The sequence below is a fragment of the Simochromis diagramma genome, unplaced genomic scaffold (genome assembly GCF_900408965.1).
Source record: "Simochromis diagramma unplaced genomic scaffold, fSimDia1.1 OVJJ01000344.1, whole genome shotgun sequence".
NCBI classification, from domain to species: domain Eukaryota; kingdom Metazoa; phylum Chordata; class Actinopteri; order Cichliformes; family Cichlidae; genus Simochromis; species Simochromis diagramma.
Window position 1 is genome coordinate 9,383,869 of NW_024387375.1, and position 60,948 is coordinate 9,444,816.

A 60,948-nucleotide genomic window follows, 5' to 3' on the forward strand; every position below is an offset into this window, starting at 1 on the left:
CACTGTCAACCTCAAAGAGGAAGCATAACACTTGGTTATGCTGTTTACCACCACCTGGCATGTGATCACGCCATTTTTTGTGACACCCAGGCCTCTCTATACAATGGTCCACCCAAGGCCTTCTCACAGACTGCCCCACCCAGGGATTCCCCAGAGATTGCCCCACCCAGGGATTCCCGGTAAGCTGACCTGGTGCTGACTATAGCTCAGCGACCAAAGTGGGCAAGTCCTGCACAGTCCCGGCTGCCTGACCCTGTTAACTTTAAGTATCCTGAGTATCCCTAGTCAGAGTTGGTGTTGCCCAAGCAAATTTTGTGACAGGTGACCTTTGTGCGCCACTACTCAAGGAGCCACTGAAAATAATCAGAATCAATCAATAATAAACAACTAAAACCTGCTTGTTGATAGGACTGATTTTACATCTATAGTTAGCCCCATAAGCTTTGGGACAACTAAATATTTATTTGCAGTTTTACTTCTTCACTCAACAACAACATCATTTTAAATCAACAAAAAACAATCAAGATGTAAAGTCCAGACTTTTAGCTTTAATTCAATGGCTTTAACATAAGCCTATTATTTAATGAGCAATTAAGTAGATAAAAAAGCTGGGAAGTTTTGAACTTGTTGTCAGAATAATTTTTGCAAGAATTATCAGTATTAGGTACAAAGAGAAGGAGGCCATCATTAGGATGAAAAACCAAAACCTAATGTTATGGACCTAATGCTACAATGATGGTGGTTTGATCTGATTTAGTTTGGTTTATGTTTTATTACTTATTTTTTTATTTTTTTTTGTCAGGTGTAGAGATATTACTGTATAGGCCTGTCTTATTCCTGAACAATGTTGTAGTTCACAACACAGTTTTCACTTTTTTATGTTAACACAAAAAATAGACGCCTTTAAAGGAACCTTTTAGTACAGTCGGACTTGTTGCATGTTATGTTGTTTATCTGCATTACACCTTAACCTACCATTGAAAAACAATCTGCAGAAGCAGGTTCGACCAGTCCAGCCTCATGCTGATCTGTGTCACATGATAAACCTTTACCTTGTTTACATCTTGTGTCCCTTTTGTCTATTTTTCCATCTAACTAAAGTCTAAGTATAAAACTTTGTTTTGTCTTGAAAGATATAATTTCATAGCTCTGTATTTGTTCACCTGTGCAGTTTTAATAATGGGATTTAATAATGTGAAACTGGGATTTGTATTATTATAGGTTATTTGTATAGAACATAACAAATTTAGTAGACGAATTGTCATAAAAACAAGATAACACACAAACAATTATATTGCCATTAATTAATAAAATAACAAACAGAATTCATATTTTTATATCCAAATTGAACAGGCACACTGTAATTTCAGAAATCAGTAATTAATTAAGCATAACATGCAACCACTAAAACAATTTTTTCTGTTCAGGATTGCAAGTGAATAACTGTAACTTGGCATCTTAATCAAAAAATAATGTGGTCTACTAGTTTTCTGCTTTTTTGTAAAAAACTAAATTTGAAAACTAATGGATAAAAATTATAATTATCTTTTAGCAAAAACATTTGATTAAAGATGTTGGACATAGTGGTGGATTAGCCATTACAGAAACATGAAAAAAAAGATTTTGATAATTATCAGTACTGTTAATTTAGGGGAAAGGTACCATAAACGTTACATTTGTTATGCACTATAGCTGTTCATTTTCTGTATGATAAATCTTCATATAGCTGCATAAATTGATTTAGTGTAAATTAGTTTTGACACCGACTTTTGAAATCTCCTGTAGAAAAAGATTATTCACACCAGTCTCCAGCTCAGACGTAGTAAAAAAGAAACTGAAGCTAAAAGCACTGGAACATGATTGAAAATGGTTTCAATAATTGAGAAAGAAAAACACGGCAGAAAGACAAATGACAGTCTGTTTGTTGTCTCACACGGATGACACATACGCAAATCATTGTGATGAGTCATCATCTATTTTGACCCCCAGATTACTGGTAATTACTTGTAGCATACGGCAGCATATGAACCGAGCAGACACATACGCCTGCAATTGTTACAAAATGTGGGGATTTTGAACAGATGGCTTTAGTCATCCTCAGAGTAGTACCTAACTTACCTAAATTTAATGTACTGTGTTTGTTTAATGTGAAGTATGGTTCCTAAATTTACAAGTGTTTCATATTAGATTCACAAGTTTCTGAGACCCTTACATAATCAGTAAGACTTTATTTTTCTCTCAAAAAAACCTAATAAAATAACACAATAGATTTTTTTTTAATGAATTGCAAAACTCAAACTAAATACATTAAATTAAAAGTCATACATGCTTTTTTTTTTTTTTTTTTAACAAACAATTGAGTTTCAAAAGATTTCATGGTTTAGGCTTTACTTGTTACTTGCTTTGTTATATTCACAGTTTAAGTCATACACTGGTACAGTACAACATCACTGTGGAATTTGACTCTTTGTTGTTTGTAGAAATGTATTATTAACAGTCACCTGTGAAGCATAATGAATAAATAAATAAATAAGACCAAAAAAGAAAAACACTAACAAAGGGACCCTATAGAATTATCTGGCAAAACCAATTATGTTTGGCACATCAGTCAATTCAGATCATGATTCTGATTGCTAAAGCTGCCAGACAAGACTGTCTTTAAAAAAAAAATACAAACAAACAAGAAAAAAAAAAAAACAAAATCACACACAAAGAAACCTCGCCTCACTAAAGGTACAAGAACCGTAAAGCAGCACCAAAACAAGCACAAACACCACAGTTGTTTGAATCCATAAATCTCAAACTCTAACAAAAAGTAGCACTTACATTTTGAAAGATGTAAAACATATTGGCAGATGACTCTTGACTGATGACGTCACACGCTACAGTCAACATTTACTACATTACTGGTCTGCCGTGTCAAACTGCATGCCTTCACACATAATTCCAGGTAACGACCTCACACTTTTGCTTCATGCGAACATTTCTACATGTGGCCTTCAGCTATATTCTCATTCACTGAGACTCCCTAAACTGAAAATTTTGTATCCATTACACGTTGTCTCTGTGGCACTGCTAAGTGACACTAAGCCCAAACCCAGAGTAAAGATTATGAGGGAATCTCTGGAAAATTTTGCCATCCATAAGGGCTCCATAGAATTGCCTGGGTTTTTTACCCATTTAATATTTATTGTTCTTAATTTTTTTTTTTGCAATCTCTCTTGATATAGGGTATCACTTTGGTAAAAATATGGTTCTTTAGTGCATTTAGCACTTGTTTTTTTCTGACCTTTGGTAAATAAATAATTATAAATGGTTAATTAAGTAAATATGCAGATAATCCCATGAAAAACATGAACAGTTTCATTAAATTTGAGAGAGAGAGAGATGTATATATACTTTTTTAATGTAGCATATTTAGCATATTGAAAACAACCTCAGTACAAGCTATGCAAAATACAAAATACACATTATACATAAAAGTCAACAATAAATATACACTAAAGTACACAATTAAGTTATTAAATGAATGTCAATTAAAAAAACAATAATAGAAGTCAATACACCTGCGTTTGCACAATGAAAGCAAAAAATAAAACCTGCTAGGACTAGAATCGAAAGCAGGCGAGACTAAACAGGTTTTGTCAGTGTGACTAAGTGATTGGGCAACTCTTATGTTAAAAGTTGTTGTTCATTGTTTACAGTGTTCTGGAGATTTTAAATGATTTTCATGCACCACGCTGTTTACCTCCTCTGCTCTAAATCAGCATCTATAGTCTGACATTAGTCAGGACATTTTGTTCTTTCAGTTCTTATAAAGACCACTTTTGTTAAGTCAAATGATCCTCATTTTAACACACGTCTTTGCATATTCTCAGTACACTGTGGTACTGTGTGGTCAGTGCACTTCCGGTGCACCCCACACAGAAGAATCCATAATTGTTACATAGATAAAGATGGAAAAACAGTGCGTCTGGGATTCATTTGGGGAGACAGGTACTTTCCCTCATCATAATGTCAGCAGCTAAAATCCCTTCCTCCCTCCCTTCTAATGCTCCTATTTCTCCTCTTCATTCGCAATTCCCTCCGTGGCCTTTCACCGTGATGAATCAACTATTAAATTTAGAATCAGGACCAGCTTGGCTTCATCATATTTCTGTGTCAGCCATATTAGCTTTGCAAACCTGCTCCACAGCTGTCGCTAAGTAACTGCTGAACCTGTGCCCATTTAGGCGTGCAATGTTTGGCATGTCACCATAGCAATGTTATGGAGGGCATGATTAAATATTTGCAAAGTATCTCTTATTAGAGAGACAAGCTGGCCAGAGCGTATTTATCAGGGGCTTTACTTACAACTTGACCTAAGACAGAGGGACAGAGGAAATGAAAGGCTAAAGAGATAAAGCTGGAGAAGCTTCTATGCAAATAAGTACACAGAGGCAGTATGGAAACCATAGCAGGTTGGGTGTTCCCATATATGTTGACCTCACCTGCCAGTCATCTTGAACCACATGATGATGACTTGGCAGTTCACAGCCATCCGTGGTGAGTCAAACACCTAAAAAGTTCCCTCCAGTTTCCCTCCTCTATGTTGTTTCTTGAATAATGAACCTTGAGGAATAAAATACAGCATGTTTGGGTGTATTTACTATTCTTTTTTTTTCTTTTTTCTTTTTTTTGTGTATTTACTATTCTAGTATATTTTTGCCAGCTAGAGATATTTTCAAGATTGAAAATTTTCTCACCAGCTCTGTAATTAGGCTATAAATTATCACCCACTAAGCTGCAGGGATAACATTATCTTAAATTCCCCCAGGAGACTTTCTATATATCTTTAAAGAGTGATCTATTTTGCAAAGGCGGGTTAATGTAAAAGCCGATCGTATAGGGGATGGTTAAAAGGGTAAACACAGGCCTGTTTTAGTTAATGACCCATCTGTACATCTAAGTGACCGGCAAAGCTAAAGAATTAAGAGCTAATGTGTGGGTACAGAACTGCATAAAATTCATACTGCAGCACATTCCTTTCATAAGGCAACAAATAAGAAGATAAAAATCGTATTGTAAAGATTTTCCATTTCATAATAAATTTATATTAGGGGATACGGGAATAATACAAATATGCATATTTGCATTGCATGGTGGATTTTCTCCCCACACATATTGAATGTTTGCTTTCAAGTCTGGGCTTTTTACCTGTGGAAAATGACCTACTGGCATTACTCGATGTTTAAATAAACCTCATGAGCACTCAAAATCTCATTGGTACTTAACTTATTTTTCTGTGGATTAGTCCCAGTCTTACAAAGTATTGTTTTCATTTCTCATATTACAATTTTCCCACAGTTTCCTCCCTCATAGGGACAATTTCCTTTGAATTAAATGTGCGATCATGTTCTAACATGTTACAAGACCTCAAGTCTGCTGGTGTGTCACTAAAATCATCCTAGTGGAAAACTTGGCATTGGGCACAGACTCTCTTAGTCACCAAGGAAAGAAAAAACACAACAAGAACCTGGAAAGCACCATCAGCATTTTTTCTGAATATAACTCTACGTGACACTCCCTGTTAAAGAGAAAATCTATGCAACCGGGAAGACTTTCATTAGAAACCAGTAGAGTAAGGTAACCCACACTTAGGCATACAAACAAAGGAAAGATATACATATACAAGATGTCAGTGCTGGTATTTTGCATCCCTCACCTCTGTGCCCGCTTACTTGCCTGCTGACGAACTAAATTTTTCAGCAAAGATGGGAACAATTGTTGCATGCCCTCTTGACAGACTTTTTTGTATCAAATGCAGCGGGGTTATTTATATGGAGCTGCAGTTATTAATAGCTGAACATGAGAGGCTCGTTTGGCTTGAGTTGCACTGTTAGTGTCGGCGTGCATGTGAGGCCTGTGCGTTGTGTACATGATATAGATTGCGATTCTCACCAAACCCTCTTGCACATTTATACAACATGGTACCCAAGAATGATTTAAAACCAAAATAAAAGCAACTCATCGCAGTAACTTAAAAAACTCAAATATTATGCATTTAACAGTGAGAAAACTTAGGCTCAAAAACACATACAGAGAGCTGTTGTGAGGGAGTACGCTTAAGAAAGTACAGTGAGAGCAAGAAGAGCATCCAAGTGTTCTGGCGGTAACTTGTAACGAAACTCTATGGTTGGCTATGGCTCAGTGTTTCTTGAAACAGAAGTGGGAACTTTAATCACGCTCTTAATTTACTAGCAATGTACTTCTGTATTTTCATTTTCTGCTTTGGTTTAATTTACTAGACTTATGTTGTATGTGAAGATATCTTTTGCAAGGTTAATCCAGTCTTACCCCTTATGCATTAATAATTCCCCTGTTTAAGCAAAACTCTTTAATTTCAGTTGGGAGCTACGTTTGATTTGGAGTGAAGGATTTGCTTAGTCTGTTAATTTTACCAAAGTGTTTGAATACTTTTGATTTACAATGCAAAGTTGTTGGGTTTTTTTTTTAAAAATCCTTGTGGCTCTTCTCACGGCACCCACCTTCTGTTTACTGTGACTTTTCTACTGTTTCACAACTGTGATTAGAATATATTTGCCATCATTTACTAGACTAAATATGACTCATGTAACTTGATGACGCAGCAGTAGCGACAAAAAAAATCTGGTGTTTCATTTGGCTGATAACAGCGTAGCAGTTTCGCAGAAAAATAAGAAGCTATTAGATTTACTGACATGTGTGAAATGATGTACTAGTGCGTCTAAAAAAAAACCAAAAACGAGCATTAGAGATGCGAGTGATAGTGTGTTCACTTATGCACTCAGTGCTTAACTGGGGCGCCTTTATTAAAAATTACCAATGTGTTGAAGCTTGTAGCAGTGCTGAGCTGTAACTAAAGCCCAGGTTGCTTTGACAGTGGCCTCCAGCTCTTGTTAATTTTTTTTTATTTTGAGGTGGATTTGGAGGGTGAGGGTGTCTCATCTTCTGCCTTATGATAGCCCACTATGGGGGATTTCTAAGATATCAGGAACGTGACAGCTCTTGTGTTGGCTCCACTTCCTGTGAAGCTCTCCAAAGTTCTTGAGTTGACTTTTCTTGATAATCTTCTGTATGCAGTCATCCCTGTTGCTTGTGCACCTTTTCCTATCATACTCTTCCCTTCAAGTCAAATTTCCATCAATAGCTTTTGATACTACGCTCCGTGAACAGGCAGCCATTTCACCAATAACCCTCTGTAGATTACTCTCCTTGTAGACAGTGTTAGTGGTCATCGTCTGTTAACGGTCTTCACCATGGCTGTGGTTGAATTGACTCAACTAGACCAAGAGACATGTGATATTTATATTTTATCACAGTCTTAATCAGCAAAATGCAAATGAAAAAGGGCTTGAAATCTTCTGCTTCATGTGTCAGGGTACAGACTATATGAACATTTATTGTTCACACTTGACACTGTGTGAAACCGATCCATGCAATGTGTGAATCACAGAGTGTTTCTACAGTCGTACTATACAAAAAAAAAAATCACCCCAGAATATTATAAACAAGTTAAGTGTTAATGTAACATGTTTTTAATGCCTGTGAGAAAGACAGAAAAACATAGCTAACGCAATGCTCACTGTGGAAAGAAAAAAAGGTTAAACACTAATAACAATATGCTTCTGGTAATTACTTTTGTTTTGTTTGTGAAGTTTATGTGTCAGCTTCATTTCCACTGTGGGCCATCCAAAGTGGGGCATGTGTGCAAACCTTGCATTAAAACAGCTTTAAAAACGTGTGGCTACACATGACGTGAAGGAGTTATTCACCACACTCTACTGCCAATAAGAGACCACTATTGGTTTCTTTCATCTGTAATCAATGCTTCTATTGTCTGTGTTCTGGTAATGGTTAGACTCTGCTGGAGCTCTGGTGCACAGCAGAAACCAGACCACAGATGGGGAAATGTCTGCATGTATTCTGGTAAACAAGAAAGCACAGTAATGTATATGTAACGTAACGTATTGTGTAGAGGCGACACGGGATTTGATCAGAGATGATTGATGGCACTTCCAGAAAGCTGGGCATTAGTCATATATGAGTATATGGCTGCATATGCTTATTACTATCTATTAACTACTACAGACTATAGAACAGATGTGCCTGTACTTTGAGATGAAAGGAGTCAGTGTATTCATCTTAAATAAACAGCCTTCCTTGCCACTTTACATTCGAGCGCTTTGGGTTTTAAAAAGTATCACAGAGTTTGTGCGGTTAAAAATCATTCACACTAATTGGTACAGAATAAGAGCAAAAATAGCAAAACAAGTGTTTGGAGTGGGTATGAGAGCTATGTAAATAGGCCCCCTTGCCTACGAAACTGACACATTTCACACAACTAGTTAAAAATACACTGTTTTCTTTCTTCTCTTCCTCTCTCTCTCTTCTACCGTTTAAGTCCCGCCCATCTCTTAGCTCATATGAAACTTGAGGCAGAAGCAGCGTCATCCCGGAAGGGGGAATGGAAACTCCTCCCAGTATAGGAGGGGCTTTTAAATAGACTTAAAAGGAGGCTCGACCATTAACTTTTAAGACTGGAGATATATCCAACAGTCAACTGGAGTTCAGACCCGAGTCCTTACCTTGTTGCCAAAAGGATGTCCGAAATGCTCGACGATATCTTAACAAAGGTGAGTCAAACTACTTCAGTGTTTTGTTTTTGTTTTGAAAAACCCTTTTTCTAGTTGGTGGGTGGTGTGGCTTAGGCGCTCTGACTGCTTATACAAAGTAACACTTTGAAAAGGTGTTTTGAAGCGAACACCTTTTGAAATGACAGAGGGCCTCCTCACTTTGTGATTTAAGACATAATGAGGTGACTAAGACGGTCAGCTGCTCAGTTGTTTGTGTGCCCTAGTTTCATCTTCTTGTATCAGTAAACTAATGGAAAATCACAAACTATGATTTTATTCATTTATATTATTTCAGTTAATCTCAATTTAATTTGGCTACATTATTGTTATTGTTGTTGTTATTATTTGTTTGCCATTTTTGTAACCCAATATCCTAAATAAAGCTTTATAGAAAGACTTTGAAAATGTTCAGCATTTCATTAATATTAGACATATATTGTTTTGGATTCTAACAGTCTCCTCTGTCTGTTACAGAACTTGATCAACCTGGCCTTGAACGAAGTCTCAGGGCAGAGCCATCGGTCTGCCCCCTTTTTCACCCCTTCCCCTCCTGGCTCTCTGAGCCTCAACATGAGCACTGAGCATGTTAATAATGACGACACTGGCAGCTCTCTCTGGCCAACCATCTGGGGCCCGGCCCCTGTCTCCACAAAGAAACAGCTACCTTTCCGTCCCGATCGCTCCATGAGTCTAACTGAATCCAGCAGCAGCCTTCTCTCTTCGTTTGGACAGCTGAAGAACTCGGAGCTGTTTCCCTCAGGCCCTACTGCTACTACTGTGCCTCCCCCACCAGGCTTCCCTCCCTCATCTACTGTTTCTGCCCAGACCCCACCAATGGTGTCCTCTAACCGTTACAAAACTGAGCTGTGCCGTGGCTTCCAGGAGACTGGCAGCTGCAAGTATGGCAGCAAATGCCAGTTTGCCCATGGTGAGGCAGAACTAAGAGGACTGTACCGCCACCCCAAATACAAGACAGAGCCCTGCAGAACCTTCTATAACTTTGGCTACTGCCCCTACGGTTCACGCTGCCACTTCATCCATGAGGAGAAAATCAGCGATGGTCCGTTACTGTCTGCCAAATTCCAGCGGCAGCAAACTACCACAACACCCAGTGTTCACAATCCACGGCACCAGCTCCGTCAGAGTGTCAGCTTCGCTGGGTTTCTGGGCTCTTCTCGCAGCTCCTCCCCTCCATCATTCGCCTCGGTCTTCAGTGATCCTAACCAGGGTTTCAGCCGTGCTCCCTCTGTTTCTCCACCTCCTGCTGACCTTCTCTCCCCAGTGTTTGACTCTGTGCAGCGTGAGGCAGCAGCATTCCCGTTTGGCAGCCAGCAAACCCGTATGAGCGCTGGAGACATCCATAACATTCCTCTCATCTTGGAGCCACAGGTCTCACGTTGCGTGTGTGGTCATGGAAATAATTTCAGTAGCAACAACAGCAGTGTCTTCACCAACGTGAAGGACGGGCAGCACCAGGACAGCAGTATGCTGTTTCCAGCTGCTGGAACATTCGTAAAGCCTTCACTGCAGCGTTTCTCCTCTGAGGACTCCCTGGAGGAGTCCTACAGCAGCAGCAGTTCCAGTGGAACCGAGTCTCCGACCTTTGATGGCTCAGCCACCAAGAGGCTCACTGTGTTTGAACGCCTATCCCTGTCTGACTAAATGGATCCAAAGGGAAATAAGAAAAGATAAATGACTTTCTTTTTAACTTTTCTGTCTATCTGGACTTTCATCAGCACCAGAACTGTTCAGAACAAGTCGACAATAACACTTAAAGTTCTTAATTTATGTGTGTAAAGTTGAGCTCATCTTAGACTAACTACACATACTGAGATGATTTAAGTACCCAAATGTTATCAATCTATTTTTATACATAACATGTAGCTTATAAGACCTATATATGCGGTCTTCCGTCAAAATTAACTCATCTGCAGGTCTTGACATTACCGGTGAATGTTGGTAGTGATCAAAATAGCTTTGGTGATAATCAGTGATTCCTGTGCCTTGAATATTTTCCCTACCTAATAGGCTATTTATGCTCTGTGCCACAAACAGTATGTTTGATTCAGTAGCCTTTACCAGTGAGACCTGACATGTGTCTGTGATATGCACTTTACAGCTAATTCTAAAGGGAGAACCTGTCAAATCTCTCAGTAGCATTCAACCAAAGCTTCGTTCTTCACTCTGTCTGTGTGTGGACGTGTGTGCGCGTGTGGGCCTTGTACAGAATATGCATGTGAGAGTGTATGTGTGTGTCTGTCGTTTTGTAGACGTGGAAGCAAATACAACTTGCAGAATGCACAAAGATCAAAGTGCTCTAATACAAATAAGGTATGTCAGTGAATTCAAATCTGAATATATGTATCCCGACACACTTAATAACATTTGATTCTGTAAAACATTCTGTAATATTTGCTACTTTGTAAATTGCACACTATCTTTTATTTCCCCCCTCGTGTTTGACAGCCTGGTTCAGGGAACACCGCAGTATTCCTTTTGGGTATTGGTTACCTTGTGTTGTTTAACTTAAACTGATATATTTATTATGATATTTATTTGCATTTAGAGAAAATTGTATTTTGTACTTTATTTATGGAAAAAAAACTTCACTGTTTGTGAAATGCAAATGTGAGAAAAAGCAAAGTAGAAAAGATAATCTTATATTTTTGATTGCCTGAAAATAAGAAAAATACATTTAAAAAAAAATTCTCAATAAAGAAATGATTGTACGCTGATGTTTTGGACTCGTGTTATTTACAGCTTATGCATTCACATGCGGAGTTCAGGAACTTCCTGTAGTTACAGCAAGGAAAGAAGATGTGTACCGATGAAGGCCCAGTTCTGTTAAGTGTTTCAGTAAGACACATTGGAGCTGGGCTTCCCCTTAAATAGAAGCAACCATTATTAAAACACCACTACTTTGACTTCTACGTGTGTTGGTAGGAAATCCTGTGTTTTCAGTAGCACCAGATTTTAAGAAATGGAGGGAAATTCACCTTTCCAGTAATCTGCTGAACCTCTGAGCCAGAATCACAAATACTTTTTGAGGATTTTTTTCTACATTATTTGAAATGAGATCGAGATTTTGAATGCGTTAAAGCCTATACATGTTATACTTAAATATAGATTCTGCTGCATTACAGCTAAATAATAACTAGTCTCCTGAATATGGAACCTTGACCTTTTGTCCTCCACTTTTTCTCTCCCGATTCTGTTTTGTGCCATACATCTTTGTTGTGTATACAGTCAGGTATTTAGATTACCGTGTTTATACACACTATCACACAGCTTTTTATTTCCAGGTAAAACCTGCAATGTTTTGGCAGCTCTTTGCAGCAGTGCATTAAATTGAATTTTGGATATTAGGGTATTGCTTTTAGTGTAACTGTTCAAAGCAAATGGAGAATTGCTTTTTACATATCAAAAAAGCATTTATAGAAAACTGAGCAGTGGGAAATCTCATGGAAGAAAAAAAATGATCTTTTTTCTGTCGTCACTTTCTGTAAGGCGCATTTACGAGTTAAGGAGGCGTTTGTTAAAACACTCTGTTGCAATTTCCATGTTACATTCCCCTTGAGACTGTTGCGCAAACTGCCCCCGCCCTCATACTGTCAAAGAAGTGTACACTGTCTAGCAAGATTGGGATCTGGAATAATAAAAGTCCTCCTTACAGTAACACCCAGAATATCTGAGAACACACACAGAAGAAGCACTTCTGACGATGTGGGAGATAAGTGTTAAATTGTCTGACACATTAACGAGATTAGGACAATAAAAACAACAAATCATTGATGTATCTGATTACAGTTTTGCAGCTTGTTGAGATAAATACGATGTGGGAATTTTTCCCATTTGATTTGAGATCTTTTGAATCAGGATTTCCAAGAAATGTGGGACAGTTCAATTCCCCCTCCAAGTTAAGAGCCTTAGAAATCAGTTTTGGAGACACTTCTTCCTACTAACTCGTATTACTGGTAACACTGTCATTGCTCTCCATCTGCTTCCACAAAAATTCTGGTGAGGTTTGTTTGTGGTGACCATACATGTTTATCCCAGCCACAGGATTATATGATAGTGACACTCGAATGACTTGAAAAGCTATAATAAAAAGAGTTTAGGCAACTTGTTTGCTGTCCGTCTCCTACATACTACAAATAACCAAGATCATTTAGTAACCAGAGTTACATGTAACCACATCACGGTATCATGTGGTTATATAGTGTCGATACACATGATACTCCCAATATTAACAGAGTGACAGATGCGTTGCTTGTGTTGACATTTCCTGAACAAAAGTGAGTAAACTTCATCCACATTTGCAAACTTCACTAATCTGAACAAAACACCGCAACCTTAGGAAATCATGAGTGAAAAACGTATGGCACACCTATCCCTAAGATAGCTCTGCTATGATCCTAACCCACACCCTTTATGTTCAAACAATAAAATCTAATTTATGACTGAAGCTCCATTTTTTTGTCAATTCTTTAGATTCTTTAAGGGCTGGATTTCAGACTCCGAGTGAACCTCATAGCCTTGTGCCTTCCAACTTTGTTCCCCTTTTGATCAATAGCAGGATGTGTTGCTATGGTGATGGACAATGACCACAAAGTGTAAACAGTAAGCCAAAAAAGCAGGAATGAGTGGGTGTTTGTGTGCTCACAATTTCACAGCCTGTTCTATAAGGCCAGACTGGTTAAAGTCCATTAACGTGTTCTTATGAGACCAAATAATGAAGACGAAAAAACTGTTTAATTTATTATTAACATAATTTTCTGTGAAAATATATGAAAATACAGAGAAGTTGGCCATTGTGGTTAAGTAATTTCTAATAGCTCACATGTGCAGCGAAGTGTACTTTTCCTGGAAGCATTTTAAGTCATAGTAATTAATCCGTTCAATTATTTCTTCTGTGTTTTTTTGACTCTTCGTTTCACGATGTCTTTAAGCCTGTTACAGTCATTTGAACTGCAACACACACACATGGCTAACATCACCACTGCTTTCTGTGAAATAGTTATTGATCAACCATGGCTGTTACTGTCAAAACTGACCTTACCCAAGTCACCTGATTCTGAGCACTATACACGTAAGGCACGTACGCATGCATAGAGGAACACACAGACACACACACACATACACACTGAAGCGAGGTCGATCAAAGCAATTGTATGCAATACAGTCTAAAGGTAAAACCATAACTGAGATAATCGTATCCCAAGACACTTGAGCAATAGTTTCAAAAGGTCAAAACAGCCTTTCATTCTCATCATAAACACAAGCAGACTGATAGTAAAGTCAATGATACAAAAACTTGGTTCCAAAGGTATCACTCAGTATGAGCTTTATAAATCATTTTAATAGTTAACTTCAGTTCAAGGTGAAACTTCAGGGACTAAAGTTGTAAAACTAAAAGAACTTGAATTTGCTTTTATTACATGTATTAAAGAGGCTCTTTCAGCAGCCTGTTTTCAACTTGAGCCAGTTTGGTAGGAACTTTGCAACCTTTGGCAATCAAATCCTTTTTGACCAAACTGTCTGGAAATAACATGAAGTAAAATTTCTACCATCAAAATGTGCTAGTATGAGTCTCTGCATGTTTCAGTAAGTAAACTCAAGCAGAGTATGATTGTAATTTACTAATAGCTTTGAAAAAACAGCCTCTTCCCTCCCTATCTGTCTGTCACAACATGCAGATTAAGCATTGTAGTTGAGTAATATTTCAACCTCAAGCCTTCGTCAACCATTCATAGCGTGACGGAGTACGTTATGTAACTTCTACTTTACCAACGAGGTCACTAAACACTGCCTTGTTTTTTCCTTCTTGGAAAAGATAAAGCCCGAAGGGGTTAACGTGCATTAAAACACTTTAAAAACACTTATTTGATGTTTTTAAAGGCACTCCCCCTTATAGTTTCCAGCATTTAATCGTTGAAGCAATAATATTGAAGCAACTGCAGTTCACCAGAAACATACAGTAAAATAGCTGGTCTAACAAAATCTATATAGACAAGGTCACACATTTTGTTATCCTACTTGTATTGTTGAACAATATTTCAGTCCACTTTAATGCTATATTGCTGCCCTCTACTGTTAAACATCCTGTGCTCACAGTGGTGCTGATCCTTGCACAGAAGCGTGAGGAGTCAACCTTTGTTGAATCATCGCTATGATTCACTTTCACGTGCAATTTCAAGGGGGAGACCTGAAAAGATTAAATAGATTAAAATAGTGCAATACTAGGCAGAAGTCATCTGGAACACCAAAGACTTGAAAAAGCACTGAAAAAAGCATCTAGTAAATTTAAATGTAGTTAGTCGTATTCAGGAAGGTACATGAGCTGCTATGTCGATGATGTGCTTTTTAAAAATCACAGCCTGACTCTTTACATAGATGAATGCTGAGCACAACTAGCTTCACATATTATTAAAAACTCATTATAATCTAAAGTTCAATACGCTGCCAATTTAAATAGCACACAATGATTACAAGACTTTATTTACAAAGACCTAATTACACTTTTATTTCCCTCAATCATCACTGTCACTTTTCTGAAATACTAATGAGCTTTAATATGTTTTATCCAGCTCACCAAATCCATAACAAAGAAAATAATGAAGCTCTTATGTACTTAAAGAGCACAACCAATTACTTGGTAAATTAATGTTTAAATGACAGATCCAGATGTGTGTGCCAAGAAAACAAAATATAGTATAGTTTATGAACCATGGATGTGAAATTGTAGACTAAATGTACATTCCCGGGCCTCGTGCATAGGAATTAATTTGCTCACATTGCATGTAAAATAAACATTCCTGCTTATGTTAGTTTTGGTAAATAATTCTAACAAATCCAAACTCCATAGTTTGGAATTTAGCAGGAAGGAGAACTGGAGAAATTCAGAGAAATTAAGGTGAAATAGCAGAATCCGTATGTCAGATTTGGAGGCAAAGGAAGGAGGAAATATCTTAGTAGTGACATCACAGCAGTGCAGGAAGTGTTGTCCTTTTATAGCCATCTTCTCTCTCACTGCTACATTCCTCTGCTAAAGACCTCAATCCACCCCTCCTCCTGCTCTCTACTCTTCTGTCTTCAATCCTTTGACGCAGACAGAGGGAACAGGGGGTGGAGACTGTAAGGGAAGAAGGGGGAGAGGAGTTGGTAAGGCAGAAAAATTCCCTGAACTCTCCCTTCACAGCCCTCACAGCCACTTCTCTTTTCTTTTCACTCCCCTCTTCCTCTCTCAAGTTTTACTTTCACCAGCCGGTTTGATTTAGCCCTAAAGGCATCCAACATATTCAATTTACAATTTACAGGAAGAGCATTTATTTATTCATTCTTGAATGTGTCTTGAAAATCTCACTCAACAAGGTCTCAAAGGAAAATTGACTGAATAGTGAAGTGTTATTCGAAATTTAATGCAGAAATATCTATGGATCCCTATCCTTTTTTTTCTAGTTTAGTTTTGTTCTTCATACAGAAAATGTGAAAAACTTTAAATGTGGGAAAAAAAGGCATTGCAACTGTAATGAGCCAGGAGTGGTAAAAGAAATGGTTTTTTATCCAGCAAAAATACTTGTTGTGATCCTAACCTATGAAACTTTTCTATTTCATAGAACAAGAAGTGAATCTAGATGAGTTTGTACAAAATGATCTGAAAAGCAGAAATGGCTACTTTGGGTTGTGTCACAAGAATGAAAACCCAGAATAACAACCTGGAAGGTGGCCATCTCCATGGATATGATTTATACAGAAGTTAAATAGAACTGGTCCATCAAGTCATGAACAGTGCACAAATAAACCTTGCTTACACAAATCATTTCAGCTGACTTTGACACAAGCGCGCCTTTAGATGCAGGTATATTCACATTACTGATGTATCGGAAGTACATGGACTCTAGAAAGAGGTAATTTTGGCCTATTACTAGGTGGTTTCCAAGTAATGTGACATCATCATAGTGTGTCATATATAACTCAACTTTTGTGGCTATAAATTATATGACGTTTTTATAAGGTGTTATAGGTGCATAAATCCTAAAAACAGGTAATTGTAGTCTGTTGCTAGGAGGTTGTTAGGCGGTCGCTAGGCAACATGATAACGTCAAATTATCTGATGTAGATAAGAACCTTCAGGGACCTAAGATTTACTCATATGCCAAGTTTGGTTGGCATATGATGGTCTAGGAGGAGTTTGCAGACAAGGAAACAAACAACCACACTGAGACGGATATCTTTGAATATACATATATGTGTGTGTGTGTGTGTGTGTGTGTGTGTGTGTGTGTGTGTGTGTGTGTACATGTACGTCTTTGTGAGGACAGAAAATTGGCATGCCACTATACCTGTGGGGACCAACAGTCTGTTATGGGGATGAAATGCCTGTTCCCATGAGTTTGAAGGCATTTTTGAGGATTGTCAAGGTTACAATAAGGTTATGGTTAGGTATAGGCCAAGGGTTAGGGTTATGCATTCATTTCTGATTGTCAGGGTTAGGGTAAGTGGCTAGGAAAAGCATTATGTCAATTAGATGTCTTCACTAAGATATGAAAACGAGTGTGAGTGTGTGTGTCTGTGTATCCTATCAGACAAAATCTTTGTCTCAATGAGCTTGTTTGTTGTTCTTTATTTATGTATACATATACAGAGTTTTCACTTCCCATTTTTCCACATTTCCTCGTCAGTCATGTGTGCTGCTCCTGGAATGCCTTCCCCCCTAACCCAGAGGACCAGCTGTCAGTTTGAGCATGATTTCAGGGCCCAGAATATGACGCACATGTGAGTAAGTGTAATAAATCTATTTTAGTTAGTTAGGTTTATATTCTTGTGTGAGAACGGTCAGCCCTTGTATAGACTCTGTAGCCTGGTCTGATCTGTTGCATCGGGGTGTTGGGCATAAGAAGAAAGTCCCTTCAGACAGTTTCACATCTGTTTGTGTTATTAAAGCAGATCTTTCACAACAGGCCAGCCCATACATATTCTCTGCACACTTCCTGTTCATGATCACACTCAGTATGTGCTTCTCCTTTTAGACTTCACACTTCCTGTTTTTATGTTCTTTCTTATTATGGTATGAAAAGAAATTATCACTGAGTCGGTGAGTTTATTAAGGACAGATGTGTGACCTGCACATGAGGATAAAAACAGCTTTCTATGTGAAAGGCCAAATGGCTTAACACTTTAAACACTGGCTGAAAAGAGGTTTACTTTGCTTTTAGACTAGTTTATGTCACATGTGAGTGATTTGTATTTGAATTAGTATGATAATTATACATTATAGGCTAAATCAGTGTACAAAACACATTTGCTAAGTCTAGTAAGGCTAATAGTGACTTAAAAATGTCATGTATCAACCCAAACAGAGCAAAAGATGCACTTTTATCTCTAACCCAACAACAGTTCACAATAGATTCCAGTCTTTAAAGCTGGTGCCCCAAATAGCAATCATCTGGAATTAAACCACAATTTTCTGACAGTCAAAAGAATAGATATAGTTTCATTTTTATTTTTGTGGGTTTTCAACTAGTAAATATAATATAGAAGTATTTCAGCTTGTGATTTTAGGTATCGTCTTTCAAATAAAGAGGAGCAGAGACACAATCAGCTCAAATATCATAAATCTAAGTTTTTTTTTATTTAATTATACCCCCAACAACTTTTGTAGCTAAAGTTTGAAAATGGGTCCCATCAAGGATATCATGTTACAGTCAGTTATAAATCCTATTAGCATATATTGACATTATAAATGTTACGATGATCCTATTGTTTTACAGCTTTATAAGATGAGATCTCCTTTATTAATTCCAAAATATGGGAAATTATTTGTTACAACAAGGCTAAACACAGCAAACATGTACAGTAACACAGCTGTAGAATTTCTTTTGTCTGATCACATCTAAATAACATTTCATTTTAAATTAATGAGCTGCATGGGAATGAGGAATACATTTCAATACAGTAGATGTCTTTCTAAAAGTGCTGTAAGTTCAAAGATGTAATTCCTCCACTGTTACCTTCAGGGCCATGTGCCACCACATTGCAAAGCATTGGTAGCTGGTCTCCACCACAGTGTAGAGATGCTACCTAAACTCTACTCCCAGACAGGCTTACATCCTCACTGTGTACAAGCCTGGTTGCTGTGTCTTCTCTGAAAAAGAAAACCTCAAGTCAAATGTGTTTGACTCCCTGGTATAACTCACAAATGTGTACCTTGAAGCAGATAACTCATAGGATGAGTTATGGTGTCAGTAATTTAGAAAACCTTCATTTAGCCTGGAAAAATACTTTTTTGTGGTATATTTACCCTCCTTAAAGCTAGGACTTCTTACTATTTGTTTATTTTCAGCTCTGTAGCCAGGTTGAGAAAGAATCAGGGCTTTATTGAACCCAGCCACAAATAAAAATTTCACCATTAGAGAGAAAATCATTCAAAATCATCCCATTAGCATGCCATTATGTGCAGCAACTATAAATATTATTATTACTGTATAGACCAATGTTCAACCTTTCTTTTATCTCAAAATTTCTTAAAAGGGTAGCTGTAAAATAGCTAATTAATTATCTGCAGAGGAATGGTTTATTTGAAGCATTTCAGTCAGAATTCATCACCGTAAAGAAAGTGCACAAGTGAAGGTTAAAAAAAGATCTTTTTATGGCCTCGGACAGTAGTCTCATCTCTATGTATTTACTGTTAAACTTCACATGATATTTTAGTACAGAAATTAGAACAAGCCACTTTATTGTTTCCCAAGGGGGCAATTAAAAAGAAACATTGAGCATCACATGAGACACAGAATAACAAACAAACAGCACTGTGGTGCAGTGGTTTGATTCATACCTATTTAACAGAGTCCAATTTGTTCATGTAGAAGGGGAGTCTTCTTCACACACTAACATTAATCATAAAGTTTCACAAGGCTCTCTGGTGGGACCAATTCTATTTACATTATCCATACTTTCTTTAATCAGAATCAGAATACTTTATTAATCCCGAAGGAAATTAGGGCTACAGCAGGCAGCACGCTAATGGCGCATGCGCACTTACAAGGTCTGGGATACATTTTCATTGCTATGCAGATGATGCCCAGCTTTATTTATCCATGAAGCTAGATGACATACAGCAACTAATTACCAATTATGAAAAGACATAAAGACATGGAAGACTACTAAATTTCTATTTCTATATTCAGATAAAACTGAGGTGACTGGCCCAAAAAATCTTAGAAACGTGGTGTCTAACAAGATACTTACTCAGGGTAGCATTATCTTGGCAACCAGTAACACTGTGAGTCCTTTTTGACCACGATATCTCACTCAGTGTGCATATTACACAAATATGTAGAACTGCTTTTTTGAATATCTCTAAAATTAGAAACATCCCGTTTCAAAGTAATGTTTGTGATCTCAAACTAGTTCGTGTTTTTATTACTTGTAGGTTGACTATTGTAATTAATTATCAGGTTGTTCTAAAAACTCCCTGAAATCCCTTCAGTTGATTCAGAATGCTACAGCAAGAATACTGACAGGGACCAGAGAGAGAGACCATATTTCTATCATATTAACGTCTCTTTAAGACAGAAACCCTCTACTTGCAATCCTACTTTGAACCCTCCCTTTGTTACACTGCAATAGGCCTAGCTGGGGTTTCCCGTGGTGCACTGAGCATTTCTTCCTCATTCACCTCTTTTCACACTTTCTGTGTATTCATACCTCACTTTTTTTAGTCATTAGCTCTTGTTACACTCTGGCTCTCTTACACAGTCTGTCTTTTTTTTTACTGTCTCCCCCCTCTAACTCCCAACCAGTCATGTAAGATGGCTGCTTCTGTCTGCAGTTTCTTCCTCTTAAGGGTTTGTGCTTCCAAGAATCACCAAGTGTTTGCTAACGGGGGTCATTTGATTGTAGGAGTCTTTTCTCTACTGTAGGGCCTTTATTTGTAAGACCCTTGAGGCAACTCTTGTAATGATTTGACAATATATAAATACAACTGAACTGAAATGAATTGTGTATTGTAATTCATTATTATCAGGATGTTAAAAAAAAACCTCTCTGAAAAGCCTTCAGTTCATTGAGAATGATACAGCAACTATACTGATGGGGACTAGAAAGAGGTTCCTTTTTAAGAACACAGTTATGTGTCATTTTTAAGAGGTTTCTTCCTCCTAAAAAGGACAAAAGACATATCCAAAGAAACAGATTCGCAAATTCAATTGTCCAGCCAGTTTTCTTTAGTGCTGCTGTAGCATGAGTTGTGCAGAGGGTGGTATTCATGTGGCTTTATGTACAATAAATAAAAGGTTGCTCAATGACATTTTTTCCACCACAGCTTCAGATGCCCTTCTTCACATGCCCCACCCCCCACCCCCTCAACTCACCACAGCCAAGTACACTGCACTTACTACAACATTTTGACATTTAGTCAATACCATACTTCAAAAATCTTTTTTGTAAATAACTATTTTTAGTTCCATTTATAAATAGTCAAAGATTTAGCACCACCCTCTGTGGTGAGGGGTGAGGGAAGACTTTTGCTCCATCACACATAGTTAGAAAATAAATGTTTAAAATTAAATTCAGTTTGTCAGGTGGTGTTAGGTGTTTCCAAGTGTCTGCCAGATGGCCAAACAAAATACCTTTTGCTAACATGTTCACCATACTAACTGCACAGAATCATGATGACATGGTGATGATTTTGTACAGTCATAATGACTTATTGTGGCTGTTCATTTTTTAGTCTGTTTTCTCAGAATGCTGTCTTCAGCAGGCTGAAGAATTTTCATTCATTAGTGCTGAAGCAAAGGATCCAAATAAAGTATTGTTCATATCACAATTCTACCACTTTGTAACAACAAACAGCGATAAAAGAGGGGTCTGTGAGTTTGACTCGGTGGGGTTAGAAAAATAAAACTATAAAAAGAAGATAATGAATGAATGCATGAATCAAATAATGTGACTTTTTAAAGGATTTATTTAAAATTAAAACGCAGGTCTCATTTATACCAGCCTTACAGAAATATATAAAATATTCTCGTTTAAAATAATAATAATAGTAGTAATAACAACCTCAAAATGTAAACTCATTTCTAAGTAGTATTCTCATTTTTCACTTACAAAACATTGTGATTTACATCCTGACCCTTAAAGCCACGATGCTGAGGTAGTAGCATTAAAGGTCAGCTGCTTCTTGTGAGTGGCCGTGTTATTTTAGGTCGTATGTTTTAGTTTTAAGCTAAAATCAGCAGTGGTCTTTGTGGGTGCAGAGCCAATTCATGACACAGCGCACACATTACAGCCAGGAGGACAATAGGCCTCTTTATGAGGAAGCACTTGCACACGTACGCACATATACATATACACACTGCTATGTTTAAACAGGTGGGCAGAAAATTGAGTGGTTAGCTAGGTGGGTGTGTGTGTGTATGTGCGTGAACGTGTGTGTGTTTCCCTGGGTGTTAGCTGTGTGTGAGGAGTTTGGTTATTAAAAGGAAAGGAATGGATATTGCATATGTGTGTTTAGGCTTGGCTGGCCTCCTAGGAATACATACCATGGTGACACTAGCAGTGCCGAGACCAGCAGAATTCCTTCTTATAAAAATAAGCATCATGGAAAAAGAGAAGAGAGAAAAGGAGGAAGAAAAAAGACAGGAAAGAAACAAAAGAAATGAATAGTGTGCATAATGGACATCTATGCAAGAAAACCACAAAAGGATGAGTGTCTGACCCAAGTGTTCTCATTTTGACCTAAGCTTGGACTGTCAGTCATAAGATTGCCACAATTTGATTCATATATAGCTAAAGGGGATTTATTATGCTTTTCCTGATTTTCTGTTATGTACACGTTGCTGCAGCGGTCAATGTTTATATTAAACATAGCAAAGGAGTCATATTCTTATAACCCAAAAGCACAGGCTTCAGACTGCTTTAAACACTCTTATCCCAAAAGTGTTTTCTCATTTTGGCTCTGTATGATGTCACTGAGAGTTGATACCCTTCATATGGTCATCTCAGACACAACAGCACCACCCAGATGTTGCATAAACCTTGTGTTAATAAGAGGCAGTTAACAAGAAAATTATCAGGTAAAAGTGCACCAAGACCCGGCATAAAATAAAAGGAGGATTAGTTTGAACTGTGACTTATGCAAAGTAAAGTCCAATAATAAAAATTATACACAACTGTGTTCTTCTTCATTACAGTTCATCAGCCCAATAATAATTATGTCTTGTGTTGAAAAACAAAAATTAGCACCTCTTTGTCTCACAATTACTGCTTTCAGGTGTACAGATTAGAGTCCTCCTCACAGCCTCCTCCCATCCTACTGTTAAAAAAATTACAGACTTGATGCAGCAAAAAAATGCCGGTACGGGAGTGCACCAAGTCTTGTTTTTAACTGCTACTGTTCAAATTGGGAAGTAGGCACAAGTTACATGCAGACATACAGATGGAGTTAAACTTTAGGGAAGTGACTAATTTCATGAGGTATGTTTAATTTGGTGATGGCTGTCAAAAAGAGGAAGAAGGAGACTTGATGACGCTTTGCGTCAAGTGCTTAGCTAGCAGTGCAAATACATGCTAACTGGCTCTGGTCAGTAACAGAAAACAATGGTCTTTCTCAATAGTTCTTCCAGAAGATGCAGTGACATCCTAATGTCTCTACCACAGCACACCCAGCACACACATATACTAGTCACCTTGAGCTGATGTATCCATGATTACTATTTTTATGTAATGCTGAGATGCAACTTTTAGGTGCAAATAGAAAAGAAACAGCAGCCTTTTGAAAAGGCTTCCATTGTGTTTCAGTGTTTTAGTGACCCATTCATAGACTGTGAATAAAAGCTGGTTAACATACCTAATATGATATAACTCATTTGTTTGTGGAGTCTAATTTTTAAGCTTCAGGCTTTATGTGGTTGTGATGAGAAACCAAGAGCACTGCGTACTCATATGGTGGGGACCTGTCAATCACAAGTTAGCCACACTCACACTGTGTCTTAATTATCTATTTTACTGTTAATGGGACCATAGTTTATAAAGTGAATATCGTGCAGAATTCAATATCACGTAACACTAACAACTGAGATCACAAACAGGATAATGTTTACCAAAGCTGAGTCCACACAGGAAGTCATTTCCCATCGCTCATCACTTTGAAGTTGACTTTTGGTCTCTTGTGGACATTCCAGGCTTCAGTTGCCTAGGTAACCCTGTAATGTATTTACCGCTAGCTCATATGTCAGTCAGTATTCTGCGCTGCTCACTGGCAGTCACTTCAGTGACTTCATATTGGGTCCTGTCTGCAGTTATTTCAACTGTATTTATTTGAACTTGCATGTGATTCTCTTGTTTTGGTCACCACATTGCTGCAAAATGCTTCCTGTGTGGACACGGCTTTGAAGACAGAAAGTAAGTGAGAAGCAGGGTCATTTTCTCATAGGCTTTGTGGCCCCTTGTTGGCCATTAGAGAAAATGCAGGTCTATGGCACTGTACTTAACTTTTAAGACTGAGAATCTGTGCCCATCTTTCATGTAAAGTCTGAGGGTTCTACCAAAGACCTTTGACCTCACCTTGTATTGCAGGTGGGGTCAGGTTTTGTTGGTTCCAAAACTTAAATGCAAAGAGGAGACAAAACCAATGCTAATTGCAAGTGTGAATAGTGAATGAATAGTGGCATTGTAAAGCGCTTTGGGTGCCTTGAAAAGCGCTATATAAATCCAATCCATTATTATTATTATTATTATTATTACCGGTATATAAAAATTCTCGATCAGAAACAGATATATAATCTCTAATCTCTAGTGCCTTGATTATACTCTGTTGCAGACACAAATACAGATAGCTGAAGACCCAACCAACGAGTGCTTGTACCTGTTATACATTTCTGAAGTCTGCTTGAAGTTCACCACCTGGGACACGCGTGGTTGGTGGACTGCAATGTAAATTCTCCACAAATGGTCTAGACCTTCTCTCACAGTAACTGATGATGAAATTTATCTCAATCAAATCCTAGCAGACCCGAGCAAACTCATAGATGTGGAAAATACAAACAAGGCTTAAGATGAGACCATTACAATTATCTCTGAACTAATAAAGATTAATAATTTGTTGAATAACGAATATGAAAATGTGTGATCAGTGAATCATAATACAAGTATTTGCTTTATTAATCCAGGTAAGACTATGAAAACATTTTATTCTGTACAGCAACTACATGTGAATACATATAAGATGCTAAAAATGCTTTCAGAAAGACACTGAAACATCCTGAAACAACAAGTGACATCATCTGTATGATTCAAAGACATATTAAAAGACTTGCTGTCTGGTACAAAACATGGAAACTACAGGGGGAAGTTATGACAGGAAACAGTGTGGTAGACACTCTTCTCATCACGAAAAAACACATACAAGGATTATACATGCAGACATGCAGTTACAGCTCAACTCTTATAGCAATAAGAAGTAGATGGACAGGACAAGGAAGTGGAAGTAAAAGAAAATAACACCTGAATGCATGCAGGTGCATTCAGAAAGGACTGTATTTCTACCAAATTTACGGTATACCAACCTATAAATAAATGTTAAAAAACAAAAACAGGTGAACGACATCATCTGGTATGTGGCTTGAGATCCATCAATATGCCTCTGATCAAATACGCTCATCAATATTATGAGCCGTTGCCTGGATACAGTTGGACGGGAACACGTGTGAGAATATACAGACGAGTATTCATCATCTTTTGGCACACTTTTAGGTGCACAGAAGAAGAAGGAGAAGGCTTACAATATATTCACATCAACCTCCCACAGCTGACGTGAATAAGAGACTGGAATGCAACGGGAGTAAAAAACACTGCTGAATTGCTCTGAGGGAGTAATAAATACACATTCTAACAGAAGACCTGCTGCCCCACTTCTGTCTACATTGGGTCAAACACTGGAAAGCACACACAACTATGTGTAAACACACAAAGTTAGCCTTATGACGATAATGCTATTTAGATGTAACATAAAGTTTTGAATTGTATAGTGCAGTGGCCCATTACTCTATTTCCATTAGTCAGTTCTGTTCAACTCTGATTAGCAAAAATTTGCACACCACACATACCAATCTTTTTACTTACCCTAAAAGGGCATTCTTGGTGCCTGTATCAGGCCGTGTCTGAAACTGAAACAAATAGCAAGTAAAACCAAAAGAAAGCCACTGTTGTATGGTTTTAATGAAAGTTTATGCTGAATGGAGGGGGCATTTTAACCTGGAAAAAACTCCTGCCATGACCTCTGCTAAGCCGATGTAACAGTAATGAGCACTGTTTCCCCACAGCACGTCAAACCCTGAACATTCCCGTTGTCTTCTGGTGGCCACAAGAACTCCAGTATTGATGACATGGGTTTATTTTTCACCCGTCTTTACCAGTCCTGACACAAAACCAGTAAACCAAAGGGCAAGGGAATTTTGCAAACAAGAACGCCTCACATTGCAGGCTAGCAACAGAGTGGTGTTTTTATCTGTCCTCCTCTTTAAACAGCTTCAATAAATAAAAACTTCTCACCACTTATGACGCTCGTTCTAGGCTTGGCTGTGCTTCATTGCCCAAACACCTGACATCAATCTGTACTTGTTTTACGTTAGTGGTCTTCTTCCTGTCTGGCAGCTGCGTGGTGTTTTGCATACAATAAAATCCCTTTCTAAGGTTTTAGCTAAAGTACATTGTTCAGAAAAGGCTACTTTACACAAGTATTTTTCCACTAAGGCCTACATTAGGATTTGAGCAGCAAACTTTTCAAGTTACATTTGTTAGTCTTTTATCATTAATGTTAAGGTACTATATTTTTTTTTATGCAGGTGAATTTTAAAAATAGACAAAAATCTGTGAAATTACCTATGGTAAAACTTTCATGAGAAGATCTCTCTTTGCTGCCTTCTATTTATGTTTTTCTCACCTTTGTCTGTCCTTTCCGCCTCCCACGCCTTCCTCTCTGTGTGTCGAGCACACAATGTTCATGTTAGTTTGACTTTTTTTTGTCTCATCAAAATGACTTTCTTACACTAAGATCTGATGAAAGTCAGTAGATTTGGAGCTTTAGATGCTGTGCTCAGGGGGCTCAGGACGCATCTTTGATGACATTGCTTGTACAGTACTGTGCAAAAGTCTTCAGCCACCCTTAATTTATTCTTATCTTTGGCATGGGTGCATGGATTTATTGAAACACATTCAAACATAAAGGGTGGGCCATTTATATGGATACACCATATTAAAATGGGAATGGTTGGTGATATTAAAGTCCTGTTTGGGGCACATTAGTATATGTGAGGGGGCAAACTCCTCAAGATGGGTGGTGACCATGGTGGCCATTTAGAAATCGGCCATCTTGGATAGAACTTTTGTTTTTTCAATAGGAAGAGGGCCATGTGACACATCAAACTTATTGCTAATGTCACAAGAAAAACAATGGTGTGCTTGGTTTCAACGTAACTTTATTCTTTCAGGAGTTATTTACAAGTTTCTCTTTGTTCACAGCCATTGACATGTTGAAGAGGTTAACACGTGAGGAGCAGATCGAAATCATGTTGATATCTGGTAAATGCAGCAACTGGGTCATTGCAGCAGATTTCAATGCAAGACACCCTACAAGACCACCCATCTCCCATGCTACAGTTAGCAAACTGCTTGCTAAGTTTCGTGAAACTGGTTCAGTGTTGGATTTGCCTAAATGTGGACGCAAGAAAACTGTCACTGATTAAGAAACATCAGTGGCTGTCCTAGCTTCATTCAGCAAGAGCCCACAGCGTAGAACTCGCTGCATGTCACTGGAGAGTGGCATTAGTCGAACATCCCTTCGGCGGATATTAGCTACTCACAAATGGCACCCTTACAAACTCCAGCTACTGCAGCATCTCAACGAGGATGACCCAGATCGGCGCACAGAATTTGCAGAATGGGCAAAACAAAAATTGGAACAGGACCCTCAGTTCACGCAGAAGATTTTGTTCAGTGATGAGGCAAACCTTTATGTGAACGGTGAAGTTAACAAACAAAACCACCGCTATTGGTCTGACACTAACCCACATTGGATGGATCCCTCCAAGACTGTTGGAACAACAAAAGTGATGGTTTGGTGTGGTATATGGGGTACAACGATAGTGGGTCCATTCTTCATCAATGGAAACCTCAAGGCCACTGGATATTTGAAATTGCTACATGATGATGTGTTTCCCTCTTAATGCACTGAAGCTGGCACATTCCCTGAGTTTTTCCAGCAAGATGGTGCACCACCACATTATGGGTGCCAGGTCCGAGCATTCCTAGATGAACAGTTTCCTGGAAAGTGGATTGGTCGTCGTGGGCCAGTTGAATGGCCCCCAAGCACTCCCGATCTGACCCCCTTAGACTTTTATCTTTGGGGTCATCTGAAGGCAATTGTCTATGGTGTGAAGATACGAGATGTGCAGCACCTGAAACTACGGATACTGGATGCCTGTGCTGGCATTTCTCCTGCGGTGTTGTTATCAGTGTGTGAAGAGTGTTGCATTGACAATCCAACACAATGGGCAGCACATTGAACACATTTTATAAGTGGTCAGAAACTTGTAAATAACTCATGAAAGAATAAAGTTACGTTGAAACCAAGCACACCATTGTTTTTCTTGTGACATTAGCAATAAGTTTGATGTGTCACATGGCCCTCTTCCTATTGAAAAAACAAAAGTTGATGGCCGATTTCTAAATGGCCACCATGGTCACCACCCATCTTGAGGAGTTTGCCCCCTCACATATACGAATGTGGCACAAACAGGACTTTAATATCCCCAACCATTCCCATGTTATTACGGTGTATCCATATAAATGGCCCACCCTGTAGATAGAGATACGGCAGGAATACAGTTTGTACAAATTCAATATTTTCACTATCTTTTTTCTTCAACACAGCCTGAACTCTCTTAGGCAGCTTTCTTGTAATTTCTTTAAGTCTTCAGGAATAGTTCTCCACGCTTCTTGAAGGACACTTAAAGCTCGTCTTTGGATGTTGAGGGCCTTATCTTCTGTTCTCTGTCACACACTGCTTCAATTATGTTGAGGTCCAGACTCTAGGGAGGCCAATCGATGACCAATGCTGTTCAATACTGTGTGTTTTTCTATCCAGGTATGCTTTTCCTGCATTGGCAGTGTGCTTGGGATCTTTGTCAAGCTGAAAAATTAAGCTGTTGCCATTCAGACTCTTTGACTCAGTACTGCATTCTGAATCAAACTCTGACAGTACGTTTCTGCATTTATAATTCCATCAATTTTGATCGTCAACACCAGTCGCTGCAATGCAGTCCCAAACAATGACAAAGCCTTGACTGTTTTTTAGAGATGACTGTAGACACTTCCCAATGTACCCTTTTCTAAATTACTCTGTGCGTATTAACAACAATTTGAACCAAAGATTTCTGATTCCGAATCATTAATCTGTAAGACCTGTTGCCAAAGACTTTCAATCCAGTTCTTGTGTAATTTAACATACCCCAGCAATAGCCAATCTTCATGCTTGGCTATTGCTCAAGACCATTGTGGGGGGAAAAAAAACTAAACAAGAAACCCTAGCTCCTTGGAGGCAAAATATTATAAGAAATGAGAAGCTGCTCAAAACTGCTTCCTGAATGGACCATATTTTAACTCACTGCTGTTCCTTCTGGTTACACATTAGACCGACAAATACACAGAGTGATAAACCACCCCTCTGTTATCGAAACAAAGATTTAGCTGTTTGTTTTGCTTTGGGTTCATAGGGGCTGTGTAACATGCACACACACATGCACACACACACATACACATATTGATGTCTGGAGGGTTTCCAGGTACAAGTTCCCCTTTCTGTCAGTCTCTGTGTGAACTCAGCAGCCTTAGTTTCCTGCTATGGCCTTTTCATTGTGTTTATCAGAAAACTGCGTGTTTGAGTCATTGAAATAGTATATGCAGACTTTTAAACAAGTATTATATAAGGAATAACATCTGCCAGCTTATGGATTGTACATGAGTCATGTTCTATACTCTATATCAAAACTGATTTAGCCAAAGTAATCTAATGCACTCGGTTTTGCGGTCCACCAACACCAACTTGGAAATAGTGCAACATCTCCCCCTTCTGGTGAAATAGCAGAAGAAGCTGCATAAACAAATTCTAACCCTGTTGCGAAATATAAGATTCCACAACTTTTTCATTCATGTTACTGGAACAATCTGTTACAAGGGCATAGCTTAACCTATGAACTTTCATCATTTATTTCTTTTCTGGCAAATAAATCATATAAAACAAAGCTACACTATTGTATGGAGTCTTTACGGATCACATTAGAGTACAGGTGTAATCTTGAGATTATAATAATTAAAAAGATTTTTTGAGACCTTTTGGAGTATCATCCCATATAATCAGTCTGATTTAATGTGCGAGTATTGAGGGTAATATCAGTTATCAGTCTGGTATAACTGGTATGCAGTTATTCTTTACTTCTGCAGCCGTCAGCAAACACCAGCAAGCTTATGGTAGGTAAATATCAAATTGCCCTCCTGTCTCTGCAACTTTCCAAACAATGGGATCATCACACAAGTTTACAGATTCTACATGTAACAAGGCGCACAGCTAATGCTACTGAGGTGATAGTAAAATCAATTCATGTTAAGTTACTTTGGAATGAGTGAGACTAAGTGTGCAACAGATCACCACAGATACCTCTGTCTTGCTATTTCATACAACTTGAATATTATTAATTAACACAGCATTTTAGATCTCATTCTAAAGACAACCAACACAGATCAAAAGGCAAAAACAGGAATAATAATAAATAACAATAAAACTGTAAGAACAAATGAAAACTATAATGAGACAGGAGGTACTGTATAGTGCAGCTACAGTACTGCGGTTAAAAACATTAACATGAGTCAGATCTGACATGTAATATTGTATTGTGGTAATAAAAGTTTCTTTGCCTGGAACTAGTAAATCCCAGTGCACTGAAAAGTGCACCAGTTAAAGGGCAAAGATTGTGACATCACTGTTTGCAGACCTCTGTCACATGCTATGCCTCAGTTTGTATGCTAGTGGTACTGCTTGTGTACATACCAATACAAACACAGCTGACTAATTTTCCTTCCTACTTTCCCTGAAAACAAAGAAGTTCAAAGAACTTGCATCTGAACTCTCCACCCTCACTCATTGTTTGTGCAGACATGTGTGCTGTTATCTTGTTACTAAACTTTCTCCATCCTTCTTCTCTTGCTTCCTAACTCTTGCTTCCTAATTGTATGCACATGAGTGAATTCCAGCGGATGGGAGAGGTAGAGAGGGAGGGTGTGATGTCAGAGGTCAAAGTTTAGATTCTGACCTTTGACCTCTTAGTAGAACCCAACTGTGTGGTAATTCTGTGTGTGTGTGTGTGTGTGTGTGTGTGTGTGTGTGTGTGTGTGTGTGTGTGTGTGTGTGTGTGTGTGTGTGTTTGGTTGAGAGTGGGGTCATATCGAATACAAACCATGAGACTTATAGGTTGCAAAACAATTACACAATTGTCACAGAAGAAATACACAAAGTTTGAATGAAACAGCGACTGCATACCAGTCGCAATGAGGGTAACAACTGCAGAAGAACGTGCTGTGCACGCGTGAACCGTACACTCACCATTCACAAGGGTACACTCACCCTCTGTGGAACGCAAACCAAAAGGCTCTCTGTAATCACAATCACAAATGCACACACACAAACACGCGCACACAAGCAAGTGACGCAGGGGGGTACATTGTGAAAATGGGAGGGTGGCAAGGTGGGGTGGGGGTGAAAAAGGGGGAGAAAAATGGGAGCAGATGTTCATCAGGTCTACAAACCCCTCCTCCCTTCCCTTTATTTTTTTCCACTAGTAGTTGTAGCCTCTTATCTGAAGGAGGCTGTGTGGGGCTGTGGAGGAATGACTTCACTTAATCATGAGTTTTTCAATAGGCTGAGTGTGCGAGTGTGTAGAGGTTGTAGGAGCACACACAAGCACACATGTACACGTCAGTGCAATGCAGTTGTTTTAATCAGCAAATCCACTCACATCCAATGGTGATGTTGTAATTATGGATTAGTCAGCTCTACTAGCTACCTCCTACTCAACCTTCCATTCAGTTCTTATAACCCGCAGACAGCTCTTAGACGTCCTTCCTACTCACTGAAAACCAATATTGTTTGATCATCAAGGGGTTTGTTAAATATATCAGAAAACATGAATTGTTTTTACATCATTTCCCTGGAAACATCTTATTAGACTTGGCGTGCAGTGGTAGCCTAAAGTCAAATATCTCAGGCAATACAACCTCTGGAAACCTCTTCTAATATCTAGTAGATGTTGAATAATCACAAGCTTTCATGATGACTAATTACTCCAGTGCTGAAAGATTACGTGACCAAGCAACAGAATGCATCCTGTGGCACATTTTTATGCACCTGGTGGAATAATCCCAAATCTCTGGATGAACCTCGCTGCAGATCCAGCCTCGACAAAACAATCTCCACTTTCCATCCTTTATTGCCTTCTCTCTCTCTCATTTCCCCTGTTTCTTCTAAATAACCCCAATCCTGCCCCTTCATCGTCTCCTCTCCCCCCTCCTGCATCCATCTCTTTCCCCCTACCCAGCCCTTCTATCCCACACATTCACCTTGCTCTGTTATTTCCACACGGTGTGTGTGTGTGTGTGTGTGTGTGTGCATGGCTGTAGTCACAGAGGGCGGGCCATTAGTTTGTTAGTTGGTTCTGCAGCTCATTGAGCTCATTGTGCTCCAAAGGCCCTCCAGCCCAGCTGGACTCAACAAGAAGCAAGAACTCCCTTTCAAATCTCTCACCTCCTTTCTCCTCCCCTCCCCCTCTCCTTTAACCCCCACTGCCAGTAATCCCCAACTCAGCCCAAAGATTTAGTTTCTTCACAGAAGTAAACTGAACTTGCTAACCAAATAGCCAGCTTATAGCATTTGTTTGCCAAATTAACAAATTACCTCAAGGAACTTGTGTTGCTGACATCTTGCTAATGGTTTGTTGTTTACAGTGTCGGAGGAGGTAAAAACACACACACACAGTGCCCACCTCTTAAGATGTAGAACTAATTAGAGCAACTTCTAATGTCACTTTCTGTTGAAGACACACAGCTGCATTAGCACTGGTTTTGTTTTATCCCGGGACAATACACATTATAATCATTGTGCATCTAAAAGTTCATTTTCATGCCCTTACTGTGCATCTTATACATTTAAAGCATCACAGCAAGTTGCGGTAAATTTATAGTGTAGCAGTTTGCACATTCGCCTAGGAAGCAAAAGATCCCTGGACAAGGCACAGATCGCTTGGAGGTTGAATCAGCAAGGCCATCCAGTGTAAACAATTGCCAAATCAAATGTGTGAGTGGTGCTTCCTTAAGAAGGAGTCACCACTCATATATTTGATTTGGCAAATTTAGTAGCCCAAATTCAAAATATTGTTAATGTCTTAAAGGATTTTAGTTCATGCGATCACAAAGTGCACCGAGACAATAGCAGCAGGAGACAATATTTGGCAATGGTAGCAGTCTGGTGGTTATGACAGTGTTACCAAATCGACCTATAGGATCTGCTCGGCCATGAACGCCCATGGCATGAAGTTCCCCGGCTCGGTTTTTATGCTGATGTTAATTCCAGAGGAAGTTTGGCACTCTGTAGTTACTGAATAAGCAAATCATTGGTGGCTTTTACACCCTGTTCTGTAACTTTACATGGTCTGCACTCTGCTGTGGTTCAAACACACTTTGGAATAACCAGTTAAAGATGATGGACGAATATCTATGGGTGAAGAAATTTCATTAACTGACTACTTGCAGTGCTGGCACCCTGTTACAGTATTACACTCAGATTTATTGAACTCTGTATAATAACCAATTCTTTCCCTATGGCAATGGCACTGAAAACACCTGAATGCAAAGATTAAGAGGTATGGACCAATACTCTTGTCCATGTATGTTTGGACGTTACTTCTAAAATATCTGCTAATAAAACATCACAACAAAAGCAGGGACATAACTCAGAATTACACCGAATCACAAAACTAGAAATCGCTATGAATTTGCCAAAAATTGCAAAGCGATCTACAACTTTTGAAGGGTGAAAGACATACATATTACTTACAATCTGTGGTACGTGAGATTTAAGAATCTGTGTGGGCACGCACACAGTTTATTATCATACTGTTTAATAGCAATTATGTGCAAAAGCAGCCAATTCATTTGCTTTCTACGGGAAAGGAAAAGTCACAAATAATGTGCAGTTTATTACTTATGTTGAGTAAACCCCCAACCTTCAGACTGTAGAGTGGGCCTGTACCATTACAGCTCACTGGGGGTGGAATAGATTGAAATCCTCTGTCAAACACACACAAACACGTTCGCACACAAAAAACACACACTTAATGGTGACCACTTGGCTGGAGCAAAACAAAGCTTTTCGGCAGGCTTTGTTCTCAGCTGAACTCATCTTTCAAAAGGGACTCAGAGCTACAACTTGGACTCAAGAACTTCTGAGGCAGACTGAGTCATTTTTGTCAACCTTTTAAGATGTTCCTCTGGTCCTGCAGGGATTTCATGTGGGCTGGATATCATTGGGTTGTTAATACCACTTGTTTAAACTTACAAATGAACTCAAGAATTTTCACTGATGCCACAAATGAACCTATTCTAAGGTAAACTTAAAAGTCCTAATCAGAATCAGTTGCAGAAGAAACCGAAAGCAGCTCACTAAGGTTGCAGCCAACAGTTTTCTTGCTTATGAATGCAGTCAAAATTGGTACGAGATGTGACAGCCGAAATCCTGGCAGATGTGTTTGTGCTAAACCTGTTGTTTTGTGAGTGTGTGTGTGTGTGTGTGTGTGTGTGTGTGTGTGTGTGTGTGTGTGTGTGTGTGTGTGTGTGTGTGTGTGTGTGAGTGACTCTGCTCTGCAGTGGAATTTTTCACACATCTGCACATCTGTCTTCACCTTTGAAATCAACGCCTTCGCTCCTTCTTGTCTGTGTCATAGGGTTAGGCTGTCTCCACTTTTCTCCTTATCCACATTTAGTAAAAGTGATTTGATTTGATTTGATTTAGTGCATCCTCAGTTTTCTGTCTGTTTCTTTGTTTTGTCCTTGAAATGGCCTTTTCTAGTTATGAGTCAGAAGCAGCACATCTGCAAAAGAAACCATCTGCCTGCATTTTCATTTCCTACTATGCATCAACTGAAAACAAGTATTTCAAGAGAACGGTGTAACAGTTGTCTGATCAAAGTAAACTCAAAAGGCCAGCCCTTGTGTACCAATGAACTAGAGATGTCATAAAACCACATATTCACTATAAGGAAAATACAGTGTTAGCAAATTAGTAAATTACTAACATTTGAAAAAAAATGTACAAAAAAGACAGGGTGAATACAACAATCTGTTCTTTATTTTTAAACCAATATATTGGTTATATAAATTTCCTGGTATAAAGCGGAACAATCTCTTCTTTCAAATATTGTCTTCAGGTGTTCTACTTTCCACAATTAACAGATTTAATTATTAAACCAATTAAATATTAACATTTGTTTTTTGTAGGATAGCCTATCTATTTATAGCTTTCTAAGCTTGTGGTCATGCCCGGATCATCAAGCTACAGCTTTCCTACTATTTCTTAAATTCTTTTTTTATTTTCTTCTTGGTTGGACCCCCAGTTGTAAATATCCTCAGAATGCCCATTCATTGTGGTGATAACCCCAGACTGTCTGCTGAAATGAACAAGAGGGATAGTGAAAGACAGAGGTACATGGAGAAGAGAAGAGAAGAGAAGAGAAGAGAAGAAAGAGCAGTTAAAAAAAAGAACTATTAAAAAAAGCTATGAAATACGCAAAACTAAGAAATCTAGCCTATATATTGTGTAATACCCAAATCAGTGAAGCTAGGCGATAGATAATGCATATTATACAATCTTATAATCAATTTTCAACTTATAGTCAATAAATGTATTTATTTATTTATTTTTTGTATATAAGCCCTCATTCTCATCCTTCTTTAGAACCGCAGGATGTGTAAAAACAACTTTTTGCAGAATCACAGAGGCGTGGGAGTGGCCAACAGTGGTGCTAGGTTTTAAATCCACACGTGGTCCGGGTCTTGGGCTTGTTTAGCACCCATACATAACTAGAAACTTCTGACCATCTCATGCCAGCGAGTTGCCCACGTCTATCGCGGCAGGGGCAGACGGGATCGGACGAAGGTTTTGATAGCTCAGCAAAATGCCATCTTATCCCCTGAACCAGTTTGCTGAGCTGGAAGAAATGATGTGCAAGGTAAACCAAACCCCCATAAGAGCTCAAAAGAAAGTTTAGCGGAGAGCGAAAGTTGGCTAGGTCGGGGAGAGGAGGAGGGTGTTAGCCTGCTAGCTGCGCTGTTACGTTTGCGGTCTCCATGTTATCTTTTCGAGTCTGCTTTAGTGGATAAAATGTGTCAGGCTTTCTCTTTTAAGACTCTTCGTCTGTCTTTTGACTGTTCTGTAACCTGAAAGTTAACTCTGACCAGACGTTAAGTTGCCAGAAAGCAAGTTGTTGTAGTCCATCGCAACTTGGGCCCATGACATTATCGATTTCATTATCGAGCCTAGTTTCTGATTTTCTCTCAACGCCGGTTAATTAACGTCATTAATTATTAAAGGTCGCTGTTTTCGTGCTAATAGCTTCTTCGATAGACAGTTCGCCAGTAAAGCATCTTATTTATACACATAACCCCAACAAGTTAAGTCACAAAAGTCATGGCTAACAGACTAAAGTCCCCAGTTAGAGCTGTGTTGAAGTGTAGAGGTCCTAAACTTGCTCGAAGTGGAAAAAAGTTTTGTAATACTTTTGTTTGTTTGTTGTTAAAGTTAACATTGCGTATTTTATTCCGTGCACTGAATGGAAACATTGTATAGCTCGTCTTAGTTATCAGAGCAAAAAAACGTGTCTTGAAGTTTTTTTGTGTTCCTTAGGTTTAGATGGACGAATCCAAAAATCAAACAAAAAGAGGGGTGACGCTACGTATTACAGATTTGAATCTAAAATATCTGAATTTGTCGTGCCAGTACAATGCAGCACAAAATAAGCATATGGATGGATCGATGTGTCAAAAATTTATTTTGACGACACAAGTTGAAAAAGTGTGCTTTTTATGTACTTGTATACAAATGCCCAGTACCTCCCCACCCCCGAAACTTGGTTCTTGATGCTTGAATCTATCAGGGCACCTGACTCAAAATATTTCCAATGAAAACATTTAACAGAAATGTGCAAATAGAGCAGAAGATGTAACCTTTAGTGTTTAGTGGTAATAACAAAAACGTATATTAATGTCTAACATAAATTGGCATAAACTGTATGCAAATGTATAAGTTTTAAAATTGCTGAATATTAATAGTAGCTTGTACAGGCTAATGATGTGGGCTTTTTGTTTTTTTTGTTTTTTAAATACAGCATTTACTGAATCTCAATCTGAGGGAGCCGAACAGAACAGTGCCATCCCTAAGTCTGGCCATGAGAACACCAGGTTACATCAGCGAGCCATGTCGAAACACTTCATTTTCCCTCTCCTCCCTGTCTTGCCTGCCCACTCATGCTTCGGACAGTGCACTTCTGACCTCCAGCCAACGGGGACAGCAATCAGAGAGTGATCTACTTTCCCAGCTTGGTAATTCCACGCAGTGGGAGAAGCCAGACTTCTTTTCCCAGCGCTCTCTCAGCATGGTAGAGACCAGTGGTGCAACAAGAGCAAGTCTAGGCTGGCCTGTGACAGGCACAAAATCTTCCCAAAGTGACATCAGCTCCGCCACACTGAACACCAGTTCCTCCTCGTCTGTGTCTGCCTCCTCTTCGTCGTCGCGCTATAAAACCGAACTGTGTCGGTCTTTCACCGAGAACGGCTTGTGCAAGTATGGGGGGAAGTGCCAGTTTGCCCATGGGCCAGAAGAGCTACGTGATCTAAACAGACATCCAAAATATAAAACTGAGCTGTGCCGTACGTTTCATACCATCGGCTTCTGCCCCTATGGGATCCGCTGTCACTTTGTTCACAACAACGAGGAAGAAAAGAAACTTTCATTCTCTCGTTCTTCCTCCTCAAGCCTTCCTCAGCAGCTGCCCTCCACCTCCTCCTCCCGCTCCCATCGGCCACGTCTTATCCGGCAGAGTTTCAGCTTCTCTGGGTTTCCCTCAGCTCCCCACCAGGCCTTTCAGTCTGCCCTCACTCCTCATGTTTCTCTTGCCACCACCTCATTCACATGCCCACCAACGGCCTCTTCTCCTTCCTGCGCAGACATTACTGATCTTCTCTCCCATGCCTTTCTAGAAATGGACTCTGCCTTTGAGGCCTCCCCCGCTCAGCAGCACCATCCTCCCGTGGGTCCCGATCCCAGGTCTCCATTCATGCCCTCCCCTGACTCCGGCTATTCTCCGAGTGGGTTATCTCCAACGAGCTCCCCTTCCTTACAGCAGAGTCCCAGTGCTGCGGGGGTCCTTTCAGGGCCACTTGGTGCCAGATCCCTGTCCCACACTTCTCTCTCAGACCAGGACCAGGATGGGATCAGCTCTGCTGGCTCACTCAGCGGCTCCGAATCATCTGGTGGCATTAACGAAGCTAACGGCAAACGTCTGTTAGTTTTCAGTCAGCTCTCTCTTCCTGAGGATGCCACTGGGTTCTGCCTTTAAGCTGCAGATTGCTGGAACATGTGTACATGAGTATCCATACGCAGAATATCCACTGCGCACGTAGCCATACTTAAGAACACAGACCCTTAAACGCACACTCCCCGCTCACACACTGACTGACAACTAAGACATTTTTAGCATTCTGTGTGGAAAAAAAACGACTGGGTGACCTAACACGCTGTCACACTGCACGCCACTGTCATTTGCACAAGGTACAGTGATGCTAAAACTCCAGTTTGTATGTGGCGGATTCACCAAAACGGTATATCTCAAAACAGATGTTTTAATGGTGTCCTTAAAAACCTTTTGAAGCTTTATCAAAATGATATGCTAGGATGGCAAAGTCCAACAAAGAATTTTGTAATCACAGTGTGAATTTAATTTCCTCCTGTCAGCATACTGCGACAGATCTAAAGAATGTGAGAAAGCCAAAGACATCTGTTTGTTGCTCGTTTGTTTCAGTAGGACAAACACGATGTGACCGTATGTTTAGGAGTTCTTCCATCTAATGTACACTGTATTGTTTATGTAATGTTTATAAGCTCGTGAAGTAGTGTTTTTGTTTTTCGCCCTTCCCTCTTGTGGTTGTACCATCTGGGGGCTGTGTTTAGATCGCTGGCCTCGAATCTGAATGTTACGTTTTTAAACGATGTATACCTGTAGTGTTATTTACCAGGTCTTGTTACGTTGTTGAACCAAGATTTGCTGCTGTGTTTGGAGAGATGCGAGCATGGGGTGAGAGTCTTCTTTTATATCAGGAGAGTAAGCTAGTGTGAGCGGAGGCGTTGCGTTTCTGCGGCTACTGCAGATGGTTTTTGGGTTCTCGTGCATTATTGACAAACCTCAAGCAGTCAAGTGTCAATTTGCCAAATTTAAACCACTCTGCAGCAGAGTGAAAAGTGACTCAGTCAGGAGAGCTTGGGCGCATATGGGTTCATATTGCACGGTTGGGAAAGCACAAGGTACCAGGCGCTGAATATCCATGCCGGGAGCTAGCCAATTAGTTCGATATGAAATGATGAGGTCAGAGCTTGAAGCCAGGTGACTATTTTCTGAGAAGTTGTCGTTTATGGTGCTGAAGTGTTCGGGGTTTTCGTCGTTGTTGTTTTTGTTGTTTTTGTTTTGTTTTTTATCTCAAACACAAACATTCCCAGTAAGTTTTTGTAAAGTGAGACTCTCACTCCATGTCACTCCATCTCTCTGTTATTCAGTATTAATCTTTTTTTTTCTTTCTCTTTTCTGTTGATGCCTTTGTTGTTAAGACTGAAAAGTATCCTGGTCACATGCACGCGTAATATGCTCCCAGGTCTTTTTTTTTTTTTTTGCCTTACGAAGCTAGATTCGGCATACTGTAGGGTTAGAGGTATGTATGCTTAGTGTTTTAGAAAATGTTACTTGGCTGTTTATTGTTTTGTTTTTTCCTGTGTTAATGATGTAGTTGGTCTATTTAAAAACAAAAAAACCTTTTTCATCAGCGTGTTTAAGGCCTGTTTAGTGGTAAAGATGATCTTTAGTAAATTAATTTCTTTAATTTATTTTTAACATATTTATAGAGGACTTTTGAGTTGTTAATGCTTGCATCAAGTTTAATATATTTTGCTTTTTTGTACTGGAAATAAAGGAGTTTGTTTTTTGTTTTTTAAACTGTCTTTCTTTGACTTCTGTTTGCCACCTGCAGGTAAAAAGTGAAGATTTTAACATTTGATGTGCAAACTGCTTTTATTGAATAATGCAGATGTTTAAAAAGGGGGGGGGGGTTGTTTGTGGTCTTTTTTTTTTTTTTTTTTTTAATTAATATATGCTATGCTGGCGTTAATGTAGCGTTGGCAAAAAGGCTCACAGGATGTAAGGTTTTAGGTGCAGGAAACCAGTGAACTGTCATTTCTGCTTTTCGTTTATCACATTTCCCCAGTGACCTGTGCCGTTGAGGTTAACCGTATCTATACAATAAAATAATTCCATTCAAGCTCTAAACCTCATTCATGAAGCTCATCTCAAGTTTATTTCCTCTAGATGGCTAACCTGGAAAGTATTCATACAGTAGTTTACACTACACAAGTATTCCCTATACTTCCAGGATTAAGAAGTATTCTGTGATGCAGTCTCAAGGTGAAGAGTGTGAAAGCAATACTGATGAGAGCCTTTGAAATCCAGGAAAAGTCTTGCCTTTTTATTTTCCCTACAAAGCTTAGCCTTCGCTTCTTAAAGGGAAAAGTGATACTTGTGGATTTTAAAAACTCAGTGGCTGCTGGAGTCTGAAGCGAAGTCTCGGGGTTAAAAATGAGGAAAGCACTGTGGTCTCTCGCATCCTCGAAGTTCAGGTGCAGCAGCGTGTTTCTGGCAGCAAATTTGCAAATCAAAATGGATTTAAGCGAGTTTGGCAGTGCAGTCATGGCTGTCCCGGCCACTGCGGTCGAGGGTAATACGACAGTGGGGTGTGAATGTGGGAGTGTGGAGCAGTGCCACTAAAATTTCATGTAAAGATGAGATGTCTTTTGTTTGGGGTTTAATCTTACCAATCTTCAGTTTCCGCTTATTTCCTTTCTGCCTTCCCTGATTCCATCCCACATCCCTCACTTTGTGGGTACTTACATCCCCCTTCCTTTTCACCTCCTGCCCCCTCTATACCAGTATAATTGGAGTGCAATGCAACAGTTCCTGATATGAGACAATCTGACAAAAACACTTTACACAAAGGCAGGCTTGATTAAAAAAAATTAAAATATGATTTCAGGGCTTAAGATGCCTACTCACCCCTGATACTCAAGGAATCTCTCTGTCATGCACACACAAGGGCTATTATCTTGTCACTTAACATGAGATGGGCCGGCTGTCTGGTAGTGATTAGTGGCCGTGAAGGGTTTAAAGGCATGCATCTGCTGTGTGTGTGTGTAGGCATTGTGTTCTATAGATATTCTCCGGTTGCCCTGTGGGACATAGGAAAGACAGGCAGATGGCTGTATTCAGGTCCACCGCAGGTCGACATATGGCTGTGAGAGACAAAGTTTGTGTGTGTGAGAGTCTTACTCATACCATGCTTGAGTGGAGGAAGTTGAATGCGCTGGTGTGACGACAGAAAAGTGATAAAAGGGGAAGAAGAAAAGTGGAGATGAAGAAAATAAAGGGAGGGCAGTATGAGAGGATGAAAGCGGATGTCATCATGTGAGATCATACAGATTAAAAGCAGCAACATGTTTTTAGGTTGCTCCGAGGAAGTAAAACGCGGCCTTTTGCGTTTGTGAGACGTAATGATGATAATAATAATAAAAACAGAAAAAAATACCTTCACACTTCTTTGTGGACGCATGGAAGTGACACAGCTTACGTAGAATGCTTTGAACCATATTTGACTTTGAATCAATACATAGTACACATTTTAGGGAGTTAAACACGGATTTTTAAATTGCAGCTGGTGATGTTTTAGTTTTCTTCTACTTATTTCAAATAAACTGAAACAGGTTCTCTCGCAGCTTCTCACACAACAAAAGACTTCAATCGGTTCGTGTGGACAGTGTAGCTGAATTGTAGCAAGTCATCAGTTTAGGAATACGAATGCTGGTTTAACTTGCACACCCCCCCAACACCTCCTTTCTTTTCTCCAGCCATGAACACACCCCCTCCTTTTCTTCCGCTCGCATTCACCGTTCTTCTTTGTGACCGCATTTGGTGACATTGTGATGCGAGGTAGAGCAGGAGGAAGGGAGGCCAAGCCGTGTGGCTGTTGCTCACCGTCCTGAGAGCCAGTCTCAGATTCCCTCACTCCTTATTGTTTCAGGCATTTATGTACAGACGCAAGGTACTTCTCTCACGCTCACTCTTTCCTCTCCTCATCATCACGCCCCCTCCATCTTTCTCTTTTCTGCCTCCCTCAGCCTCTAATAAACTTCTCCTTTCCACTTTTCACCCTTCAGCCTCCTGTTGAGGCTCTTCATTCTCTCCATCTAATTTTCCTAAAGCCCACTCTCTCAGTCTCCTTCAACTTTCTACAATTCGACCCCCTCCTAGTCTTTTTTTTTTCTCTAATCCATCCTTCTGCTCCCCCCTTCTTTCCACATGGGATTTGGACTAAGTGTTTAATGAGTTGCAACAAATAGGCAAAAGAGTGGGCAGTAGGCAGATGCTACACATTTATGCAGACATCTAACTCAATGTCTGTTTTTTTTTTTCTTTCACGTCCAGCCCTTCACTCAGGTTGCTATTACCTAAGATGCACAGCAAGGGTCGAAAGGCAGCATACTTATAAGCAGTGACCTTATTTAGCTTTTTATTTTTTGGAATTTTAAGCTCATTCAAGTACCCTTATCTTTAGGGCCTCCAAAATAAGAAGATAACCCAGTTACAAGTGCCAAAGACAAGAGAGTCAAGAACATACGCTCACTGGCCAACTCATTAGTTACACCTTATTAGTACTGGGTTAGACCCCCGTTAGCCTTAACTCTTAATAGCATAGATTCAGGAAGGTGGTGAAAACATTCCAGAGAGTTCACTGCATGTTGACATGATAGCATCACACCGCTGCTGCAGATGTGCACATTCATTACATAAATCTCTTGTCCTAACACATCCCAAAGGTGCTCTATTGGTTTGAAATCTGGGCAACGTGGAGGCCATTTGAGTACAGTTTGAGTTTAAGATGATTTAAAGATCTTAACAACATTACTACGCTACAAACACACTGAACCAATAATACAAGGCAGGATGGATCCATGCTTTCATGCCAAATTCCAGCACTACCATCTAAATGTTACAGCAGAAACTGAGACTCATCAGACCAGATGTTTTTCCAGAATTCTATTTCCCAATTATGTGAGCCCGTGTAAATTGTAGCCTCAGTTTCCTGTTCTTATTTGTTAGAAGGCTTTACACCACGTGCTTTTAAAAAGGCTTTTATTTATACATAAATATCATATATACATATACATGCATTTATAAGAACCATGCCACATTCAAAGTCATTCACCTTTTCTCTCCATGCTGATGCTCAGTTTAAACTACACCAGGTCATCTTGACTATTTCTGCATGTCTGACTGCATGAAATTGCTTCCATGCATTCATGAGCAGTTCAACAGTTTGCCCAAAGAAGTGACCAGTGGGTGTATACACAAAAGCATACGGGTCAGTGGGTTAGTCATGTTTCTGCCATACACTACTTACTGCTTTCTCATATTCCTAATTCCAGCCTTGAAGTTGTCAGTCACAGTATGAGCTATTGTGTTAAACATTCAGTAACTGAAGCTAATTTCTTTATGTATAGTAAATTGTTAAATTAAAAAAATATATATCCATGGGTAATAACTGCTGTCACAGCAGTATGAACAGTTGTGGAAATTAGAATCAACACTACAACCTCTGAAAGCCCAAGCTTGAGCCAGACACACTGAAGGGAAACAAAGTTGTATGTAAAGACCTTTATTGAGTAAAATTTTCCCACCAAAGGCAGTGAAATACTGGAACACAACAGGAGGTATTTTCCTTAGATTGGAGACAGAAACAGAACCAGATGAAAACCACAACATGTGCAATAATGTCAGTGTTGCGCCATATCAAAAACTGTACCAACTTGTGTTTTGACCAACCTTGGAGGTATAGGCAAACAAGGCTTCAAGTTAAGGTTGATCTTTTTGTTATTAAAAGTATAGACTAATCTTGATGATTAAGAAGTAGAGCAGAGTAAAACCACTTCCTATCTTTTTCTTTTACCTTTCACATGAAAAAGCCTTGATATAAGCTGTAATTGTCGACTTCAAGTCTTATTTTATTTTTTTTAAATGGAAATGTTCAAATGTTTTCTATCATAAATTTAAAAAGAAAAAAAAGAACTAAATTTATGTATGGTTCAGGTATCATGGAATAATTACACCAATGTTATTTGAAGAACTGATGAAAGTAACTGTGATGACCTCAACACTTGGGGGGGTCTGCATAGCCAAATGTGAAGAAATTACTTGAAAAAGAGAACGGACAACAAGATTCTGGACATACCTCAACAACATGGTGAATCTAAACTCATAAAGTATCAGACATATTGTAATAACAGCTGTATGTGTCCCCTTAGTGGCAGCAACAGTAACAGCCTTTCCCAGAGAAGTGATCATTTTATGGTCTTACATTTTATGTTTAACAAACCTTGTTTTGTTGTTTTCTTGTCACAGCATTTTAAATCCATTCAACAAAGCGGTTTAGTCGGGGGGAAAAAAAAAGAATAAATAACAAATATTATCCAACTGCCTGACAACTGTATGATTAACTTTCATTGTAAACCCCAACATGTTTTACAGCTTACTTACTAAATTCCAGGAAAAATGTCACATTTAAATATCAATGCTCTAACAAGAGAAAACACATCCATCATGATGAAAAATAACATAGAAATACATTCAAGTCTACTCAACTCTTAAATGTGAGACCACTACATAGAACAGCAAATAAGTTCGTAGCATTCCACTTGGAAAAATTGTACAAATTATTGTTCTAAAAACGTATTACATTCACATAACTTGAAGAAACTCAAATATTTCTACCAGTGTATTATTCTAGATTTGTATTTTGCCTTAGAAAAAGTCTAAGTGATTCCCACTACTACATGAAAGACTTCTCTCCTGAAGTCAAAACTAAAAACCAGAGCGAAGCACCAGGAATTGGATACAGCTTTTTCTGTAAAGAACAGTAAGCACTGAATAATGAATGCAATGAGCCAGATGTAATGATTTGCAAAGGTTCATTAGCCACCAATGGAATGGATGCTGAAAAAGATTGCATTAAATGCCATCTACAAAGATGTTTTCTCTTGACTTATGCGGATTGTCCTCCTGTAGTATTTTTGTTTTTTTAAACTTTTTCCAATTTTCAGACTAAGCACTGCAACAAATTACAAAGAATACATATCCTGTTAATAACTACACATTCACTTTAACTTCATAGTATTCAGTTGGCAGCCAGTGCTTAGCAGATAAAAAAATAACTTGAGTTGAGAATGTAAAATAAGCAAAAACCTTCAAAACCAGAATCAGTATCCAAAAGGATTTATATTTGAGCCCTGGCTACCTGTTTTTACCAATCGGTTGTACCTGGTGGTCAGCAGAACGTCAGCAGTCCTGCTGGACCCTTTTGTGGATGTTTGATTCGCTTTATGGCTTCACTCATCAGTGGGAAAACAGGAACCATTATTTTCTCTTTTGGCACCATGTGGGCAGAAGATTAGGGCAACTTCTGGATGACCACCTGAAACTTACCTGAGAAGATAAAAATGCATAAAATATTATCCATCTGTACTGTCCTTTAAGGTACAGGACTATGCAAAAGTCTTGAACCACTCCTCATTTCTTTATATTTTCCTTCCAATTAGACAGACTTTCTTGTAATCTTTTGAAGGTGTCTTGCACAATAGTTGCCCCAGGTTTTCTCAAGATCTTACAAAGGAATGTTTTTTGTTTGTTAAGCTACTTAAAAGTGACCTGTGACTCATTCAAGCATAAAAATAGCACCTAACTCAACAGATGAATCTGTGTTGTGTCTACACATAACAGCTTGGGAAAGACTTGAAATTGTATTATTCGACACTCTGTTACTAGCAGGCTGTCGTAAAAACTCAATTTAATCCAGTTTCTTTGGCTTAATCTACAAAAAAAGTGTTCAAAATAACACAGTTTGACATTAATTCACACATCACCAGCTGGTGGTATCTCCCCCTTGAGTTTTGAATGTCTTTGAAGAAGCCTGGAGAACTATTCCTGGAGACTACTTACATAAAGAAGTTACAAGCAAGCCTGCCTAAAAGAGTTGGTCATACCAAACTTTGACTTTGCTACTGCACAAACTGTGTTTTCGCTTTATTTCCATGTATGTTTGCACATGTTTTGCTGCAGCTATTTCCCATTTTCCAAGCAAAATATGAAGAAATGAGGGGTAGCTCAAGACTAGAACTGCTAGTTATGTGTACATTATAAATCTAATTAAACCAGACCTAACAGAAGCTCACAAGTACAGTAACAATGGTTGACTGACAGGCAATAAGCATGTTAGTCTGACTAACTTTTCCTTACAGTAAAATAATTATGTTTTCACAAAGCACTTACAGGATGGCATGACGGAGACCTCAGCTGTTACCACGCTCTCCAAACCCAGATTAGATAGGGCTCCTCTCACCACACCACATGAAAAAGCAAGGTACTGAGACACACACGCACAAATTAGTCTCTATTGCATTATGACATTCAGGTTTTGTTGGCTGTATGCCAAAATACAAACCCTTAAGCACCTAGTGATACTTGTTCTATATGCAGTCTTTAGGAATGCAGGAACATGAGTGTGTCTGTGACTATTCTAACCTTAGGAGCCTGATCAAGGTACTGCTTTCCATTGGACAGCTGGGTCAGCAAATTAAACTTGTTATCCTGCAGAACATAGGTCCCCTGGTGTGGAAAATAAACAAGACATTATATTAAAAGATAACTCATTTTAACCAGCAATACATGTGATTGTATTTCCTGATTGCTGGGAAAGGTTCCTAAGATTTAAGAGTTCAATTTAACATCCATATGAATACAAGGACCCAACAGAAAACTGCACTGCAACAAAATGTTCAATGTTTAAGGTTTTAAAGTTGCAACAATAGCGGATAGACATGAAAGTAAAAGATACAGAATTTTTCAGAGAAAGAAATCCATCTAAGGCCTTTGTTAACTCTCAAGCGCTTTTGTTTATTTAAAGGAAAAATAAACAGGACACGTTTAAGTCAACTTTGACACTAAACCTTTTAGAGACGTTTATGTTCTTCATCACAGTAATCATCCACTACAAACAGTGATGCATTGCAAAGTCTCTGTTTCACAAGAGATCAAATTTCCTGTTGTGAAGGCCAAAAACGTCTGTTACAGGATATATAACTGAAGCTTTAACAAACACTACACAAAACCTACTTACTAATTTGGTAGTAACATACTGCATAGTGTAACATTGTACCTGATGATTTGTTCTGAGGTTGTCCACCTGTCTCCTAAACACCTTAGTCCAGAAGTCTTTACAGATAAATTTCATTATATCCAATTCATCCTTAAAGCTGGGAGAGTCCCTGGTCAACCTAGAAAGAGCAAATAAGTGATGAGACGCTCACTATAAAGGAAGACTCCACTTAACTCAGCATTTACTGCACTACAGTACATGTGTGACTTACCTCTCAATAAGTCCTTGTCCCACTCTGAAGCCCATACCTTCCAGGACAGAAACACAGACTGCTCTGTCCTAAAAAGATAAAAATGCAAGCGATTAATTTGAACAGTGTATCACGTAAAACTGTGAACATGATGTCACAATATTATAATGTAAGGGGGAGCTGTGTTCTAAAACCGGAAAACATGGTTTTACTGCATGACATTATTGGCAACTCCTTAACACACCTTGTTGTCCATGGTTCCTTTGCTGGATTGCTGCTCCTTGTAAACATGTGACACGATCTCCATGTGGAGAAATTCAAACAGAGTCTCGTCCGCCATCCCTGGTGAACACACAGTAGTGACAGTCCGATGGCTTAGATGTGCTCCAAAAGACAAAACCAGCAGTAAATATGAAAATACCGAGCAGCAGCTTAACGGAAGCTAAGATGGTTAGCGCCAAACAGCTAGTACGGTTCACTAACACTGCCCCCCACGCTAAAAATAACTATTTTTTATTACTCCCGTATATGGAAAGTTCTGGAGAAGGAGGTATCATATTAACGTATGTCATATATTTCTTTAATCTAAATTAAACCAGCTGAAATTGTAAATTGACAGTACCTGTAAAGTGACTGTAGCACACGAAGTCTGCTTCCTGGTTGGCGCTCGATATATCGGCCAGCTCATTCCTTAAGTTCTACACACGCGGAGTTAGCAGGAGTTTCTAACCTAAAACTGGTAACATGGAGAAAACATATGTATTTCATGTGCCACAACAACCAAAATTGTGTGATAAAATTGTTATTAATGAAACAAAACAGTTGTTTTCGTGTAATATGCAATAACAAACGTCCAGCTTCTCCGAAAGCCATTACCAGCCGGCGCTAACTTTCGACGTACGCCGGTGTAATGTACAAACAGACTCGTGAGCGCTATCATCCTATTCTGGGATGAAACGTCATGTCTTGAATGTCCAATAGGCATGAAACGTCCGTTGCTACTTCCTTGTTGCTCATGTGATTTGTGTTTTGGTCTTTCAGGGAAGGTTTGTGACTTTTATTTTCATTCCAATGAAGTCTGCATTATATAAGACACATTTAATGGCATTGCTATTTCTAGCTGAATAAACCTGAAGTAAGATGTTGTTTATGTTTTCGCAGTCATGGCCGGCAGGTACCCGATAGTGGTCCAGGGCGAAGCGTCTGAAACAGACTCCGATGATGAAGTCTACATCACCTCTCTGACTCCCTCGGTCGGAGCCAAGGTTGTCCTGCATGCGTTATCCTGTATGCGTGGTTTTGAGAGTGATTTATGCACTTCAGCCAGTGACTTAAAATTTAGATTCAGCCATGAATCTACATTTTAATTTATTTTTTGTATCTTTTTTATGGATGCTTTCAGGTTCCAGGGGAGGCGTCTGAAACGGACAGCGAGGGTGACCCGGAGCAGGCTCCTGGGAGCCATGACAGCGCCCAGATATTAAAGAGAGACCTCCCTCCTCTAATTGTAGTTAGAGACCACCCTGACATGCACTCCATAGTGGAAGACAGACCGAGCCCCTCACACAGGCCACACGGTAAAGATGAATAAAAACTCCAGTGCTTATTGTGTGAAAGTACGGCCAACCCAATCCAAGACTATGCATACTAGTCTTTTCTTACTAGTTAACAATTTCAAGGTTGTCTCATATGTATCAGCTTTGTTTTAACAACACTGAGATGTGTTTGACAGTTTTGAGAGGATTTGAAAGTGGGCCTTTACAGTGTCTCGTCACAAATTTAAAAGTGAACTTAAAGACCAATCTAGTTTTGCTCTGAGTAACTTCAGCACATAATTCTGTTTTCAGGTGAAACCCTGTTACAACAAAAGCTGCAGGAGTCTAACAGCCGACTGTATGCTGATGTGGGACAGACACTACAACAAGTCTATGGCAGTGCCAGCAGGGAGGTAGGTTGATATTTAGATATACAAATTGCATAGCTATACAGCATGCAGTCTATATTATATTACAGCTGCAGTGTTTAAATCAGAATACCTTAATTATCCCAGGGGGGAAATATAAATGTGAAAGACAGAAAATAGAATAACAATAACAAAAATAAGTAAAACTGCATTTTTCAAATATTCCAAATATCAAATAATTCTATATACAGTTTACAGAAGACATTAGAAGTGAAACTAGTCCAAATCTCATAAGGAAAAGTTATGAAGGATGATGGTCACAAGTTGAAAGGACTTCCTATGGAGTTCTGTGGTGCATAATGCTTAAAAGTGTATTTTACTGAACATGCTCCTGTGACTCTTCAAGCGCGATATGTAGAGGGTGCTAAAAGACTGTCCATTATTGACTTTAACTTGGCCTGCCCTCCTGGTTTTTTTCTAAAACCTGTATCAGAGAGTCTCCACACTCAGAACATTACTGTCTTGGTGGATCCATTTATTGAGTCCGTCATTATCCGCTACCCTCAAACCAATTCTGCATCACACCACAGAATAGAGGATGTCACTGGCCACCACAGACTTATAAAATATCCTGAGCTTTGTCCAGTAGATGTTAAAGGGCCTCAATCGTCTGAGAAAATAGAGATGGGAGAAGCCTTCCTTATAGATGGCTTCTGTCCGATTAATTGACAATGTGAGCGCCGTGGTGTTGGTCATCCTCTCCTGTTTCGGCACAGACCCTATGAAGGGGAATAGGGTTGTTTGCAAAGGTAAGTTGCAGATGGTTTTGCTTACTTGACGTCACAAGGTTCTTCAGTTCTGTACTCTTCCTCATTGCCATCTATTACCCATACATCCTACTACTGTAGAGTTATCAGAAAATTTCTGAAGGTAGTAGATGTCTGTGAAGTAGGGCGAAAAGAAAGGGAGAGAGGACGGTCTCCCGTGGATACTACAGTGATACTTCAAATGATAAAAAGTAGAACAGATGTAAATATTTTGTCTGATTAGTAGTTAACTCGCTAATTAAATAGATGCTGCAAATTCAGAATATTAAGTTATCTGGCTTTTTCTTTTTTTATGTGAAAGGTGCGCAGTGCAACATCACAGCTGAATGCATCGCAGAGCGCCATCATCAACGCGTCCCACAGCATCAGATTAATCCTGGACGACCTGAAGGCTGTTTCTGAAAAGATTGACATCATCACCAGCTATCAGATATTGCCTGATATAAACATTAATCATTTAAATAATTCTACTGCTCCTGCACCTTAAATTGTTTCTTTCAAAACAAACATATTATGATGTTTGATCATTGTTATGGGTATATTTTCTCTGAATACCAGAGTGAGCTGGACAAAATAACACGCTGGCTTCTTTATCTAAAAAATGCAGTACGTGTACATACATGGATTTAACAATCACACACTACACCTGTTCTAATGCTAGCCGTCCTCATTAATGGAGTTACGATAGTTCTGTCATTTCTTGATTTGCAGAGTTACACTTGGATTTATATTTTACATAGAACTGGAGATGCACTTGTTCCCTCCAACACTGTTTTTATGTCACTATTTGATGATTTTTTTATGAGGCACATCCTGTTCTTTCCCTGCTGTTTGCCAGTCCTCTGTGATGGGTCAAAGAAGTAGGCTTGCAGCTATAAATAAAAATTTGGGTTATTTCTTCCTGTGTATATAAAAAATGAATGTTTGCTTCAAAAAATAAATGCAAATATACACCAGAATACTGCTCTGTTGGTGTGCAAAGACAAATTTATTTGCAAAAATCAGTTTACAAAATCACATCAAACAAGCAGGAAACATCCATACAGTATAAAAGCAATGTTCTTTGATCCTGTTGATTTTCTAATAGTTGCAGTGTAATTATTCTCTACAATTCTTAATGAATCTGGAAATAAAGTGGTAACATTGCAGACACAATTTGCAAAGGAAGATCATATGCGGAACATCTGTCACTTTGTGCAATTGAACTTCTGTAATTACAGCTGCTCTCAACGGCTTTATATAAGTGATTACCAGTAAATTATTCTCCTTAATGTTAATAATGTAACACAGACATTAACACAGACAAAAGACAGGACTCTTGCAAGAGCTATAAATCCTTCTGTTCGGTGTGTTTGTAGTTGCATCAGACAGGGGTGTAGATGTACACTAACACCACAACCAGCAGGTTGAGCACTGTGCCCACAATGCCCACAAGGCCGAGCAGGTGATCAGGGTCAACCTTGCACATTACTGACTGATGATTTGCACATACAAGATCGTCCGACACCTGAAAGACAGAGATGTACAGTAAAGTGAGTCGCCGCTGTGCAGAATGGAAACAGAGTAGGGAAAGCACAGATATGTGTGGGGTTTTTATGTTTAATATATTTACTGCTATTAGTCAGTTGACTGTATTGAAGAGGATTTATGAATGGGGTTATATATATATAATAAACAAATGATCTGTTTTGGAAGTATTTTTTTTTATCTCTCTGCATTATTGTACCCACATTATCATTAATATAGTCCTTTTTTTTAAATGCTTATAAAATTGTGATATATTTGTTATATTGGTTACAACTTAAGCTGCCCTCTTGGCCAGATCTCTCTTGAAAAACACACTTTTCATCTTAAAGAGACTTTTTACCCAGATAAATAAAAGTGTGTGGAATGTTCTCTCTGGCTCAGTCATCATTAATGAGAGATATGTTGGACTTATTTTTGACAGATTGTAGGCCATCTATCTATAGAATAGAATCTACCAGTAAGGGTCTTATACTATGAGATAGCGCAGGAATTTACATATTTACAACAGTTATAAAAAACACAGAATGAAAAAATAAAGTTACTTAAAAACAGTAAAAACAACTAGCACTGTGTAAGAGAGAAGTGCAAATTGAATAATAAATAATTTGTACACTACAAATCTATGACAAACAGCTCCATGAAGGTATAATACAAAATTATGTTTGGGATCCAATGCTTGACAGCTGTTCACCAATCAGGATAAAGAGTTATTATACAGATTTATAGAGAACAGCAGGAATGATTTCCTGAAGCATTCATTATGGCAGCGAGGTTGAATCAGCCTGAGGGAGGAGTAGGAGCTCTTCTGCCTCAGAAGTCTGGACTTAGATTTAATTATACCCGAAATGTAACACTTTAAATTCCTGCACTAATTTTGGAAGATGTTCAATTTTTGATAGAGCTGAGCTGTATTTATTTTACCTTCTTCTCCCACAACGAAAAGTCAAGATTTCTATTGGATGTGACATATATCAGCCACCAGATGGCGTCATTGTCACATGCATTACACCAGCCACAAACCAGACCTCTGATCAAATAAAACATTTCTATTCGGTTCTATTCCGTTCCTTGTAATTAGCTCCACATCTGGACACATTTCATGTCCCGAAAAGTTTTACATTTGATAAAGTTATATCTAAGTTTTTTTGTTTGTTTGTTTTATTAGACATGCAGTAAGAAGTATTATATTCTTTTTTTGTATCTATGATTTGTTCACATGTAGGTTTGTATCTGTACACATTTTATGTCCCACTTGTATTGAATATAATAAATATGTCTCATGTAAGTTATTTTACCCATATGAGCTATTCAATTACATTCTGTCATTTGCACTCAGGTGCCTATTAGCACACACTTTAGTTTCTTTCTGTCTTTTAAAAGTGATATCTTAAAAAAAAAACAGTCTTGAGGAGTTAAAATTTTTATTTATTTAATATATTTTGTTCTTAAAGTTTATAAACATAAGTCACCTTTCCTTTGGGGAAAATAAAATACTCATAATTTTGTGCACTTTACCTCTCTGGTGTTTCTTTCTGGTGTTCTCTTTCCTCTGTCGTCCCTTGGCTCCAAACCGGGCTCCATTTTTCACGCTTCAGAATCCCTCAGAGAGCAATAAAAACTACTTCGACGTCAATGACAATCCACTCCCAAAGCAAATAGATCCAAATGTTCACAGAGATGACGACTGGCAGGACTGCGTGTGCGACCGGTTGCTCTCAGATTTAAAGCCACTTGTATCCTCCTCTCCCAGGGCTCCGAGGACCCACAGGTCTTGTAATGTGAGCGAATAAAGAGATGCTGGTTTTTCTGGTTTTGTTTTGTGCGTCGTGCATCACAGACTGCTACACAAGGCCAAGAAGCTGCTCAGCTGCTCTGCCACTATTTCTGTGTCAGGTCATGTAAAGTTGGCTTGCTGCTGCATGAGTGTGTGGATGAGTGTGGATGTGTGTGTCCACTGGGTAATGTTACCATGGGAGTGAAGGGCCTCAAATATTTCATGGTGACATCACAGATTTCACTTGCATTCATGTATGAGTATGATAGATAAGTCTGCTTTTTTTATCTGAGGATTCGTGAATGAATAATGTTTAAGAACACTTTAGAAATGCAATATTTTGGGGATGTTTCAATCTACCAGCTGCTGTTGCATGAAAACATCCCCTTCTTTAAGTGCCATTCCTTCCTTAGTACACTGGTCTTCATGTTGCACCTTAAACTATCAAGGTGAAAGGAGCAGATATACACAGCCTAGTGCAGATTGCCATCACAAGCAGTTTTTGCCGCTGATGAACCTCTGAAATAAAGATCCACTGGGGGTGTGTTTCAACCCGAGGTGAGGTGTCAATTAGGGTCGTGGTCTAACTCCTTCAGGCCTTGTTACTTAAACCAAATGCATGGTAAACCACAAGAGACAGTATCTAACCAGTCGCACGTTTGGTCACTGATTCTGCTCTTACTTAAATCAATCCTAAATAAATTCATATGCTTTAAATGTGCAAGTACAGGGTGGGCCATTTATATGGATACACCGTAATAACATGAGAATGGTTGGTGATATTAAAGTCCTGTTTGTGGCACATTAGTATATGTCAGGGGGCAAACTCCTCAAGATGGGTGGTGACCATGGTGGCCATTTAAAAGTCGGCCATCTTGGATACAACTTTTGTTTTTTCAATAGGAAGAGGGGCATGTGACACATTAAAATTATTGGTAATGTCACAAGAAAAACAATGGTGTGCTTGGTTTCAACTTAACTTTATTCTTTCATGAGTTATTTACAAGTTTCTCTTTGTTCACAACCATTGACATGTTGAAGAGGTTAACACGTGAGGAGCAGATCGAAATTGTGTTGATATCTGGTGAACGCAGTAACCGGGTCATTGCAGCAGATTTCAATGCAAGACACCCTACGAGACCACCCATCTCCCATGCTACAGTCAGCAAACTGCTTGCTAAGTTTCGTGAAACTGGTTCAGTGTTGGATTTGCCAAAATGTGGATGCAAGAAAACTGTCACTAATGAAGAAACATCAGTGGCTGTCCTAGCTTCATTCAGCAAGAGCCCACAGCGTAGCACTCGCTGCATGTCACTGGCATTAGTTGAACATCCCTTCGGCGGATATTAGCTACTCACAAATGGCACCCTTACAAACTCCAGCTACTGCAGCATCTCAACGAGGATGACCCAGATCAGCGCACAGAATTTGCAGAATGGGCAAAACAAAAATTGGAACAGGACCCTCAGTTCACGCAGAAGATTTTGTTCAGTGATGAGGCAAACTTTTATGTGAACGGTGAAGTTAACAAACAAAACCACCGCTATTGGTCTGACACTAACCCACATTGGATGGATCCCTCCAAGACTGTTGGAACAACAAAAGTGATGGTTTGGTGTGGTATATGGGGTACAACGATAGTGGGTCCATTCTTCATCAATGGAAACCTCAAGGCCACTGGATATTTGAAATTGCTACATGATGATGTGTTTCCCTCTTAATGCACTGAAGCTGGCACGTTCCCTGAGTTTTTCCAGCAAGATGGTGCACCACCACATTATGGGTGCCAGGTCCGAGCATTCCTAGATGAACAGTTTCCTGGAAAGTGGATTGGTCGTCGTGGGCCAGTTGAATGGCCCCCAAGGACTCCCGATCTGACCCCCTTAGACTTTTATCTTTGGGGTCATCTGAAGGCAATTGTCTATGGTGTGAAGATACGAGATGTGCAGCACCTGAAACTACGGATACTGGATGCCTGTGCTGGCATTTCTCCTGCGGTGTTGCTATCAGTGTGTGAAGAGTGGGAGAAGAGGGTTGCATTGACAATCCAACACAATGGGCAGCACATTGAATATATTTTATAAGTGGTCAGAAACTTGTAAATAACTCATGAAAGAATAAAGTTACGTTGAAACCAAGCACACCATTGTTTTTCTTGTGACATTACCAATAATTTTAATGTGTCACATGGCCCTCTTCCTATTGAAAAAACAAAAGTTGTATCCAAGATGGCCGACTTCTAAATGGCCACCATGGTCACCACCCATCTTGAGGAGTTTGCCCCCTGACATATACTAATGTGCCACAAACAGGACTTTAATATCACCAACCATTCCCATGTTATTGCGGTGTATCCATATAAATGGCCCACCCTGTATATAGAAATCAGATGAGTGCTGACATGAGAACACTTGCATTAATAATTAATCATCTGGATCTGGTTAACAGTAATTCAGTCCAACCATAAATGTATGGCAACAAATAAACTGAATATGCCTAATAAACATGCTATTTTGTGTAGACAACATGCACTTTTATTCTATTTTATTTTATCGTATCAATCTTTAACAAATTTACAATACTTGACTAAAAATGTTGAGAGTTGTTACATCTTTCACATTTACATTTTTCCTGTGGCCGTGTGTCCTTGCTTCCCAATTGATGGCGTGGATTTTATAATGGGCAATGACATTGCAGGTGGGAAGGTTTATCCTACCCCAGAGGTCACGAAGACTCCTGACCTAAGGCCTTTGTCAGATGCTTTAAGCCGGCACCACCCGGATGTATTTCCTGTAGGTGTTCTTACCTGGTCACACACTCATCGGCAGGGAGAAGTGGTTGACTTGTCAGAGTCGGTGGTTGGCTCTATTTTGGAAAAGGATGTGATGCCCTCCGAGGAGGAGGTAGGTCCTAATGCCAAGGAACTGGCTCAAGAGATAGCTGAGCCTGCTCCTGAACATGCAGCCCCCCCCCCCCCCCCCCCCGCTCCTCACGCGGGAGGCCCTTATGATTGCTCAGAAAGAGGACCTGTCATTAGCCAAATGTTTTGCCACCGCAGATGAGAGTGATGGTCCAACAGGAGACAAGAAGCAGACATTTTTTGTTTGTGATGGATTGTTAATGCGCAGGTGGACCTCAAAGCCAGGGGAGGACTGTAGTGTGGTCCAACAGATAGTGGTCCTGGCTAGTTTGCGTCAGCATGTGCTACAATTAGCCCATGATCATTCATGGTCAGGACATTTGGGGATAACTAAAGCGTATGACCATATTCTGCAGCTCTTCTTCTGGCCGGCAGATGTTGCAAGGTATTGTAATACCTGTCACACGTGTCAACTAGTGGGCAAACCAAACTGTGCCCCCGCCCCACTATGTCCAATACCTGCTGTTGGTGAGCCATTTGAACACGTTTTGGTCGATTGTGTTGGTCCGTTGCCAAGAACACGGGCAGGTAATCAGTTTTTATTGACCATAATGTGCTTATCCACGTGGTTCCCCGAAGCAATTCCTCTGCGGAGGATCACCACTGCAAACATTACTAAGGCACTAATCAAATTTTTTACTACCTTTGGTCTCCCAAAAACAGTACAAACAGACTAGGGAACTAACTTCTTATCCCGAGCATTTAAACTGACTTTAATCTCCCTTGGCATTTCTCATTCTGTGTCCAGTGCTTATCACCCAGAGTTGCAGGGTGCACGTGAGCGTTGGCACCAAACACTTAAGGCCATGCTGAAAAAGTACTGCCACGACTCGGGCAGAAGTTGGGATGAGGGTGTCCCCTTTGTGGTGTTTGCGATATGCGATGCTAAGCAGGAGTCCGTGGGGTTCAGCCCAGCTACCCTTGTGTTTGGGCGCGATGTGTGGGGCCCACTAAAGGTGTTGAAAGAGAGGTTCCTTAGCGGGGGTGTCCCAAAAACTAACGTGGCAGATTTTGTGAAGACGTGTAGGGATCGCAGGTAACGTGCTACCTCATTAGCAAAAGAGGCCCTGTGTGCATCCCAGGCAAGCATGAAGAAATGGTATGACAAAAAGGCTGTGAAAAGACATTTTCAAGCTGGAGACAAAGTTTTAGTGTTTCTACCGGTTCTCAGTTCTGCCCTTTCAGCCCGTTTTGCGGGACTATATGTTATAGTAAGGAAGGTGTCTGAAACAGATTATGTCCTCAGTACCCTAGAACGCAGGAGGAAAACTCGCCTGTGCCACATTAACATGTTGAAACCCTACTATGATAGAGAAGCCCATGAGATTGTTGCCAGCACAGCAACCTCCAGTTCTGTCTCTGCCGCCTGCTGAGCGTAGAGGCCAGTGCTGACGATGACCTGCGGGTACTCTCTGAGGGACAACAATGTGGGCGGTTAGCGAATTCGGCTTATTTAGCAGAGGCAACGGCCCACTTGTCTCATCTTTCTCCTTCACAGTGCGAAGATGTGCTTGGGCTACTGCACTCTTACCCTTCTCTCTTTGGGGATGTGCCCTCGCGTACTAGTGTCATGATATCAGTGTTGGTGATGCAACCCCAATCAAACAGTTCGCGTACCGCTGTCCCATGGGAAAGCGCGAGGTGATGAAGAAGGAAGTCAGTTATTTAGTAGAGAACAGTTTGGCTCGACCCAGCCATGGCCCTTGGAGCTCCCCGTGTTTGCTTACGCCCAAGTCTGATGGCACCCCCCGTTTCTGCACCGACTACTGGAAGGTAAATGCAGTGACAGTCTCCGATTCTTTTCCACTTCCTCGTATGGAGGATTGCATTGACAATATAGGTTCTGCCAAATACATTTCCAAACTGGACCTTCTTAAATGGTATTGGCAGGTGCCTCTGACCCCCAGAGCGTCCGACATTTCTGCATTTGTCACACCCGACCATTTCATGCAGTACACCGTAATGGTGTTTGGCATGAAAAATGCTCCGGCCACATTTCAGCGTTTAATGCAGCTGGTGTTGGGGGATGTGCCTCGGTGTAATGTGTACTTGGATGATGTAGTGATATACACGGACACGTGGGAAGAGCATGTGGCCATCCTACAATCAGTGTTTCAGCGATTGGCCGAAGCCTCGTTAACTCTAAATCTTGCTAAGTGCGAGTTTGCCAAAGCGACAGTCACGTACCTGGGAAAGCAGGTGGGTTTTGGGCAGGTTTGCCCGGTGGAGGCGAAAGTCGAGGCTGTCCTCAGCTACCCGGCCACAACCACTAGCAGGGAGCTAAAGCGGTTCTTGGGCATGACTGCAAACTATCGCTGTTTTTGCAAGAACTTTGCAGTAGTTGTGGCCCCTTTGACGAAGCTATGTAGCCCCAAAATCCCTTTTGAGTGGTCAGGGGAATGCCAGCATGCATTTGAGTCTGCAAAATCTCTCCTTTGCAGCGCCCCAGTTCTGGCAGCCCCCAAATTCTCTCAGCCTTTTAAACTGGAAGTTGACGCCAGTGCCACCGGAGCTGGTGCAGTGCTGTTACAGGATAACGCAGAGGGTGTGTGTCACCCAGTCTGCTACTATTCTGTAAAGTTCAAGCGGTATCAGCTAAACTATTCCACCATAGAGAAAGAAGCTCTAGCGCTGCTCTCCTCCTCCATCTTTATTGCCCCTCCTCTGTTTCTCTCTGCCCCTGCCTTCTCCTTTAGAACACACCTGCTGCTCATTTGCCCTCATTTACCACCAATTACCCTCCAGAGGTGATATAAGCTGGAGGAGAGCAGTGTGGGTGTGGGGAAGGCGTCTGGTGGATTTCCTCTGTGCTGGGCAGTGTGTGAGGCTGGTCTAGGTGTGGAAAAGGCCTGGTGTGTGTGTGTGTGTGTGTGTGTGTGTGTGTGTGTGTGTGTGTGTGTGTGTGTGTGTGTGTGTGTGTGTGTGTGAGAGAGAGAGAGAGAGAGAGTGAGAGAGAGAGAGAGAGAGTGTGTGAGAGAGAGAGAGAGAGAGAGAGAGAGAGAGAGAGAGTGTGTGAGAGAGAGAGAGAGAGAGAGAGAGTGTGTGAGAGAGTGTGAGACAGTGTGAGACAGTGTGAGACCATCCCCACCGTGCGTGGCTTGTTGTGAGTAGGTCAGCTGGGCAGTGGTTTTGCTTAAGTGACGGCGGCCTCCATTTCTTGGTTTGGCCTGCCTGGTTATTGCTAATAGCAGCGTTGCTGTCTTTTTCTGTTGAATCCTTGTTGTTTTCTTAGTTGAAGTTACTGCTTATATGATTATTGGGTTAATTAATTATAATAAAGATTTATTTTGTGTTAAACTCCTCTGCCTGGTGTCCTTTTCATTTCAACCTGGATCCAACTGTTACTATCTCCCACCCCCTTCGCGTAGCTGTCATGTGGGGACGTAACTTTAGCATAATTACTGTTTACCTTTTCCTTTGCTAAAACAGACTTAGCAGACCTTACAGGGAGTGAGAAAAGCGATCCCATTAATTGATCAGGGGCTCTCGTGGGAAGCAAATTACACAAGAATAATGAGACCCAAGAGATGTGAAATCTGCAATCTTTAGGTGAGGAACAAGCTTTACAGCGAAAGACTCATTTCTTCCACCTCTAAATATCTATTATCTGTCTCTCCTCAGTGTGTGTGTTGGTTTGTTTGAGTGTGTGTATTCATCAGTCACAGCTGTGCTAACTGAGCTTCAGGCTTTGAAGACTCATGAGTGATAAGTAATTTGGAACGGGGGCAAACACTAAAAAAACACCACAAAACTGCAACTGCAAAGTAATGAGAGAAAAACAGCATTACCAATGAGCGTCACGTCCCCCTATAATTCCTGCGACAGCTCACTGCATTATTAAACCAAATGTGCTAAATAGCATTAGAAATTTGAACCTTTTAAATTTTCTTTCCGTAACCCTTCTGATACCGCATTATTATCAGCTAACAGTGTCGTTATGTAAGTTAGAATACAAAATAGCCTTCTCAATTAAACACTCTTTTCAAAATGACAACATTGCAATTTTACAGATTGGAAAAAACATTTAAATGTTAAACATATACATTAACAATACATTAAAATCCTATACTGTTGCACAGGGTTCTGTAAGGTCAAACCAAGGAAAACTGTTGTTTTCCGACATTTTTAAACTTTGAAACTGTACACAAAATGTGTATTTTTATGGGACAGTGGTGACAGAGTCCAAAGCTGACTTTTCAGAGGTCAGAGGGCGCTTTGACACAGACTCAATATCCTCACCTGCAACCACAAGCACCTGAAATATGACCAAACCATCTAAACATTAAGGGCTCATCACGTTAGCTAGATTAGCTGCCATTTAAGTGGGTTTGGGAAACACAGTTCCACACACTAAAGGTTTCCTACCACAGCTTTAAATACGCTGACTAATTTCCACTAAGGAAATTGTTTATGTTTTCCGTTTAAAGTATTCATTGAAGTTGAATTTTGGAGAGTAGGTCAGAGGAATTATCTTATT

At 39.6% G+C, this 60,948-nt stretch overlaps 4 protein-coding genes and 2 long non-coding RNA genes across 6 annotated transcripts; 4 read left to right on the plus strand and 2 right to left on the minus strand.

Annotated features, from left to right (window-relative positions):
* Nucleotides 1–8,523: 8,523 nt before the first annotated feature.
* Nucleotides 8,524–11,389, plus strand: zgc:162730 (uncharacterized protein LOC564559 homolog). The gene is made up of 2 exons (XM_040008974.1): nt 8,524–8,654; nt 9,129–11,389. Exons 1-2 carry the CDS (start codon nt 8,622–8,624, stop codon nt 10,314–10,316), a joined length of 1,221 nt encoding a protein of 406 aa, XP_039864908.1. The 5' UTR covers nt 8,524–8,621; the 3' UTR covers nt 10,317–11,389.
* A 4,138-nt stretch (nt 11,390–15,527) lies between these two features.
* On the plus strand, nt 15,528–34,718 carry LOC120719624. The gene is made up of 3 exons (XR_005692729.1): nt 15,528–17,207; nt 19,221–19,225; nt 34,531–34,718. It is a non-coding gene; the product is annotated as an uncharacterized LOC120719624 (long non-coding RNA).
* A 1,069-nt stretch (nt 34,719–35,787) lies between these two features.
* zgc:114130 (uncharacterized protein LOC570332 homolog) lies at nt 35,788–39,631 on the plus strand. The gene is made up of 2 exons (XM_040009072.1): nt 35,788–35,983; nt 37,139–39,631. Exons 1-2 carry the CDS (start codon nt 35,930–35,932, stop codon nt 38,366–38,368), a joined length of 1,284 nt encoding a protein of 427 aa, XP_039865006.1. The 5' UTR covers nt 35,788–35,929; the 3' UTR covers nt 38,369–39,631.
* A 4,131-nt stretch (nt 39,632–43,762) lies between these two features.
* On the minus strand, nt 43,763–48,351 carry trappc6bl (trafficking protein particle complex subunit 6B, like). Its single transcript, XM_040009074.1, has 7 exons — nt 48,143–48,351; nt 47,765–47,862; nt 47,542–47,609; nt 47,331–47,448; nt 46,697–46,780; nt 46,445–46,538; nt 43,763–45,601 (listed from the first exon to the last, which is right to left on the minus strand). Exons 2-7 carry the CDS (start codon nt 47,858–47,860, stop codon nt 45,567–45,569), a joined length of 495 nt encoding a protein of 164 aa, XP_039865008.1. The 5' UTR covers nt 47,861–47,862; nt 48,143–48,351; the 3' UTR covers nt 43,763–45,566.
* On the minus strand, nt 46,069–46,431 carry LOC120719674. The gene is made up of 2 exons (XR_005692733.1): nt 46,328–46,431; nt 46,069–46,168 (listed from the first exon to the last, which is right to left on the minus strand). It is a non-coding gene; the product is annotated as an uncharacterized LOC120719674 (long non-coding RNA).
* Nucleotides 48,352–48,463: 112 nt separating the features above from the next.
* On the plus strand, nt 48,464–51,209 carry bloc1s3 (biogenesis of lysosomal organelles complex-1, subunit 3). Its single transcript, XM_040009073.1, has 5 exons — nt 48,464–48,566; nt 48,682–48,785; nt 48,923–49,097; nt 49,368–49,468; nt 50,552–51,209. Exons 2-5 carry the CDS (start codon nt 48,684–48,686, stop codon nt 50,735–50,737), a joined length of 564 nt encoding a protein of 187 aa, XP_039865007.1. The 5' UTR covers nt 48,464–48,566; nt 48,682–48,683; the 3' UTR covers nt 50,738–51,209.
* Nucleotides 51,210–60,948: the final 9,739 nt, after the last annotated feature.

Excerpts from the sequence above, each read along its gene's own strand:
- zgc:162730 (XM_040008974.1), top strand. The coding sequence starts at position 8,622 with ATGTCCGAAATGCTCGACGATATCTTAACAAAG. Across the intron at positions 8,655-9,128 it reads TCGACGATATCTTAACAAAG|AACTTGATCAACCTGGCCTT; the intron begins GTGAGTCAAACT and ends TGTCTGTTACAG.
- trappc6bl (XM_040009074.1), bottom strand. The coding sequence starts at position 47,860 with ATGGCGGACGAGACTCTGTTTGAATTTCTCCACATGGAGATCGTGTCA. Across the intron at positions 46,539-46,696 it reads ACCTTGATCAGGCTCCTAAG|TACCTTGCTTTTTCATGTGG; the intron begins GTTAGAATAGTC and ends TGTGTGTCTCAG. Across the intron at positions 45,602-46,444 it reads GGTCTCCGTCATGCCATCCT|GTAAGTTTCAGGTGGTCATC; the intron begins GTAAGTGCTTTG and ends TTATCTTCTCAG.
- bloc1s3 (XM_040009073.1), top strand. The coding sequence starts at position 48,684 with ATGGCCGGCAGGTACCCGATAGTGGTCCAGGGCGAAGCGTCTGAAACA. Across the intron at positions 48,786-48,922 it reads CTCCCTCGGTCGGAGCCAAG|GTTCCAGGGGAGGCGTCTGA; the intron begins GTTGTCCTGCAT and ends GGATGCTTTCAG. Across the intron at positions 49,098-49,367 it reads CCCCTCACACAGGCCACACG|GTGAAACCCTGTTACAACAA; the intron begins GTAAAGATGAAT and ends TTCTGTTTTCAG.
- zgc:114130 (XM_040009072.1), top strand. The coding sequence starts at position 35,930 with ATGCCATCTTATCCCCTGAACCAGTTTGCTGAGCTGGAAGAAATGATG. Across the intron at positions 35,984-37,138 it reads TGGAAGAAATGATGTGCAAG|CATTTACTGAATCTCAATCT; the intron begins GTAAACCAAACC and ends TTTTAAATACAG.